This window comes from Coffea arabica, chromosome 7e (assembly GCF_036785885.1).
Source record: "Coffea arabica cultivar ET-39 chromosome 7e, Coffea Arabica ET-39 HiFi, whole genome shotgun sequence".
NCBI lineage: Eukaryota > Viridiplantae > Streptophyta > Magnoliopsida > Gentianales > Rubiaceae > Coffea > Coffea arabica.
In genome coordinates, this window is record NC_092323.1 from 7,933,584 (window position 1) to 7,996,730 (window position 63,147).

At 36.2% G+C, this 63,147-nt stretch overlaps 5 protein-coding genes, 2 long non-coding RNA genes and 1 other non-coding gene across 10 annotated transcripts in view; 3 read left to right on the plus strand and 5 right to left on the minus strand.

Annotated features, from left to right (window-relative positions):
• The window catches only part of LOC113701591 (cytokinin hydroxylase), a 3,534-nt gene extending 2,149 nt beyond the window's left edge, over positions 1-1,385 (minus strand). Inside the window, exons 1-3 of the mRNA XM_027222322.2 lie at positions 886-1,385; positions 562-788; positions 127-368 (exon numbers count right to left, since the gene is read on the minus strand). Coding sequence (XP_027078123.1) covers positions 127-368; positions 562-788; positions 886-1,168 — 752 coding nt within the window. The 5' untranslated portion in view covers positions 1,169-1,385. The remainder of the gene's footprint in view (positions 1-126; positions 369-561; positions 789-885) is intronic.
• A 21,914-nt stretch (positions 1,386-23,299) lies between these two features.
• Positions 23,300-25,248, minus strand: LOC113701649 (3-ketoacyl-CoA synthase 6). Its single transcript, XM_027222401.2, has one exon. It carries the CDS (start codon positions 25,103-25,105, stop codon positions 23,615-23,617), a length of 1,491 nt encoding a protein of 496 aa, XP_027078202.1. The 5' UTR covers positions 25,106-25,248; the 3' UTR covers positions 23,300-23,614.
• Positions 25,249-34,802: 9,554 nt separating this feature from the next.
• LOC113700440 (probable dolichyl pyrophosphate Man9GlcNAc2 alpha-1,3-glucosyltransferase) lies at positions 34,803-39,137 on the minus strand. Of its 2 annotated transcripts, XR_011818512.1 has the most exons (7): positions 38,396-39,137; positions 38,084-38,267; positions 37,874-37,981; positions 36,644-36,805; positions 35,998-36,250; positions 35,311-35,894; positions 34,803-34,936 (listed from the first exon to the last, which is right to left on the minus strand). XR_011818512.1 is itself a non-coding variant. In XM_027220887.2 (6 exons), the coding sequence occupies exons 1-6, from the start codon at positions 38,800-38,802 to the stop codon at positions 35,455-35,457; spliced, it is 1,554 nt and encodes a 517-aa protein (XP_027076688.1). In that variant the 5' UTR covers positions 38,803-39,137; the 3' UTR covers positions 35,208-35,454. The 2 variants fall into 2 exon arrangements, 1 of the variants encoding a protein (XP_027076688.1); XM_027220887.2 differs by lacking the exon at positions 34,803-34,936 and having other exon boundaries at positions 35,208-35,894.
• A 2,724-nt stretch (positions 39,138-41,861) lies between these two features.
• TRNAQ-CUG (transfer RNA glutamine (anticodon CUG)) lies at positions 41,862-41,933 on the plus strand. The gene has a single exon. It is a non-coding gene; the product is annotated as a tRNA-Gln (tRNA).
• Positions 41,934-44,524: 2,591 nt separating this feature from the next.
• Positions 44,525-50,403, plus strand: LOC113702227 (ubiquitin receptor RAD23c). Of its 2 annotated transcripts, none has more exons than XM_072058556.1 (12): positions 44,525-44,768; positions 45,696-45,857; positions 46,273-46,320; positions 47,744-47,820; positions 47,925-47,999; positions 48,108-48,285; positions 48,870-49,010; positions 49,112-49,177; positions 49,256-49,297; positions 49,385-49,497; positions 49,622-49,700; positions 50,116-50,403. In XM_072058556.1, the coding sequence occupies exons 1-12, from the start codon at positions 44,703-44,705 to the stop codon at positions 50,230-50,232; spliced, it is 1,164 nt and encodes a 387-aa protein (XP_071914657.1). In that variant the 5' UTR covers positions 44,525-44,702; the 3' UTR covers positions 50,233-50,403. The 2 variants fall into 2 exon arrangements, with proteins under 2 accessions (XP_071914657.1, XP_071914656.1); XM_072058555.1 differs by having other exon boundaries at positions 44,538-44,768; positions 48,105-48,285.
• Positions 50,404-51,923: 1,520 nt separating this feature from the next.
• Positions 51,924-52,152, minus strand: LOC140010913 (uncharacterized). Its single transcript, XR_011818114.1, has 2 exons — positions 52,047-52,152; positions 51,924-51,995 (listed from the first exon to the last, which is right to left on the minus strand). It is a non-coding gene; the product is annotated as an uncharacterized lncRNA (long non-coding RNA).
• A 1,885-nt stretch (positions 52,153-54,037) lies between these two features.
• LOC113701276 (uncharacterized) lies at positions 54,038-54,580 on the minus strand. Its single transcript, XR_011818113.1, has 2 exons — positions 54,441-54,580; positions 54,038-54,249 (listed from the first exon to the last, which is right to left on the minus strand). It is a non-coding gene; the product is annotated as an uncharacterized lncRNA (long non-coding RNA).
• A 1,683-nt stretch (positions 54,581-56,263) lies between these two features.
• Positions 56,264-59,314, plus strand: LOC113701989 (uncharacterized). The gene is made up of 4 exons (XM_027222918.1): positions 56,264-56,840; positions 56,939-58,119; positions 58,399-58,635; positions 58,844-59,314. Exons 1-4 carry the CDS (start codon positions 56,264-56,266, stop codon positions 59,312-59,314), a joined length of 2,466 nt encoding a protein of 821 aa, XP_027078719.1.
• The last annotated feature ends 3,833 nt before the right edge of the window (positions 59,315-63,147 follow it).

A 63,147-nucleotide genomic window follows, 5' to 3' on the forward strand; every position in this document is an offset into this window, starting at 1 on the left:
AAAAAGAGAACCGAAAACGCAAGAAAACTCACCCACGTAAGACAGATAAAGAGAAACCGATGACTACTTTTGCTATTAGATTATCCTTAAAAAGAAAAAATCCCATAAATTATCTGAAGAACTCACCGGCTACCAGGAAAGCATAAGTGCCGGCTGGCTTGGGAGCAATGATGCTGAAGAAGCTGTAGTAAACGGAATATTTGCTTGCCTTTCTCGTAGTTGCTATCGAATTCAGTTCTTGATATGATATCAGCAGTGAGGCGAGCCATGTATTCACCAATCTCTACTTCAGTTTGTCCCAAGTCAATTGCATTTTCCAGCGACTGGAGCATCTCCTTAGTGCATTCCACCATATACCCCGCGTAGCTCTATTGATCAATCCAAACAGAAAAAATTGAGTGATGAAATGACAGGTAAAAACCAGTTCAATTCAAGAAACTTGGCTAGCCAACTATCAAAAAGTTAGCAGATATGACACATTGATAAACATCGAGATGAGAGAAAATTTTAGTGCTATGAATTCTTCTACGAGCGTGCTTTAATTAATATTTTTGTCTTTACCTTGATTTTATCTCCCATGAAGGCCGGGGCAACAATGTGTCGCTGGTGGTACCAATCGTCACCGTTCGCCATAAGTAGACCTCGACCAATAAAATGCTTTGATCCCTGTTGTTGTAGCCATGATTTGCCTGAACTTGTGCTGTGTTTGAAAAAAAGCTCTTTTATCAAATCTGTTTCGCTTAGGCACATTCTTGGTTCTGTCCCATTCCAGTATATGAATCTTTTCCCTGTAAATTCAAGAGGTTCATGAATTAATGAGATTGAGGTTCAATTCAAAAAACCAATTCATGGTGTTCTGTGATGGATGCAGATTATCGAGCTTACCATAGATTTTGGACCATGCAACATAATGAGGCAAAAGGCGACCAACGATATCATGGTTGATGGAGTCCATGTCTTGAGAGGTAGATTTGGAAACGAAGGAGGCCATGTCCATGATGTTGCCAACTAGAAACCGAGGTTTGGGGCCACGCACCCCTTGCTTGACCATGATTTTCTTGATGCGTCTGGGGGTCAGCCAGTAGCATGATATGGTTTCGTATGCGACTTTGATCAACATGGTCACGCATGCGACTAAGATAGCCGCCAGCACCAGCTGAAGGGCCATGCTTTTTGGCGTGGCTGGCTAGCTACTATTAATTCCAGCAACTAGGAACTCCGATCTGGTAAAAAATTAAAGGGAAGAACTGTCAACCTCAGATGCTTCAGCCTACAACAAACACGGGGAGTCGGAAGTTGGGAGTCAGGAGTCGGGAAGTCAGGACACTATTCTCAAAGAAAGAGAGGAGAGAGTGGAGAGACTCAAATGTGTTGGCTTTGGCTTTGGTGATTCCTGGCCTCACTGGCACTCCAATTTATAGTGTTTAAAGCTCTTTGTTTACTCTTATCTTCTTTTTTTTTTTTTTTTTCCTTTTTTCTTCTTTCTTCTTTCTTCTTTATGTATGTACATTACAAATTTTTTTTTTGAGGGAAGGTACATGAATTTCACTTACCATGACAGAGTAAGAGGCCGTCTGATAACATTTATAATTCTTAGTTTTTGTTTTCGAGGATAAACAAAACAGAATGCTTGACCTATTTTTTTGCCAAAAACAGAACATAAATATGTATTGTTTCAACCAATATTTGACAACCAAATTGAATAAACGCGTTTAATTTAATAAAATAGAATGTTATGTTTTTTTGTTTCAATATTCTATCTACGAACTTATGGAGCTGTTCCTTTGATCAGTTCTTTTTTCTTGTACTTCTTTCTTAGCAATAGAGCAGGTACCTTTTCCTATATGAGTTGAGATTTGCTATGATTTCAAACGACAGTCACCGTACGGGGGTAGTTACCCTTTTTGTAATTAACTCTTGTATTATCAAGTGTTAATAGTTATAAAATGTTGACGTTTATTTGGAAAAAAAAAAACGACGGTCACCGTAACAAATTAGATATAAAATGGTCACAAATTAGTTATAGTGTAGCAATAAAAGCATGAAAAAAAAAAGGCTGTTATCATCCCAAATTGATTCCTTCAGCCTACTTTTTTTTAAAAAAAAAATTATTTGTCTTTTTATTGATGAGGAGAAACGGGAATTCAGTCCAATCCACTGGGTTCTGCTTGGGGGTTGTGTCTCTCATCCCTTACGGTTTGCCCACAATGATCTCGTTAACAAGAGACCAGAAGAATCATCAAACTTTACACAGTAAAAGTTTACAGAAATTTGACCCACCTTTGAGGTAAACTTGCAGTAAATAATTCTTAAATTGATACCTTAACCGAATCACAAAGAATTAACTCCAAGTTTTTCGTAGTTACTGCAATATTAGTTGAGGGAAATGGGCAAGCCCAACCTAGGAAAGGAAATTCTATAAGCGGGGAGCAGGGAATGGGGGACTTCAGAGATGAAGCTGCTCAGGAAATTAAGGGGGATGTTGGCTGCTCCAAATAGCCCTATTTGAAAAATTTTACGTAACGAAAATGAAAATGTGAGAAATATAAGTGCCACCAAATAGCTTCCTAAGTTACTTTCATTCGTTTAGATTGCCTTTAACTGATGCAGGTCTTGAAAAGATTAAAAAAAATATCTAAATTTCTATTTTAAGATGTATGATGTACGAATGAAGTTTTGAAGAAATTATTTCTAAAACGCACACACAAAATATCCAAACGAATCAAACATATGCCAATGTCATACAATTCTATCTTTTAGCTAAAAAAAGAAGGCAAGTAATAAATTCCCATTATCTTTTAACTCCAGAAGAAGACAAGTAGTAATTAATAAGTTTCCATTTATGTTGTAGATATGTAATCAACATATCAGTCCAAACATTACAGTAAAGATACAATTGTAGTTCTGTGGCCAAAAAAGGTTAATCAAAAATTACAACAATATCATTCTGACTCCACAAAAAAAAAAAAGAAGACCAATAACATTTTTGAATATTTTAGTAAAATATAAAAAGTTCCATATGCTTCTAAGGGACCATAAAATATGTTCCACTTAGAAAAGGTAACTTTACTGAAACGAGATCTATCCGCACGGAGCAAAAAAATACTCACAAAATGAAATTTTTAACATGCTTGAAACAAATTAATTTCATGGGACAAATTTAGCGGTTCCAAAGAACATGGTGTGCCTTTTCTAACTATGGTGTGGCTTTTGGTACGAGGCTAGGGGCAATAGTTAAAGGTGGCAATTTGGATTGAGATTCATTTATCCATCCATATAATCCATAATTAAATGGATTTGGATTATTCATTTATAGTATTGGTTTTAAATGGTTGATCAAAGTAAAATCATTAAATTAAATGGATTTATATGGATTATCCACAAAAACCATATATATCCATTTACTTAAAAACCATGTTTCTGTCTTGTGCTATTGCGGTATGCATTTAAGGAAATGCTTTCATGATGAAAGTTTCATCTGATGTTGAGAAATGAGAGGGACCACCATTGCTGTTAGGCCACGTGCTGTATCTGGTATGACTGGCAAGGCGCTTGGCTCCCATTAAGCAAGGTTTCGGATTCAAATCTTGTGAATGGAGAGATAGGTGCTGGAAGAGCTTGCGCCTCTTATGGGGTGCAACTTGGCTCAACTCCGGATTAGTCAGGGCCCAAAGTGGTTACTGCATACCGAGGGATCTGACAAAAAAAAAAATTACCAAAATATTTAAATGGATTATAAATGAATAATTGGTTTTTATTTAATCCATTTAGATCCATTTATTAAATGGATCTAAATGGATTGGATAAATTTCATCTACCATCCATTAAGTCAAAACCAATTATCAACCATTTATTCATATTACCACATCTACCAATAGTATACCTCACCATACCACTTAGTACCAAAAAAATACAAAAATTCAAGGACCAGATAAATTGATAAAAAATATATATTATAGAAAAAATGGTTTATCCATAACATCAGATTGTAATGCTAGGAGTACCTCAACTTATCTTAAAAGGAAAACGGGCAAGTTTATCCTCATGCAATGTTTATCCTCAGAAAAGACAGCTTAGCTAATGACAATTTATTATTTTATTTGTCAAAAAAAAAAAAACTCTTTTCTTAATGTATATATGGACTTTTTTATTTTCTGCCTTCGTATTTCTCTTGGTTGGAACGAATTGTTCACGGTGCCATGTAATCCTCTTCCTCTTCCTGTAAAGTTAATATTGGTAGAAGGTTCCATAAATTTGGTCTGTGATTTTTGTTTTTGGTCAGAGAATCATCAATCATATAAAAGATACTACCAAACATCCACTTTCATTTGGCAAAAGAAATGTTGAGGTGAGGTGGTGGGGGTGAATGCCACCCCCTGTTTCCCCCCAACCATCGCCATTTGCCAGTGGCCAACCCAACCTGCTGCTTCTGCTGCTTTTGTTTTATCTTCTAATTTCTCTATCTGTAGAGGCAATTAAAACCACACAATTTTGGAGCCTTTCCTCTTTTTTTTTTCGAACAAACCGAGGATGCTTGATAGTGCCATCACTAACCTAAAAATTGTGGCATACAATAAATTAAACTTTTCGTGAATGTAGTATGTATTTGGAAATTCTTTGATTGGCTGAATGTTTTAACATAGGTTTTGATTTAATGTTTCTTTAGGATCCACAGGCGAGCGACTGATCATTACATGTAAACGTTACTTTCTTTAAGCCTGTTTCCGTAGGCAGACATCTAATGGTGGAAATTATGGTTTTTCTTTGGTCTCATTTAGAACATAAAATTTTTCGTCTCTTTCTTTTTTTTCTTTTGAACCAATAAAACAACGCTAAAATAACTAAACACACTTCCATATGCTTCGAATATATTTCAAGATAAAATTCTAAAAATATGCTACAAAATTCGTCTATCTCGAAAGAGACACCAAGCTTCCAGATTGTAGAGTTTCAAAAGATATAATATTATTAATCCCAATATGTCGATTGGCTTGTCGTTTAACTTTAAACCTCTACTAGAACAACATATTCTTAATGAATCTTGAACCCCATTCAGGGGGTGGATTGGAAGGCAAGGAGGGCAAGGAAGCTGTTTCACCAAACCTTTTTGTCTGTTCAAAGTTGAAGTATCATAAAGCTGTCTGGAATAATTTTCTTTTGATCATCACCTCAAATCTAGAACAACAAGTATAAATTAAGGTAAGAACATAGACAGAACCTACTAAACAGCAACTCTGTGCGGTTTAGCCTAGAATTAAAAAAGAATCCTGCAGGCCTCCTACCTAAAATGCAAAGCGTTGCCTATGATTCCACGAGGAAGAAGCAGTTGAACTGTTGGAAGTGTTTACTAATCAGGATATATTCTTCAAGGGAATCCTTCCTTCTCTCTCTCTCTCTCTCTCTCTCTCTCTCTGTTTTTTTTTTTTTTCCCTTTTCAGGTCATAATATTCGAGATGTAGGAAATATTGGGAATTGCTGTTTGCTTACATATTTTCGGCAAAGGGAACCAGTGAAAATTGAAATAGCCAGTTCCCCACAAACAAGCCTGCACGGATTGCCCCGAGTAGAATTGATCAGATTTAGGCAATTTGCATGTGGCCCTTTTGAGTTTTAGAGCCAGGGCATCTTTAATCTTTTATTCCCATGTGTTTTTTGACCCAAAAAAAAAAAATTTCCCCGGATGATAACAGTAACACCCTAGCAATCGCCAACTTTAGGCGCAAAGTGATGTCGTTTTGACTTCGATGTGACATTGAGCCCCCATATTCTTCTTCTTGTGTGAAACGTATAAAACCATAAGAATAAATAAATTTAGGAGGGCACTAATTTATGCTCATCATATATATAAGATTTAAGAAGTGGGGAGGAGATAGGATTTGAACTACTTATTATAAATTCTTTATCATTTAACTATTTGAAGTTTCAAATGTCTCATGAAACTTGTAATTATGTAAATTAATGGTCATTCCATTAATATTGGCTATTAAGTTACTTTCATTTCATTAAGTTTGAGAGAGTTGTCTCCATACCTAATATTTTACCAAAAGAAGAAAATGAAAACAAACAAGCATAAAGCAACTTTGTCGTGCTTTCTTTTTTTTTTTTTTTTTTCTTTCTGATTTTCATACTTTTATCTATCTCTACTCATTGTTGTTAGTCATCTTCCTAGACTGGACGAAGCGTTTTTTTTTTTAAAAAAAAAAAAAAAAGAAGAAGCAAAACTTTATAGATTTAGAAGTCGAGTGATTGATTTGAAACATTTGGTAGTTGAGTTGCCAATGCACTTTTTGGTGACCTCCTAAGTAGTTTACCTTAAAAAAAATAAAAAACAAGAATGAAATGGATGACAGAAATGCTGAAACTTTTTCGTCCACGATGGATACTGAAAACATTTTCTTGTTGTTACTTAGAATATGAAGCTTCGTCTTAAATTGCATGTGTAGTTGAGATCAATTGCCAGCCAACTCGCTGTATTATTCGTTTCGTCTACCTACAAAAACGATGCAGTATTTTTTTTTTTTTTAAAAAGAAATTTAGGATTCTTATCTACATGGGATATTATATTGTGTCTTTTTTCTTGTTTTTTCTTTTCGTTGGCGGTGGTAATTACCTTTGTAATTATCTTTATTATTTAATAACGCATTAATGCATCCAATATTACACTCGAGCTTAATTGATACTCTTTCACCATCATAAAACTTTTCTCTCAAAAAGAATGCAGGGAAAGGAAATGCTGCCGAATAAAGGAGAAAACTGCTACTAGATAAATTTCTTTCATCTCCAACACAACAACGTACCCAAAACTTTGGTGCTCAAGGCAAAAGTCTAGTCTGCTGGAATCAAGAATATGTAAACAGACCATTCCCTGCTGCTGCCTAGTGAAAGAAAAGAAATTCTGATGGCTATGGGCAAAACGAAGAAATTAGCCCGCCAGCCATGCCCTGCACAGTTGGACCCTGAAATTCAATAATGTTGCGATGCAGAAAAAAAAAAAAAAAAATATATATATATATATACTTTTTTTTTGTCAAAGCCTAGTTAAGACTTTTGATAATTTACAACCCTTGATCCACAGGAAACCACAAAAATCGGCAACTATTGAGGTTCCTGAGGAGACTTATAAACTACACCAAATCCCCGCCAAACCTCGATGTGGGAACTAACCTACGCAGGAAACATGCTGCTAAGTCCTAAAGAGGCCCCAACAAATATAAATACTTATGTTCTAGAAATCTCTAATTAACCTAAATACATGGAGCGAGATTGGTACTACTATCCCTATAGGTCTTGACCATTTTTTGACCTTTGTCGACAATGTGCATCATGATGCAACAGCAAGCCAACCTTCATGACAATTGACAGCTATTCACCAGTTTTGTAATAATTGACTTAATTATTATTGCCATAACAAACTTTTTTTTTTTTTTAATATTGTAGCAACCTTTTGTATTCAGTATCTATATACTAGTAATTTCTGAGAAGTATCATGCAATCATAAGCAATGTTTCACAACTACTTTGGCCCGGATACCTTTATGGTAGGAACGCGTTGACCGTGCCTATGGTAGGAAGGTCTTCAGAGGCCGACACGTGTTGCAGGTGGATGGATTGCAAACGGAGACATTAAATCGTGGAATCGCGCGTGGAGATGCAACGTTAACATGTTGTCCGCGGCTGCAAGGTAAAAGCACAGGTTCGGATATTGCCTATTATATGAATACAATAGTCAATTGTTTTGAAAGACTAAGTCAGCCTAGATATTGCCAACTAATTAAAGATAACTTTTATTTAACATAGCAAATACATATTTACATATGAAGACGGTAATAAGAATACATAAAATAATTAATGATACCAAAAGTTATCCTTAGTGTTTGGGTTTTACATTCTTATTCAAATCTAATCATGGTCAAATTTGGGTTAGATATATACAAATTAAGTAGTATTTTAGGGTCGAATGTTCTATATTTTTTTCTTAAACTATAATGTTACTTTTTTTAAAATTTTTGGTAGAATTGGTGTTGTTATTATCATATTTATCAAAAAATAAATAAAAATTCCACGTTAAAAGGCCAGTAGTACTTTTTTTTTTATTCAGTGATTTCATAATTTAGATTTCATGAATGGTACCATTCTTGATTTTTTAAATCCACGACATTATTTCCTTTTGTTTTCTGTATAATTTTGCTATTTTACTTAGGATTACTAAGTTAAAAGATAAAATATTATTATTTACTTTTTTACTTTTACTAAGTTTGGTAATGTTTTCTCTTTATTTACCTTCCCACTAATAAATTTCAAACCAAATTCCTATATAAGTGGAGCCACTTCTTACTTATTTAAATTAGAAAGGCATGGAAGGCACTTCTTACTTAGAAAATGTTATTTGCACTCCATTTTTTATTATTTGTAATTCCACCATTTGTTTTATCATATAGTCTAATTAATGAAAACTATATGATCAAAATGATTATTGAAGTGTGAATAACAAAAATATAGTGTAAATAATCTTACTTATTTAAATTAATAAGAAAGCATGAAAGGATGTCATATTTGTTATCTCTTGTTATGGTCTTATAGAAGTTTTAATTGGAGTAGAATCATAAATAACACAAGGTAATCGAAAACGTGATAGGTTGAAGTACAAATAAGATAACATGCACATTAACCAACAATTTGAAATGAAATGATTTTAAAAAGTAACTAACAATTTCAAATGTGAAGAGTAGATGTGGAAGTTAAGAGAAATATATTTTATAAATTAAATTAAATGTGAAATGCTACAAAAATAGAAGTGGTAGTGGGAAGACGTGTGAAGGCTTGTTGCTAAAAATTCTTTCTCAAATTTATATAGATATAGATAGATATAGATGTCTTTTTTTTAGTGGTTCAATCTCATATTCATGAACTATCTGCAGAAAAAAAAAATTCTGGACTATACTAATTTTGTTATACCAACTCTGTTATTCTTATTAGTGTATTAATTGTTACGCTATTTCTCTCATTTTGTTGGGTCTACATTAATACAAGTGTAATTGTTATTATGTCTCGTGTCCCAGAAAATACATAAATATCCTATTCAGGTGGATACGTGCAACAGATAATCAAATTGATGGTAAAAATTTAGAATGAATAAGTTGCTTTTGCATAACGGTTGTAAAGGTTTCTTGAGACTTTATGAATTAGGTGTCTTGCGTTTGCAAAAAGAATTTCAGAAGATTTTTTGTATTGGAAATGGAGTTAAAACTTGCTATAGGTTACTTTCCTGTATTTCAATCTTATCGTAAAGGGTAATTTGCTGTTGAACCTAATTTTTTTTCTAATTATATCCAGCTAATAAATTAACTTAAGAAAATAGATAATTTATGGAGGAAAGCTATAAGTAGCTGGTGCTTATTTTGAAAAATAGATTTATTTTTATTTTATCCAATAAATAAATTAGTTTATGAAAAATGGGTACTCTGTTCTTATAATGGAGGAAAGCCATAAAGAGCTAGTGTTTTATTCAAAAAGGATCTATTTTTATTTTATCCGATAAATAAAATTTTTGTATGCAAAAATGGGTACTCTATTCTTATAATGGAGGAAAGTCAGGAAGAGCTAGTATTTTATAGAAAAATGTGTTTATTTTTAGTTTAGCCGATAAATAAAATTTTTTATTTATAGAAAAATGGGTACGCTGTTCTTATAATGGAAAAAAGTCATAAAGAGCTAGTGTTTTATTGAAAAACGGGCTTATTTTTATTTGATCCGATAAATAAAATTTTTTATGAGAAAAACGGGCACTGTGTTCTTATAATGGAGGAAAGTCATAAAGAGCTAGTGTTTTATTAGAAAATGGGTTTATGCAGAATTTTATTTTATCCATAAATTTTTTTTATGGAAAAATGTGTACTCTATTCTTATAATGGCGGAAAGTCATAAAGAGCTAGTGTTGTATTCAAAAACAGGTTTATTTTTATTTTATCCGATAAATAAATTTTTGTATGGATGTCTAGATAAAATTTATTGATCGGATTAAAAGAAAATTTATTTTAACACTCATTTTTCCAAAAACAAATTTTCTTTTCGAAAAAAAAGAAAATAAGCCCGTTTTCTAATAAAACAGTCGCTGTTTATGGCTTTCCTGCATTATAAGGAAAGAGTACCCATTTTCTCAAAAACAAATTTATTTATCGAAATAAAATAAACATAAAGGCGTTTTACAATTAACCACCCACTATTTACGGCTTGCCTCCATAAATTATCCACTTCACTATTTTTCATAAGTTAATTTACTAGTTGGATAAAATTGGAATAAAATTAGGTTGAACAGCAAATTACCCTTTAGGATAAAATTGAAATACAGGAAAGTAACCTATAGCAAGTTTTAACTCCATTTCCACTACAAAAAATCTTCTGCAATTGTTTTTGCAAACGCAAGAAGAATAATTCATAAACTCTCAAGAAACCTTTACAACCGTTATACAAAAGCAACTTATTCATTCTAAAATTTTAGCATCAATTTGATTACCTATTGGACGTATCAACGTCAATAAGATAATATGTATTTTCTGATACACGAGACATAATAAGAATTAAACTTGCATTAATATAGACCTAACAAAATGAGAAAAGTGGCGTAACAAATAATACAATAATAAGAATAACATATTTGGTATAACAAATTTGGTATAGTCTAAATTTTTTTTTTTTTTTTTTGTAGATAGTTCACGAATATAAGGTGCAACCACTAAAAAGAATGACATGCATATGTAATGTAAAAATGAATATAAAATGAATGTAGTTACATTGTGTCATCCGATATTCGGGTCCATAGTGGAAGCCGAACTTCAATAATGAAAAGCCAAAGTTGAAGCTTACTTCAGACGCTATGGGGAAGAAGTGGGGTCACCAAATATTTGGTACAAAGGAAAGACTTGCAATAACATAGTACGGAAGTCAGTCTGCTGTTTGCTTCCATCCGTACACGCTTCTACTTGATTCCCTATACACGCGCTCTCCAACAATTTAACGTCTCCGTTTGGACCGTTTTGCCCCCAACACGTGTCGCTCTCTGCCGGCATCCCTACCATAGGCAGGTTCTTACCATAAAGGTATCCACTTTGGCCCTCTGTCCGGTTGTGATTTTTCAAAGAATTTGTGCCAGTAGAAACATAACTATGGAACTGATGTTTCGTAGGTTTTGACTTGTAGGATCCATATAATTGAACTGAACAGAAATCATCTTAGTAACATGTTGCAATTGCAAAATGGCCCCTTTAACTATAATTGATCAGTGATTTACAACCTTAAACTATCAATTGCATGACCTGAGCCCCTTGCACTATCTGTTTGTAACATATGATTTAAACCGACACGTATAAATTGGGAAGATTATTGGTTGATCACAACCCACCCTAGTCTCACTTTGTCCCGGCCCCCTTCGTTTCTAGAAAAACCCTATCCCTTTGTATGTAGAATGCAATCTTTTCTTCACCCTCTCTCTATGTTAAGCACTCATTATAGTCCATCTAGCTAGCAGATATTTGCAATGGCTGCAAATTATTTATCACAAAAAAAGATTGGGTAAGACATCCATTTCAGTTTTATTTTTTTTTTCTTCACTCAAATTCCAAACTAATCAAATCCATGAAATTAGCATCATTGCAGCAGATTGTTACATGAAGTGGTAAATTGCTAAAAATGCAATAATGCAGGGGAAGGATCACAAATCAATGGCAGTTCAAGGGTATATTTTAAAATTGAACCCACGAAATGTTTTTACACTATCAAAGGATGATTTCATTAACATGATCCAGAGAACCTTCCCCTGCAATTATGGCACACGAAATCCACCCTCCTTGACTGGCGGTGAAGAGCCGAAATGGAATTTATTTTGTGCATCCCCTTCCCCTTCCCACCACCCAAAATTGATTTGGAATATCTTTGAAAGGTCCAAGAACTGTAATCATCTCATTTAGACCATGCATGCAACTGAACAAAGTTAGCCTTTCCAGGAAATATGACATTATCTACCTTTTGCAGGGGTGGGTGGTTAGAATCAGTTATAGGGAAAGGATCAAATTCTTATAAAGCCGTCCTACCTAGGCCATGCAGCCATGAGAATAACGTTCCATCCCTGAACAGATGAAGATGCGGTGAATTAATTCCATGGCAAAGATTTCTAAGTCGGTGCTAGAAATATTTAGTTGATCGATGGCAATCGCAAAAAAGTGCAAAGATGTTAACGTGCTACTTTCTCATAAAGAGAAGATACATATGCAAGATTCGTGTTAAAAGGCAAAGATTAAAAATGTCATCAAAGGCGGAAAGCTAAGTGACTAACGAGAGTCATCATTCTCTGATTATTATTCAAATCCGGTCGAGCTCAGACAGACTAGTTTGATTAAAGCTTGCGAGTGAAATGAATCACGAAAAACTGAGGAGGGATCGTTGAATTTTTGTGGATACCAGTCAAAAATGATACGAGAAGAGAGGACTGCATGGATATATGTGCAATGTAGTTGGAACCCTCGTCGAGAAAGCAACAAGAACATATTCTTGATCGTTGGCTTAGGAGGTGGATACTCGTACCCTTGCCAACGACAACTGTGCGCCCTTAAATCTAGCAAGGAGAATACGCGAGCTAGTACGTCACAGGGATGGAGTTTTAGGAATTAAGAAGGATTAAACAACTCCTTTTTTTAACTTTGAAAAGGCCCAAAAAAAAAAGGCAAGAGGAGACAACTTGTAATTTTTTAAATCATAAATCTACTTGCAACTAGCACCAAAAAAAACAAGGGGAAAAAAGTACATTTCAAAAACCTAGGTGCCAGGGGGCACTAAGACTAGAAAATATGTTTGTATGGCATAATATCGATTGGTGACTGAAACCAGAAATTAAATTTGAAAAGTGACATACATACATGTGTAAATTTTAGAGTCAAAAAATACAATTTTTTGAAAAAATTTTTTTTTGGGGGGAGGGGGCGGGGTGGCGGCCAAGTAGCTAATAAATATATAAATGAGTTTTTGATAGTTTTCAAAATTTTAAAGAAAGAAAACATGTATTTTCAACTTGTTACCGAAGAGACATTTGTACTTCATTATACATGCGAAGAGAAATTTTTTACTTACTAAAGGATAGTTCGCTCTGTGCTCACCACGCAGCTCCGTTGTACTTCATTATGCATGCGAAGAGAAATTTTTTACTTACGATATATGAGGATAAGGATTCAAACATAAAAGAATTATTTAATACATCGTAACATACAACTATACAAGGTTAAGGATTCAAAGTATATATGATTGTTTAACCTTTTCCTCCCGAGAACTGGGGAGAAATAGACTTACAAAAAAAAAAACATCAATCTTCGCACGTACGCAAGGATGTATTGAATTGGACGAAAGCATGGAGTCTTCTGCTTCTCTTGCTTCACTATAATTCTTGAAATTCAATTGGCTGGCCTTGAAGTTGATCTTCTCCTAAAAGTTGCAATCAGACGTTCCACACTATGCTGGAGCATCTTTTTTATCATCATGAGGTTATATACTCCACCAGAGGCCAAGAAATGCAGTACTATATAAATAACAAATGTTTTGTTTTGTTGTACTTACTGATGTTAGTTTCACTGCCAGTTGTTGTGTTTACTGGATAAGCTGGCTAGTCCCTTATCAAGAATGGCTAATTCAAGGCATCAAAAATAGGAACATGCTTTTCTTTATCCTAATGCCACCAGAAATGGCATCATTTTGCTTTACTAGCTGCGAACTTGTCACTCTATATATCTCCAAAGAATGACAATCACAATGCTCCCTCCTCTGCCAATCCACCAGCAAATCCAAAAATTAGGAACCAAAACTCGCACGCAACCACATTTGTCAGGACCATATCTATATAGAGTTTGTCCACAACTGTTTTACTATTTCTTCTTTTTTAGAGCGCAAAATACAAAGAAGTGAAAGTGAGAAGTATTATATATTCCACAGCATAACTTACTCACGAGCCTTAGGTACATGTTGACATGTTTTTCTTTCCTTCTCTCAAATTGTACGTACGTGAAATTAATTCATATCTGGTGACTGGTTTGCTATAAACAGTGCAGGATCGAATTTTTGAGAAAGATGCTAGAGTACATTACCATATCCATGCCATGGGCTTTCCCTCCTTAAATCCTCAAGAGATCTAGGAGTCTCAAGGACCAAGAAAGTAACAACTGAGAAAATATTAACAAAGACCTCAAAGTGATCGAAAAGATATTTTTAACTTGTTTGTTTGCTCAGCGTTTCATTATTTTTCTCAATTATCATCAACGTCAAATAATACGAAATATGCTTACTTTCTTACCAAAAAGAAGCTGTCAATTGCGATGGTTCTTGTCTATGGCTACAGCAGGGCTTGCATGAATCTCACTTTTGTAGGCTTGTGTATTAATCTAATTACATACATGCTTGCTAACCCGGCCAAATCATCTCAAGAACCAATAGGATCATATCAACCAGACTCTACACAAAATGACAAACAAAATCATATGTAACATTTGGTTCAAGAAATCGATTTAGATGGAGTGTCTAAATGGAGACCTTGCGGAATCCAAAATAATTTGTCGTTTGGAAAAGATATCTTTTTTCTATATATATATTGATTTGGCTAAATGATTCCTGAAGTTATTTCACAGGAATCCATTTTATCCATTATTTTTCTACTCATAATTTCAGTCGTCGCCTTGTGCAAATGCATGTTCCAACCAACTCGAAGATTGAAAAAAAAAAAAAAAAAAAAAAGGTAGATGATATCAAAAATTTAACAAAAGTGGCCAAAACAGTCGATGTGGACGGGTTATGCTGCATGCTTTAAGGCTATGGAAGATTGACTCCAACAGTTACAAACTACCAAAGTATATGGACCAAACAGAGAAGACAACTCATGTTTACCATGAAACATATATGTCAAAAAAAAAAAGAAAAGAAGAAGGTAGCCCAAAGGTCAAAAATTAGCCCCGAATTTCATCTCTACCAGCATAAACAAGATAAATTCAAACAAAATGAAGGAATTACTGAAAATGTGAAAAATATGCCCGAAGAAAGGGCAAGGCCTACACCTCTTTCCTTTTTTGTAATAACATGATCACAAATTATGTTTTGTTTTTGGTAATTACTAAAACATACAAAAACTACAGAAAATTTTTTCTCACTTGTCCCCAAAACGTCTATACTCTGCACTCTATATATATATATATATATATATTTTTTTTTTTTTCTGCATCGCAACATTATTGAATTTCAGGGTCCAACTGTGCAGGGCATGGTTGGCGGGCTAATTTCTTCGTTTTGCCCATAGCCTTCAGAATTTCTTTTCCTTCACTAGGCAGCGGCAGGGAATGGTCTGCTTACATATTCTTGATTCCAGCAGACTAAACTTTTGCCTTGAGCACCAAAGTTTTGGGTTGTTGTGTTGGAGATGAAAGAAACATATGTAGTAGCAGTTTTCTCCTTTATTCGGCAGCATTTCCTTTCCCTGCATTAATTTTGAGAGAAAAGTTCTATGATGGTGAAAGAGTATCAATTAAGCTCGAGTGTAATATTGGATGCATTAATGCGTTATTAAATAATAAAGATAATTAAGTAAATCTCGGATTTAATAGGTACGATTTGGCACTTCTTTTCTTTGTCAAAACAACGTTCAGAATTTTCAAAGAAACAAATACCCAGCTTAAAATAAGCGAAAAGATGCAAAATGTCCAACTTTTGAAAAGCAAAACCAGGCAGACAATTTATCGCATCAAAGCCTACTGGTACTGGCCATCACCCTAACGATGAGGCACCGGCAGAAAATATTTGGTCACTGGGATATTTTGGTCAGGAGAAGTCCCCTTACATTTGACCCATACCCAATACAATACAAATAGCTCAGATTGGCCCATAACGAATTTCGAAAACCCAATATCGTGCCAATGGTCTCCTTTGGATTTTTGGCCCACTTACACTGGACCCGCTCCCACACATATATATGTATAACAGTTTGGATCTATTTGGATTGTTTTTTTTTTTTTGGAGTTTTTATAAAAAAATAAAAAAATTTGTCCGGTGACAATTTGATATATATGAAATAAAAATAAATGTATTAATTGTACTAACAGTTATATTAAAGAAAAATCAAAAGTATTAATTGTACTAAGTAGTATTTCTATTTCTGGGTATTAGTCTTAGTGAATGTTGCCGGTATTGGATTTCTTACAAGATAAACTCCTTGTACAGGCACTTTACCCTCCTCTAATAAAGCACATTTTGAATCCCACCTATATGTTTCATGGAATTTTATTGGACATTGTGGTTCTCAACTCTTGGTTGGTTTGACTCTCAACTTTCAGGAGTTAACCAACTAAAATAATTTATTTTGGCAAACTATGATGTTGGGCTCCTATAAGCCAATGTGACTCTTACGAATATTTTTATTTTGGGAACATTATTTTCGTTAGGAACTAGGAAGTTGAGGGATGGTTGGACTTGGGGGCGGGGGCTAGGATGCCAAGGAGCTAACTTTTTGCTATTGCTGAATGGAAAATCCTAAAATAAGACTTATACGACACACGTATATAAACTGAAGGGGTATTTTCACATACCTCCTCTGAGGTTCCGCTCAAGTTCTAAAAGTTACACTTATTTCTCTTATTTTTATTGTTTAAGTAACATTCTACGCTCAAAAAGTTAGACTTTTTTTTTTCAAAAATCCCAAAATGCCCTTGGATAATTCACAACAAAAATAAAAAAAAAAATGGTTTACCATCCCTACTTCATTCATTCTTTGCTTGCCGTTACCATTACCTATTCATTAACATCCAAATCATCACTAAGTAAATACTCATCTTTCTTTTAAAGTCCCTATTTTGCCTAAAAATTTTCAGTGCAAACTATTGAATCTACTAAAAATGCAATATCAAATATCTAAAAGTTTATTTACAATCTCATATCAATCTCAAATTTTGCTTACTGCCCAACAACACGACTCTAATCCCATGGGTACCACATTTATATTACCAAACAATCTAAGTTATCACCACTAATACTAACATCCAATGCACTCCATCAGTACAAAGTTCGAAGTCACTGAAATTCTCTCTGTAGGGATATATCATCAATAATAATTGCGAATCAAAAATAAAAATACGATGCAGTTATAAATATAAAAAGAACAATTTTTTCTATAACAACCGTAACAATATAATATTTATTTAGTCCCTCTTTCACTTCCCATCCTTTATTATTATTTTTTTATTACTGCCACTATCTTCATCTCCATCTTGTTTGATAACAAATCATCACTCAACTAGCTGCTTGACAATTTCAATTTACTAATACCTATCAAAAATTGAAAACAAAAATAGACACAAAGAAGTTGTTTAATAGAAATGATCTTTAAGAGAGAATTGGGAATATGGATCAAGATAGGTGAGCACATGTGGTTGGTACGTATGGTGGTTTTGTTGACGGTAATAATACATATTTGGTCTACGGGAATAAATAGATGAGTTTGTAGGGAAAGAAAATATAGGAAGAAGAGGATAATGAGTTAAATGGAAAATGCTGTAATTTGAGTCATTAGTTGACAATAGATCAGAGAACTTTAATTTTTGATGGAGTTATTCAATTAAAAGGTGGCACATTTTTTGATATGTAGGAATTCTTATATTTGTATCTATCACATGGCACATCTCTTGATTTGTAGGAATTTTTATATTTGTATCTATTGTTCAAACATATCTTACACGACAAACATAGACTAGAACGTTGCCTGTGACAGCCCCACCTTCCCCTAAGGCGAACCAAAGGGGTTAGCGGACTGCCTGCCCAGCTCTCGCCAGGACTAACAAGCAGTTACACGCGTTCTAAAACGTTTCGGGAAAGTAAAAACGCGCTCGGACAAGCCACCAGTATCAAAATAACAAAATAAAAAAAACGAAAACAGTGAATAGTGCCTGGAACAGGGGAATCCGGCCGGAATCTGGCCGGATTAGCGGCCGGATTCTTGGCCGGATACTGTCCAGTGGCTAACTTCCGGATTCAAAATTTTCCCCAAGCAATCCGGCCGACAATCCGGCCAGTTTCTGGCCGGATTCCTGGCCGGATTCAGTCCAGTGCCTTTCCGTCAAAAATTTTTCTTTTGCCCTTTGCAAGCCGAATCGATCCGAAAGTCAACCAAACATCAACCAGACATAAATACATTGAAATTCAACATTTACAATCACATTGGCATGTCAAAAGCTATTCATCATAGACACACATATTCGGTTTGCCAATCAAAAGATGAACCCAATACACTTTAGGGTTTCATGCAAAGAGCTACTCAAAATAGACATATACATGGCTCAATTTGGCAACCAACAAGTAGGATCTTCCAAAAATGATCATTTTTCTGTAAGGAAAACAAATGGAACGGAGTGAGCTAAAGCTCAGTGAGCAACTATCACAAATCAACCAAGATCACTTAAGCATAACCGTTCAATTCAAGTATACCAATAAGAAGCAAAACAAATCAATAAAAGGATACGGACGGCTCTCAAGAGCCCATTTCCACGCTTACATTCTTGATCCAAACTCATTGACCCTCCGTCAATGTTAAAAGTACCAAACCGTAGACCTCTCTTCACATCCATTCCTTCCCCCCAACATACCCCAACCGGGCCCGCACTCCAAGCAGTAACTTGAGGTGATACTCGAGTACACCGGAACCAAGGGTCTCATTACCACAAGATTCCCATTTCAGTCCCCGTGGCTAGTCACTTTTCACGACCAAGCCCTCGCTGGCTCGATTCAAGTGATTACCAACGGCGTTGAGCTCAGTAGTACAGTAGGGTCGTTGGATACTCGTCCAACCGACACCCAAACAATATCCCATGAATGGAATCCATTAACTCAATATAGCAGTGCAGTAATACAATGAAACATTAAACAGTCATTAACAAGATAAAAGGATGAGGGCGGTCAAGTACACCCTCACCTTAATCATTTCCAATAGCCAAACAAGCCTTCAAGGCATCACAAGCACATATAACAAAGCCACATTATAACATTCAAGTGAGTAGTATACTCACCACTCACGTAGGTGAGGTTTCATGCACCGCCGTCCAAAGTACGTCGTGCACTAACGTTACGCCCTAGAACATGTAAACAAATACCATAAGACTCGATAACGAGTCATAAAGCCAAGCCAATCACAACCCCAATAGGGTTTCATATGCATATATAAGCATAATAGCAAACCAGAAATTTCAGCAATGCACTAACTTGACCATAACAAAAAAACAGTTTTCGTCCTCCTTTTGCGGTAATGGCACAAAATGCTCTACGCTTATCGGATGAGGGTGTAAGACCCACCATCTCGAAGCTAAAAGACAGGGCTACAACAATTTAGAAGGCCACTCAGTCCAAATCCTAGCACAACTAGGTCAAAAATACAGAATACCAAACCAGAACCGCAATTGCAGGTTACCAAATCACACTATGCTGTAATTAGTCCAACTCAGTCTAAACAGGTCCAAATGCATTGATTCCAAAGGCATACGATAGCTAAGACATCAAGCTACATTTCATCAGAAGACACCAACATCAAAATCCAAAGCAATTCCAGTCAAAACAGACGATTCCAATCGCAGTTCGCACATTCTGATCACCCAGAACAGCAACAGTAAAAATGACATATCTCACTCTACACTACTCCAATTGCCCTGAAATTTTACAGGCACCTCAAACACATCAATACCTACAACTTTCATGTTTTAAGCAAAGGCCAATTCGGCCTCTAACCATATGATCTAAAACCGGACAGAAAGGGGGTTATGAAACCCTAACTTTTCACATTTCAATCCAAACCCAAAATTGGTTGCAATTTCCTATCATACACACCTACTAGAGTCATAACCCCTCAATACAAACCATCATAAATAACCACAACCTCATGATCACATTAAACCAGAAAATTCATCAATAAAATAAAAACTTCACCAATTCATTCCAAACCAAGAAATAAACCACAATTTTCAACACTATAGCCACCATTAGGCACAAAGTAAACATCATTAGGTGTAAGAGGAAGTGTAAGCACCACTTACCAAGTAAACAAGAGAGAGGAAGTTGTAGACCACCTTAGCTTCTCAAAGAAACTTCACCAAAACACTCACTAGCACCAAATGGAGGAATTTTATGGAGTAGAAACTAGGTTAAGCACTTGAGTTGGATGATTGGCACTAAATGGTAGCTAAACTTGGAAGAGTTTTTCTTTCTTCTTTGATAGAGAGGGCCGGCCACCAAGGAGCAAGAAATGGTGATTTTTGGTGGTAATTTTAAGATATTTAACCAATGGGTCAAAAGTCAAAAACATGAATAGTGTTCCATAAAGTCCACCCAATGATATTGTGACACTTGGCACCTCCTTAAATGCATTTCTATCATTTGGTCACCTCTCACATCAATCAATTCACCTCCTCTACTTATCTCTTAACACCCGATCACTTTTTACACAGTATCCGAAACTTAACCTTATTGGCCGAATTTTTCCGAACTTTTCGTACTAGTGGGTCCCACGTCCTTTCTATATCCTTAATTTTTCAAAAACTGCCCAATGCTAGAAAGATCATCTAAAAACTATAATTACTCATAATATCCATCAAGAAAATTTTCTAAGCCAGAAAATACAGAAAACATGCAATTAAAGGGGTAAAACTCCTAAGAAAATTATTAGGGAAAATACGGGTTCTCACATTGCCCATCTCTTCCTTTGTAGGAATTCTCATATTTACGTCCATTACATTGCTTAGACATATCGTGTTTTTCAAATCATTTTTTTAATAGATGTCTACACTGAAAATATCAGTGGTGATATGAGAAAAAGAATGATGGTTGACGAGGAGTAATACAAAATCTAATGCTATTAAATAGTAGTTTCACTAGTTTGTATGGTGTACACGGCGATTTACTTAAATATTTTTAGATAAATTAGAATTTATACCACAATCACTCCCAGGGAGTAAAATGCTAATATTCTATCAAATCCAGAACTTTAAAGTCTAATTCTTCTGCTTATTTACCCTACATTATTAGGAACTCACGGAATTTCTAAAATTTTGTTTGATCGAATTGTATATGAAATTTTCAGAGTTTGCTCGTACGTAGGACTGAAAAGTAAATGACATGAGATCCCTACATACAAAGGACAAACAATAAGCTCAATTCATTATTAAAGAACATAATAGGATTTCAGTTTATACTTTTTCTTCTTTCTCTACCAACAAATCTCGGCCAATTCTTGAAAGATGCAGAACGCATAATCATCCCCTTTATTCTACTAAATTTCTAAACCATGACGACCATCGCGCTTCATGAAGAATTTTCCTGGTACAAATTGCAGTTCCATCCACCATTCGCCTCCGGGTAGTTAGGACTAGAGGTGGCAATATGGATAAATGGTTCATAATTGGTTTTGACTTAATGGATGGTGGATGAAATTTATCCAATCCATTTAAATCCATTTAATAAATGGATCTAAATGGATGGATCTAAATGGATTAAATAAAAACCAATTATCCATTTATAATCCATTTAAATATTTTGGTTACTTTTTTTTTGTATTACCATTTCTTGTAATATGAAGATACTTTTTTATGTACTCATAAATTTTAGGTGTAGTTGGATGAGAAAGATGGCAAAATACTTAGATTTTTCATTTAAGAATTTAGGTAGTATTTTGGTCTAATTTAAGAACAATTGGTCTAATTTGGTTACCGTAATTTATAAATAAAATTTTCAAATGTTATTTAACCTATATCATAAATATAATTTTTAATTTTTTTTATCTCATACACGTCATGTCACAAAAAATTTATAATATTCTTTCAAATACAACCAGTGATTGGAAAATTTTCTGGGTTTAAATTAAAGAAACAGTGAGGGAACCCAGCTAGGAATAGGAGGGAAGGTAATGGTGGGGGATCAAAAAGGGGGGGGGGTTCCCAAATTGAGTTCGTTGATGCGGTCCGCCGCATGATTGGGGAGCATGGAGGACTACACTGTCATATATTTCTTGCTTGCAAGTTTTGATCATGATTGGCTACTTTTATTTGGTTTTTAAATAAATGGATATATGTGGTTTTTGTGGATAATCCATATAAATCCATTTAATTTAATGGTTTTACTTTGATCAACCATTTAAAACCAATATCATAAATGGATAATCCAAATCCATTTAATTATGGATTATATGGATGGATAAATGGATCTCAATCCAAATTGCCACCTCTAGTTAGGACGTAAACAGTCACTACTCCACATTAATAGCGGATCCCCCGAACCCCCTATATTCCAAACCAAACCAAACCAAACTTGTGCTTGTGTTGCGACCACAAGGACTCTCATTCAAAGGCCACCACCATCCCCACGGCTTAATTCCGGTGGTCCCTTAGGATGGATGAAGGGTCTGTATCTTCTGCAGATTTTCTTCTAACCAAATTGCATGCCTCATTAAGAGTTGTACTAATGCAAGATCAAGTCTCAATTATGACACCGATGAATCATAACTGTAGGGGTTACAGCCCATTTTCAAGTTGATATCAAAAAGATGATTGGATAGAAGCTGAATTTTGACCACAACTTTCATCCACTTATTTTGTGGGCAATTCTTAAGTAAAGTTTATAGTAGGGAAAAAAAAAAATCATAGCACTAATAGAAAATATTCCGTAGCATCAAGTTATAAAGGAACTGGACTAGATAAACTGATCAACTAAATTTGGATTAACCTTCCTACACCAATAGGATGCATATTACATGTGAAAATTTTTAAATTCAAATTTAAATTAAGAAAATATGACACGCATTCATATTTGCTCGAGCATACATTATCAATATAGAAAAGATGAATCCAATAAATTAGAGAAAAATCTTTTGCATGGTTTTTTTATAGTAAATAGCAAGAAAAGATCTTTGATAGTAATATATTTGCGTGTCAAGAAATTCACATGGCTACTAATGAGAGCTAGTAGTTGTTCCGGCACACGCAGTCCCCCCCAATCTTGAAGGAACTGCTTTTAAATCAGCTGAGTTCAGTATCATACAAAGTAGTACCAATTCTTTTGAGCTCTTAAATTCTCAAATCTACTTGCCTGCTAACAACAGCTAAGCTGCTTCTTTTTCATTTATAGTCAACAGAAAAGAGTTAGCCTATTCAAGGAAAAGGACTCGAGCTTCTAAAAACTGGACAGTGGTATCTCCGAAAATACCAGTAGTAGCGAATTCATTGTGAACGGTAAAAGGGAAATGAGAATACAGATGTCAAGAACATTTACTTTTGTGTGTTCATCCAATTATAAACGTGGTCTCAAATGGTACATGATATTAACTGATGATGGTATCTCAGAAAATAAAAGAAATCACAGCTTTTGACGTAGAAGTAATAAATTAAAATCTCTCTCATGACACCTACACCTAAATGCAGTGCAGCATTTTCTGCAGACACACATTTGACAGAATTGAAAACGTAGTAGTGGATGAATATTTATGGCCACTTTAACAAAGTTCGACAAGTAACTTTAACTAACAACATCAACAATGATCATGAATAGCTTAATTAGCTCTAACCATTACTTCACAGCTTCACAACTTCCGGAATATGCACAGGGTACTTATCAATGCAGTCTTGCCATGGCCCCTCCATTGGCGCCTTGATTGTCCTGTTACACTTCCAAACAGCACTGTTACACTTAAATCCACTGCCAAATGCAATCTGCCAAACTCTAGCTCCCTTCTTCATCCTTCCTTTGGCTTCAATGTAGTTCAATTCATACCAAAGTGAAGACGAGGAAGTATTTCCAAATCTGTGCAACGTCATTCTTGAAGCCTCAACATGTTCAGCTGACAACTGGAGGTTCTTCTGGAGCTCATCGATCACGGCTCGTCCACCAGCATGGATGCAGAAGTGCTCAAAAGCCTGCTTAAAATCTGGAATATAGGGTTTCCATTTGGGATTGAAAATCTTCCTCCCAATAAGGGTGAATAAAAAGAGAAGTTGCTCAGAAGCAGGAAGGACCAGTGGCCCAATGGTTGTGATGTTGGACTTCAAAGCTTCACCTGCAATAACCATGAGGTCTTTTGATAGATTAATCCCAACTTTTCCCTGTGGATCTTCTTGTTCGTATACACACCTATAGGCCTTATCATCAGCGCCCTTGTGAGTTCGAACAACGTGGACCAATCGATACTTTGCCCGGCTCTTTTCGCGCCTCTTGTTGGATAGTAAGATTGCAGCACCACCCATCCTGAACAAGCAATTAGGAAGAAGCATGGCTCGTTCATTGCCTTTGTAGTAGTTGGGAGTAATGATCTCCGTGCTGACAACTAGAGCATAGGAGTTGGGATATACTTGCAAGAGGTCTCGTGCTAAATCAATGGATATTATTCCAGCACTACACCCCATCCCGGAAAGATTGAAGCTCTTTATATTACTCCTCAATTTGTACTTGTTAATCACCATAGCTGACAAGGATGGTGTAGGAGAAAACAGGCTGCAATTCACTATCAAAATATCGATATCTTTAGGCTTGAGACCTGTTTTCTTCATCAATGAATCGATGGCTGAGAATATAACTGTTTCAGCTTCAGCTCTCGCATCTTCCATTGTGGGGTTTGGAGGGATATAATGAATAGCTGGTGGCAAGCAAGTCTCTTCTCCCAAGCCCGATCTTTCAAGAATACGCATTTGGAAATCCACGCTTTTTGGACTGTCCTTGAGGATCAATCTTGAATGCTCCATGAAGGTCGAGAAGGGGACACGACATGTCACAGGTGGCTTGTAACAAGCGTAATCTACTAAGTATACTGAACGAGGTTTGGACATGAAGTAGACCGTAGCTATGAAGATGATGAGGAATGAAGAGCATAGGACTTGGACGAGATCAAAATGAAGTGATCTCCAGATATTGAGCATTTCCTCGGGTCCTAATCTTAGGATCTCTAGCACCACTCCAGCCATGATGGGCACGAGCAAGAAGGTTAGAATGTGGTTTACGAGATACTGATAGCCGAGTTTAACATATTTTAGCTTGACTGAGCTTGAGAAATCAGGCAATATTTGTGGCATCTTGTTCCTTTTTTTTTGGGGGGGGTCAGAGATATATGTAGAGAATGGATTGGGCTTGGGAGGGGGACGTTGGCGAAGTTGAGCGGAATGGGCAGAAGGGGTATGGAGGAAGGGTGGAGAGCGAAGAGAAAAAGGGGGATTTAAAGGCTAAAACTGGAGTTGAGATAGCAATGAATGGAGGCAGATGAGAGGATTAAATGAACATCTTAACGTCACACAACGCTCTCTTAGCTGGAGTTTTCTTTGATGTCCTAACCTCCCCAAACAATTTAATCTTTAAATTCTAGCATTTTCTTTCCGTATATACATAATCCTTTTGGTTTTTATGAAAAATTTTATGATAGTCGAAATATGGTACTGAATTTTACGTGTCATAAGGCGTGATTGAACAAAACCATCTTTTCTGAAAATCATATTTTTTGCAACTCCAATCCCCACGTCAGTGCTCCCCCCAAACTTGCCCTTTTACTACTACAGTAAAGCAGCGCCTCCTACAAATTTCAATACTTAAATTCTGACTTATAAATACGTCCGGGTTTAGTGGTAGTAATAGCATTTAGCATGGGTTTATCCTTCTCTCTTTTTGTGATTATATGCTTCTGGTTCTGTCCGAAGTTGCCATATATACATGAAAAGCACCGTTCCCACTCAAAGAGGATATACAGGACGGGCACATGCGTAGGCCTAAGTAGCGCACATATTTATTGACTGTTTATCCACCAAAGGTTGCGTTAGATTTGTGTCGTTTTCTTCAAAACTTGGTATTCTGACCGTAGCAAAACCAGCGTTGGTGTTAATTATTCTTAATCAAAACGACGCTTTCTCACCACTGGTTCTGTCATCCTCACGGGCCTCAGTGTTTAGCGTTGGTGTTAATTATTCTTAATCAAAACGACGCTTTCTCACCACTGGTTCTCATCCTCACGGGCCTCAGTGTTTAGCGTAGAAATATTTCCCTGTGACAAAGTCGGGCGTACGTCCATGCTTCCTCAGCAGTACTTAGCTGCTTAAATAGTTTGTTTCTCTCCAAAACACTACATAAAATGGAATAAAACAGAGCAACCTGCAGGACTTCACGTTCATGAATCTTTTTTTTCTTTTTCAACTCATTATTGTGTAGGCTTTTGCATGTTAAATCAACAAAGTACACAGAGATCTGTCATTGTTCAAACATGAGAGTTAAGTTTTAAAAAAAAAAAAATTTAAAGAAAATAAAACAGGAAGCCATTTCTATGTTTCCTTCATTTTTCTCCCATTGATTTCTGTTCTGGGTGGGAACGGAGGGAGGTGGCAAGTAACTATCACAAACCATTTATGAGTTTCACATTATCAGATTATTAGAAGATAATATAGTGGTTGAATAAGAAATAATGATCAGAGATTACTTTCCCGACGGTTGGGGTAGTTGTAAGTTAAGTGCCGGGACAAATAAGTTCTCATGCCACCTTGAGGTTTAGCACAATTGTTAGAAGCTCCCTTTAGATATGAAATGTTGCACGTAACTCCCTCAGTTTGAGGTTATGTACAATGGATTGAGCCCATCATCCTGATACTGCAAACAATCCTCTTCGCAAGACATTTGTAAGCTTAGGTTCCGTTTGATAAAACTGAATCTGAATTCTGAAATCTAAATTCTGAAATTTGAATACTGAAACAATTAATTTGTTGAATTTTAAGCAGTGAAAAGAAATATATGAATGTCTGAATTTTAATGCTAAACCTATTTATACTGTTTGATAAACATTTATAACTGAATGCTTAATAAATTAAATTTGACAATTTTGCCCTTATATCTTTTCATCTAAAAAAGAAATAAAACCTTTGATTTAATTAGCTAAAAATATTAGATATGAAAATGATACTATTTACTATTTATTTTTAAATCAAATTAATATAAAAGATAAATTATATTATATGAGAAGTATAGAGAAGAAGTGAAAGTCATTCAAAAGGGAGAAAAGAGAAATAGAAAATTATTAGATAGAGAATATTAGTTTGTTTAATTATATAAGAATTTTGAACATAATTAATAAACAAGGGTAAATTTGGTAGATAAAATAAGGTAGTTGAAGTAATTCTATTGATTTTTATCAGAATTAAGCATTCAGTTAAGATTCTTGTGCTGAAAAAAATACACACAAGTTCAGCAAATGGATTTTCATTTATCAAATACTCAAAACATCTGAATGTCTGAAAAAGTTCAGATTCAGCACTTTTTTATATTATCAAACAGACCCTTAGTTATTCAAATTTGAAGAGCGCTTCAGGTAATTGTGGTATTTTACTTATTTCTTCTTTTTTTTTCTATTAAAAATATTGGTTAAGAAATTGATAATTCCTTTATGTGGTCAAGGGAGATAAGTGTAAGTATTTAAATTTCGGGGAGCTTTTTGTGGTTGCACCAAACTTCAGGTGAGGGATATACGATTTAACATCTTCTATTTTTCATATTTCCCAGGTTTGGGGTCCAGTTCTGTACAACTCATGATTGCAAATAAACTACACTCATTAGCAAGTGTTGCTCAGGATCTATTAAATATTAATGGAGTGTGAAGCAAACCAGTATGTGATAATGCCATGTGTTTATCTTTTTTTAATACCTTTCTAAAACCCTAATAACCAGGGAGAGAGAAAGATGAATATCTGTTTTTCTAATTATAAGAGGCCCAATTTATGTTGTCTTGAAAAGAAGAGATTTATGCTGTCTTGAAAAGAAAAGATAATAAGAGTCTTAATAAACTCTAGTCGATGACATTCTTTCATAATTAAACCTGCTGTATCCTGTTGTTGTTGTTGTTGAGGTCCTAGATTCAAATCTCCTTTTAGCACTATCTATTTGTAGTTTTTTAAATCCCGCTCTTCTTTTATTAGCAAGAAAAGGAAAACTTCAAAGAAAATCATGGATTACGACCCAATGTTGGATTCCGATATCTAAATCTAAAGAGATCAAGCTATTGAAATTTAGATGAGCTGTTCGTGGCAATAATTATTTTAAATTTCTTTTTAATTCCATCCTGATCACTATAATCAGACACGACTTTTGAACAATTTAAACAACAAAAATGGTGATTGGATCAGCGGTAACACTCTTACTATTCACGCCAATTGACTTGGAGTATTCCTTTTTTTAAAGAAGACACTGAGGATTGACTTAAATCTCTTATCTCTTCATTGCCCCAAAAACTACACAATCGAGTACGTACGAAATATGCAAAGCCGCAGCAGTAATAATTAACGCTCTTGTTCACACCTAATTCAAGATTTTTACTCTTTGTGGGGAAAATGGTGGGTTTTGACTTCACACCTGAACGTGCAGCTGGAGAGAGCGATGGTTTCTCCCAATTGCAGCACTACTTTTACATTTATTTTAATCACATGAAAGTTGAAAATAAATGCTGCAGCAAACAAATTGCCAGAGAGAAGGTTTTGTTATGTGGATGCTAACAAGTAACCGTGTAGAATGGGTCTAGTCATCGCTTCCTCTAGAATTGACTTGTGCACAGCTTGGTTGACCCCCCCCCCCCCCCCGTATTAATAAACCTTCGTTCCACTTGTACCCCTACACCCCCGTTTGGATTGTGAATCTGGGAAAAAAACTTTAAAAATATTTTTTCTTTTCTGATACATTTTTTCTTTTTTATCTCACGTACATTCTTTAGCTAGTGTATTAATTTCTACCCAAAAAAAATTAGTAGATTTATTCGGAGCTGTATTTTTTTTTTTTTCATTTTTCCCCCAATTTTAATTGTCTCGATCAAAGCTTAAGACACATGCTACCTAATTTTAAACACGCATTTATGGTTTTTTGTATGTCGGTTTATATTTCATTCGCCTATCTCTAAATATGTAGAGCCATTAAATTTTTTTTTTTTTTTTGGTGATGTGCTTCTGTTTTGGGCTGGTAGTACGCTCTTTGGCTTTTACTCTTCTTTACTCCTAAGGTTGATCCGTATCTTCTTTACCCCATAAGGTTTTTATGTTTAGTTTTTGCACAAGTTCATCGCGAAGGATAACTTCTCTCTTTGTTAAAAAAGGGAGTAAAGGAAATTTTTTCACAACGACAAAACGCGAAGTGACAAGGATATATACATGGAAGTGAAAGAGCTGGAAATTCACTCTAGAACCGACATTAATTGGCACACCGCAGCAGCAAATGCCCAGTGTAATTAACTCCAAGGGGAACCATAAAATGCAAAAGAAAAGAACTTTTCCTAATAAATATTGCACCAACACTTAATGAAGTAGTGCTTCTTGTGAAACTTCTCATCACGAGACACGTTGTGCTTTTAATAATAAGTACAATTTGCTTACCATTTCTGCTTCTGGAATCCCAAAGAAAATGGACAGAGAAGAGAAGCTGGCTCAATGGCCCCTATCAAGAATTCATTCCAGAGAAGCACTGTCTGACACAACATTAGTAGTCGTAATATTTTGGGTTGAGTTGGATCATGGATGGTAAGACAGAAGAGATTGTGAGTAAGAGATCCGGATTCAAGATCTATAATTTATCCAAAAAAAAAGCAAGAATTATTTTCTATTTTCATAATAAAATGTATGTTGATGTGCGACTTAAAGGAACGGCGAAAGAGATCACAATCTATGCTTGACTCATTCAAGGGCCAAGGGGAATTGCGAGGAATCAATGTTGCCTTTAAGAATCATACATTGATCAGCCAGCAACATCATAAGTTTACATGAGAAGCTGAAATGGACCATACTTCAGTTTGCACCATGCAGTTAAAAAAAAAAAATTTTTTCTGAAACTCTGAAATGAGAAAATAATTGCTAATAATATCAAGTTATTTAAATATAAGCGGGGCTAGACGTATTTGAATTGAAGATGTCTGTCTATTTTATGGAAGAACTTATATTTGCATTAGTTCACAACCTAAATCGGAGTTTGCATCCCGTGTCATCATTTATACTTTGGCGATTTCGAAGATGATTAAAAGGTTAAGTGTGATCCATATCATTATATAAATCCATGAGAAATAAAAATATAGAGTACGTACTTTAATCCTTATCTTATGGGTCAAACTTATCTATCAACTATCATGTACGCATTCAATTAGTACTTAGTATACAAGTTAGATTTTAGTGTTGTGTTACTCCTCGGAGGAAAGAGACCTGTCCTCAGAACTGTAGTTACGATTTACTACTACTTTAAGAGCAAGTGCCCAATAATCAAACTATTGGTAGTCCATGATGGCTGCAGCCTGCGACTCGATCGGGACTTTGTTTACAGCTTCATCTCTTTAATTTGTCCGTCCAGTTGCAGTCTATTTATTATATAAGCTAATTCCATGAACAATGTCGACATATCATGAAAATGGAGCTGAATGAAGATACAAATGGCATTATTAGATTTCCGCTGCTAGTCTTGCATTGATCAGGTACTCATCCTCTTTCTCAAAGTAAACACTATTCAAGAAAAAAGGTTAAAATCGCACAGTCGCAAAAATTGTTTTCCACGGGAATAACTTGGATTTACCCTTAAAAAATAAATAAACAACTTGGGAGGTTCAATGCGATTTTGACTATTTGCGTTCCGTTTAGGGTTCAAAAATGCGAAAGTGGACTTTGGACAGCAGGGGAATACTACTGTTCCTGCAAGACACGAAAAGGGAAAGACATGCATGCATGGAACTACGTAAAACAAGGGCAAAAAAATAATAATAATAATTTGAAAAGGTGAAGATTTTGCCAAGTGTTAACTTTTTTTTTTTCTTCAGTAGTATTATTGTCATCTCCATCCATAGATCAATCAACATTTAGTCGCCCATCACAGTAAGAGCGTTCATAAAAAATGGAAATGGCTTGTCAAAATGGGTCCAACCTGAAAACATATATTAATTGACTGACGCATCCAGTCTTTTCTTTCTACTCTGCTTTTAATTGTGTTGTTTACAGTTCTTCGGTCATCTCACAATTAACAAACGTCAATTTTTAGTTTCGAAACAGAAATTAAGCTTTGAAAAGTTAAAGGTTAGGATAATCTCAAGCCCCGCTGACACGTTATTTGTGATTTGTGAGCCAAGTTTAAGGATCTGTAATTAAGAATGGATTAGCCAAGTAATTAGTCAATGACACGACTGTTTTACAAAGTCCGCTAGTTGTTAAGCACCTAGCTAGACGGTGTGTACTAGTATGAAGTATCCCAACAAGACGACTTCAAATTAAAATTTACACGAGCACTTCTAAGTGGGACCTGGAAAATCACAATAATGTCAACAAATTTAAGCCGTATCATCCCTAAATCTGGACTTCCCAAGAGTTCACTTCAATTATATGCAATCCCAAATTGAACCCGAATTTCGTTTTAGATAATACTGGTATGCAGTCTACATTACTTGCAAGAAACCTAATAATAATCTAATTAAGCAGTGATTTCCGGCTTTCTTGCTATAGGAGTTGGCTTGTGGTTGTGGTTTTTTAAGGTGAAGACTCATACTGCTGGGGGTCCACGAGTTAATTAAGTTCCATAATAGGTACTTCCCCCCAGCGAGCTGATCTGAAGTTAAGGTGATTAAGTTGAAACTGGCAACTCGTTCTCCAGTTGGGAAACATTTTTCATGATCCATGCCTCTCTTCCCTACAAAAATCTAATGTCTTGTTATATATCCAGTTTGTGAAGTGGTCAAGTCATTAGGGACAAGTTACTTCTTCTACGGTCACACACCATCGAAAACTTCAGCAAGTCTGGTTTTGTTTTTTCTTTTCTTTTGACTGGCTCCAAGAAATTTCCAGAAGAGAGAGAAGTGCAATAATGCATGGCCCTAATACTACTTACTTATTTCAGTGGAAAATAACGTTGAATTGATTCGTGTACACTTTCATCTTCGTATGAATATTGAACAGAAGATCACTTCTTCACGTAGCCAGATGTCTATTTGGAAAAACTCACCCCGGCCATGTGTTTGTTTAATCAAACTTTAAACGTTAAAGATAATAGAATTACAAGTATTTGTCGAACCATGTTACTAAGATCTAACGCATAAATTCGTAGAATTAAATTATGGGGATGATAATCTCTGACTACTGAAATCCATATGGGGTAAAAAAAAAAAAGGCTCTATGATGCTAGCTAGTAATAAAAGCCGGACAATATGTGGATCTCCTCTGACGTATTCCCATAATCGGAAGCACATCTCTTTTATCTCATTATTTCGGGTGTTGACATGAGTCCCAATGATAATTACGTGAGTAATTGGAAAGGCTTATGACACTGGATATGTTACGTAGCCGAACTTATTGTTTTGGTTATATTTCGCTGTTATATACTATTCACTATAATCAATAATGGTTCCCAAAAGTAATACAACATGCCTCTGCCAGCCGATTCCTAAACCCAAACAATTTAATCAACATAATGACTCTAGTTTGAGAGTCTCCCTCACCAGTAATTGAGCTTTGAGAGCGCGGAACGCTGCTCAGCCCCAGATTGCATTTGTTTAACACACACAGTCACACACATATATACACCAGCAGACACACACACATATGTGTATATATATATATATATATATATATATATATATACACCAGCAGTTGTATTATCGTGACACCAACATTTTTTTTTCCCATTTTTCATTTTTTTTCCTTTTGATTTTACCCGTCATCCCCATTAAATCATTGAAGTTTAAGCGAGCGAGTTCAAGTAACAATCTCGGTTACTCATTTTAGTCAGACCAAAAATAAGTAGGTGGAATATGGTCCATAGTCAAGTCGAACCCATGTGAACATAATGAACAGTGTCGGTCAAACGATATCGGTTTCTTCCCTCCTTTCTTTAAGGGAAAACGATTAGTGTAATAATATATATAGGTCTTCTTCTCTCCTTCGATCAATATCACTAATTTCATTTTCGACAATGAAACCACTCGGATTGGTCCCAGCCGACTCCATGTTTCATAATACGTCCAACTTCTACGGCTATCAAAGAAAGTGTTCTCTCAGTTTCTTGTTGTCCTTGCTCCATCCAGGATAGAATACAACAACAACCCCCCCCCCCCACCCAAAAAAAAAAACAACACTGGTTTAGGATCTTTAACAAGTTAATTGTCCTAAGTGAGTCGAGGGAAATTAGAAACGTTGCCCGTTGCTACATCTAAGTGAGTCGAAGGAGCATCAAGTATATATCTAGAGACCAACATGGAACTGAACCTGTTAAAATCGAGCAAAAATAAAAGATTGGAAGACTGGAACATTAATTTAACCAGGCATCCTGAGAACGTACGTGGTGTGAACTAAAACAGACTGCCAAGAAACAAATGCTTACAATTCCATTTTTATGAAGATGCTCTTGGATCCCAATTGTTCTTGGCTTCTGCTGCTGGAAATTTTGGTTTGGGATAGCATGCACTACTAGTTAGTTCGATCAGAAGAGCCCTTTCTTGCTGCTTAAATGAAATACGCACGTGTAACCATAACAGTAAGACACTTTCCATGCAACAACAACAATAAGAAGCCAGAAGGGACGTCTCAGTTTTTCAATGAATCCGCAGTCTGCATGCACGGCAAGCCTCTCCGTATATACTCCAACCACCACTTGTATATATGGTTCGTTGTTATACAATATTTGATTTGAATTCCTTCTTATGTGAAGTAGAATAGTAGTGTATTCATCAAAAGAAGGAAAGAAATTTTTTTTTTCTTAAAAAGAAAAGATTAAAAGGCAGCTTTACTTTTATCTCAAGGCATGCCGAAAGAAATTTGTGCTGTCTACAAACAATGCGGCTTTTTAATTAGATATGAATAATAGAGTGAGAGTGGACCACACGCGGCATAATTTCTTTGGGCAATGAATGCAGCCCAATTAAGTGTGGGGAGTATTGGATTTTTCTTCTTCTCTTCTCTCGGCATACAACGTGTCAACTGTGATTGGGTCAACCACACCACACCACACGTCAACGGCTGGCGATTAAACATCAATAAATGTGTGGATGAACGAGGAAAGAGGTGCATCAATCCTTCAACCGCCAACCACTCTATTATTAAAGACAAAAACCCAAAATTTTGATGAGCAACAGCAACAGCAGCATGGTCTTATACCCTCAATAGTACCAGTGCCACCACACTTTTTCGTGGATAATGTGATCAATATGAAAGTCAACCCCGGTTTGATTTCATTTCAAGTTTTCAATCGCCGCTCTCGCAGACAAATTAGGAATGGTGTCAACCAATTTCACGAAAAAGGAAAAAGATGTGGAATCATTCCCAATCCGACTCCCAAACTGGTGTAGATTGATTTTCTGCATATTAAGGATTTACACCCCAGGATTTGTTCAGAATTGAACAAACTTTGAATTTTCTTATTTTGGGTGTTCCAATTGTTGATTAATCTTTTTTTTTTAAAGCTCCAGCAAATTTTGAGACGAAATGGTCCATTCGGACAATGGCCTTAGTGCTTTTTTTTAAAATTTTATATATATATATATATATATATATATATATATATATATATAATGTGTTGAAGCAAACCATTTGGATAAACAAAAAGACAGAGACAGGATGTAATTATTTGGATGAAAGATTGCAATGAAGAGGGCTAGAGATTACAGCAATTAAACAAACAACGGGACAGGTTCAATTTCTGTATTTCTGTACAGAGAGAGAACTAGTCAAGAGCCAATTAAATAACATGAGTGGCCATTTATGTATACGGTTCAAAGATCAGGAGAAACGACAAGGACCTTAGATTGTAACTTCCACATCGTAGTTGTGTGAACGAGAAGCATCTCTTCCCAGGCCACCCCACAACAATGAGCCACTGACAATCAATAACCTTCGGTCCTCAGTTGACATGTACCACAATAACATAACCTTCGCTACCTGCAAACCAAGAAATGTCGATCAATTTCTTCCTCTCTACTTGCACATTTGCCTTTCATTTAACATGGAAGTAGTACTGATTTTTGCCATGCCATGGGGAACATTCTGCAGTTTGTCGTCCTTTTAAAACTAGCTGTTAAAAATAAGTGTTATAATCAACACGAGTAGTAAGATATTCATTTTCCAGAACTTCTCATCTGTATAGTACAAAAGTCATCTTAAACCAAATTTCAGACGATACTAGGTAATTTAGATAGCAATTGTTCCAATATGCACAGAATAAAAACTACTTTCCTTCAGATTTTCAGATTGATTAAAATAACACAACACAATAGTGCCTCCTGTTTTGCAGTCTTAGCTTCAAATTACACCACCTTTTCTAGCTAGTAGAGAAGCTGGGGTCAAAGGTTACAAATCCATGAAAAAAAATGCGCCAATGTCTGTTGATTGCCTCTTCATACCGCCACTGACGTTCAAAGCCAGAAAAGCAAGGACAATCACGAGATGAACCACAGAAATCAGAGGTGTTTTTTGGCCTCTGTGGATAGAGCAGAGAGCTTGGATGGCGTCCATTGCTTAGTGTTGGTGTATAGAAAAATTACAACGAACTGGGAGAAGCAAAGAAGCATGATGACCGCTTCAAAAAGGAAAGGGTACTTCCTTGGAGGTGCTATCGTCAAGTAGACAACATGCAGCACTAGAAAGCAAGACAGAAGAAATAATCTTAATGTGCCAAAGGAAGATTGAGTCTCTTTTTTGTGTGGTCTCCCACCAGGCGAATGGTAAAGAAGGATAAAGAGACCATGTAAAGCAATGTATGGGATAATCAATTTATCCCGGGTAAGAAGAGGGAACATAGACACTAATGCATTTTGTGTCAGCCACAAGAGAACGAAAGGCTTTTCCGTGGCCAAAAAGCTTGCAGGGAGGAGTGGCAGCAGGATGGATTTCTCATGTACTGCAAATTTACCAACAAAAGTAATGTATGCAGTTAGTACCTAAGATATTGTACCCCAATTAGGGAAAGACCGATGGATAAAAACATTGACCTATTCAAGTACCTTGAAATGAGAACAAGTAGAATGCAAGAGCACTGTTCAAAAGCCCATAAAGGAAACTTGATTTTCTTGGTTTCCATATCAGCTGAATCATGGAAGGTAGACAAGCAGAAATGGTTGCAGTAAGACTCAGAAGTTTTAGGGGTTGCATATTCAACAATCTCTTCCACTTTACGAGGATTGAAGTAGTACACCAAAAATTCGCCACATAATCCTCATATATACCTCTTTCAAAAGGAGCCAGACGGGATAGAACCTGCATCACTAAGCCGCTAAGATAGGCTTACAGGGTAAAGAAGTTTACAAGTGGTACTTTTACAAGCCTGCTATGACAACACTTTACTCCAAGAGATTCATCCTTTTGTTGTAGCAATAAGAATGAAAAACTACATCACATACAAGATATTTGTAACAGAAAGAAATAGACAACAGACTTATCAAAGACCAACAGTAGCCCTTTACCCCATTAAGATATGGTAATTTGTCAGTCTCTTCTATATATAGGATCTCTAGGGCCTAAAGCCTAAATTCTGCATTAACTTCAACATATATGTCTCACTATCCTTCACTAATTGTCTTAGTCCTTTCTCTAGCAATGATAAAATAAAGAAATAAGACCAAGACAAAGCAAGAGCAATGGGATTTTTACCTCTAAGGATGCTTCTGCTGAATAAAGATATGGGCTCCAAACAACAGCAAAGGTCCCTAGCACTGCCAAGCCCAGTTTTGCCACCTCAATTACTGGATTTTGTTGCCTTAGGCATTTGCCCAAGAGATAGCTGAAAAATGCAGGAGCAAAGTATGCACTCATCTGCATAAAACCAACTCAAGATCAATGCTCCAAGAAGATTGATAAGCTAAGAAAGCAACAACAAAATTTTCGGTTTCTTTTACGCAGATGTAATGTATACATAATTTATTCTCCAAATACTTTCAAGACTCTCATTTCAGGGATATCTCCAAACCTCACCCTTTGATCCATAAATTTCAAATTTCCTAATGAACTTGGAAAAAATCTCTCACTGTCTCTAAGCAATTTTCTGACAAATTTAAATAGCTTAGGCTCAACTGAAGTAATTGATATGTAAGATGAGCCAAATCAGATTATGCTTTAGCAGAGATAATATGCAGATCAGGAACGTCTTCTCAGATAAATATAAATATACACGTATATATATATTCAAGTCCAAATTGATAGATCAGTTGACAAGCCAAAAGTAGGGTTGGACAACTAAAACCATAATTCTACCACATGACATCCAAATATAGGCGATTACTCTTCTTCTATTCCTGTAACTTTGAAAACACTGAACTTTAGAAGATATTTTTCCATTTCTCAAAAGTTTATTTTCCCAATAAGAAAAGCGACAATCCTTCACTTACTCCATGCTTCATATTCTGAAACATTCCAGTAATGCTTTAACATGTTATGTTTCATCAAGTTTTAATGCATCCCTACTCCTTCTAGCATATCTCCAATTTCCTTTTTCGTCAAATTCCAGATAAACAGTACTGTTCATCTTCTGTAGTTTGAGGATTCTCCACAAGTCCAGTTTCCAAAATGTATACCAATAGGCATGCTCTGGTACTTATTCAAAGCTATCAATTATCCCACCCCCCAAAAGTAGAATACAAGCTCTGCTAAAGCATCATGCAATTTCTGTAGCCATACCAGAAACAGACGTCAAAAACAATATTGTGAAACATTGTGTTCAACCAATCAAGAAATTGATGAAAAAATGATAGTATATGTTCCTTTGTTTTCTTCTAACTCTATCTTCATGCCTGGTCATGGTGCAATATAACATTCAAAAGCTAAGAAGACATGCCATATGGCAACATGATTCACTCAAAAGTCACGGGAACAAAAGAAGGGTACCTGTTTATGGTTGAGTGCAAGACTAAAAAGTACAGAACCAACAACATCTCTATCAGACAGAATTGCTGCAACAGCTGCAACAGTGAGGCCCAAACTAATACAATTGAACTGAAGAAACGCAAAAACCAACATCAATGCAATATTACTAGTATTAGAACAACCACCAAAATAAAAATTCCAAGCAACAAACCATGTGGGACTCACTCCTACCTGAAAATGACCATGATCAATCAATATGAGACATGGGTTCAATAAAATCAAGGCAATGTGCCACGCTACACTAGTCTTCTCCTTGATAGGCTTCCCAGAATAATACACATTGATAAAATAAAGCACTGCAGGAAAAAATATCAAAGCATCAGATGATAAAACCGTCCACCTCATCAACAATTTCCTGCACAAAACACAACCCAATTCTCAAAATCTTCCCAAAAAACCAAAAGGGAAAAAAAATCCAACATTTTAACACCACCACTAAAATGAACAACTGCAGCATTTCATCGAATACATTAAATGCATTACCCAATGTAAGACTCATAGCCACGAGAAGTGTAAAGTGAAACAGATTTAGGATCAAAACATCGTAGGATAAGGCCATGGAAGTAGCTTTGATAAGCAGTGAGCGGCGGGTAATCAAGGCCCCAGTAGTTGAGATCATTAATGGTGCTATTTCGGTACCATTCTTTAACGGGTAGATTAATGGTGATCTCCATCCAATGCCTCTGGGCCTCGTAATCACCGTACTTGGGCGGATTTCCAGCGCCGGAATATGGGTGCAGAGATACGCATACCCTTACTAAAAGTGCGAAAAGGCTGATGCAGATGAATGATGCCACTGTTCCTCTTTGGACTATCCATGACCAGATTCCAGTGTCAGGATCGCTGAATTTGGGTTTTGGCGGATTCTTTCGGATTTTCATCTTCTCCATAGCAAGAAAGTCCTCGTAAGTAGTAGTACAAGAATTGGTATCAGCAGTTGTACTTGTACCTAAGCCATGTCGATTTATTTGGTCAAATTGTGGCAAAATTTCTGATACTGACTAATGACTTTTTTTTTTTTTTTTTTTTGTCGACACAGGGGTGTCCGGATCAATCCTTACGAGGCTTGACTAATCCCCTGCGATCCGGGTCCGGCGCTCCAACCCGGCCCGAACACGTTAAGTGCGCGGAGGAATCCAGCGTAGCGGAGATTCGAACTTGTGACCTCAAGGGTCACTGGTAAGAGGCGCTGCCGCTGGACCATTCACGCGAGGGCAACTAATGACTATTGATTAGGGGTCAATTTGTGTATATTCAAACTAGTAGGTGTGGGCTGTGCTACGCACAGGCGAAACTACGGTACAGCTAGTGCCATTGGGATGTACTCATTGGTAGTAAATAGTCTGGAAATACAAGGTGCAGAGAATTCACACGAATCCTCAGTGTCACTTTTCCAGTGACAATTCAGTGCCACTTCTATATTTATGCCAAGTGTCCTGTTTATTTAATTTGTCATGTGCTAGTTATTTAAATTTTTTTTACCATCATATGATAAGTGGGATTGACACTGAATTTGGCATCGAGTAGTGGCATAGAGGATCCCAGTTGAGAATAATGAGCTGAAAGGTACAAAAACAAAGCATTAAACCTTCATGTAAAGAAGCATATTACAAAGCTAACAAATAAAATAGAAGAGCAATGCAGACAAGAGTTCACCAAGCAACAGGAAAAGGAAAAACAGCACACTTTGTGTTTCCATTTTATGGAAATGACCAGGAAGGAAGCTATGAGAAGTGAGAACAAACCAAATGAATAAAAAATTCTAAGCTTTAATCTGATTCGTCAAATGTAGCCTTCTTGTTTACTGTTATCAAAAATTTCATCTAAAAAAGTAGTGAGTTTGTTTGGATAAGAGTTTATTTGGATGATTTATTTGAGATATTTACTGTAGCACTTTTTGTGATGTGATGTATGTGAGATAAAAAGGTGATTGGGAAAATAAAAAGGTGATTGGGATTTGTGAGAATAAATTAAGCAAACCAAATTCTCTCTATCCAAACAAACTCAGTGAATGGTAAGTAAACCATTCCAATGAATCATGATCCAATCTAATGGTGACTGTATGATGAAAGTACAGGAAACAATTGATCAAGTGACTAAAATTTATACAAAGAACAATCTAACTCTTAGCAAATAGTAAACATCCAATCATAGCAAGTCATTGAAGGAAGTAAAACAGTGGCCTATAACTTGTAAAGATTGTTCGAACGATCTAATGATTACAAAAGGAAAACAATTAACCACTGCAAATCAAACGGTCCAAAGTTAAGCAAGATATCAAAATTATTTTAAAAAAGTAAAAAATTTCAAATAAATTAAAACCTTAAAAGTTGCTTTGTGATTAAATACAGCTTAGCTACAAATGATAATTGTTTGACTGTTTCATTTTAATTATGTAAAATAGATTATATACATCTTCCCTAACACACACTTATGTAAAAAAGGGTTACAGATACGATAACATGAAGTTGATGGGCTATTTTCGCATTTTCTCTAAAAGCAAGTAGACCGGCCCATATGTCAAAAGTTTGCAGTCCGAACTCAAGTCATTATCATGGCATTCCATGGTCTAAAAATCATTGACACTAATACTAATACATATATATTATAGGGAATTTATATTTTAATTCAAAACAATAATATATACTTATATATATATTATAGTATAGGTTAAAGTATATGAAAAAGGCAAAACAATTCAAAGAGACGTATACTTAACACGTTAAAAAAAAAGTTTATTTTGTAAGTATAAAATGAATTTTCTTTATTTTAATATCTTAAATAAGTTGAAATCAAATTTTGTTTACCTGTTAGCTGTCAATATATGATAAAAATTTGAGTAAAATAATTTACATCATAGAGCAATTGTAAGCCTATTTATCGGGTACCAAAATGCTAGAGTAAATTGTACTTAGAGCAGGTATCTAGGCAGTGACCATCAAGGTAGAGACTATTATTAATCAAGGTACCAATACGTTATCTTTTCCTTATGAAATGATTCCGTGTCTTGTATCTAATAAGGAAACAAGTTTTAATGAACCAAACGTTATAATGTTCAAGCTCAGTCTGAAATTCTAGTGAATTGGAACATTAGTAGTGTGAGTGTCCAAAATATGGCTTGAATTTCTAACGAATTCGAAGATTCTAATATTCAAGTTTGGTGTGAATTCATAATGAATTTGAAAAATTCTTTTTGAGATTAATTTGATTATTAAAAATTTCAAATTTGAATAAGCTTTTATCAGAAGAAACTGTCTGCAATAATCAAATTCAAGTAAATGGATATTTAATATATAATGCAATCGTGTAAAATTTGTGGAAATAATAATGACATTCAGATTTAAGTTTAGTATGATTATTTATTTATTTATTTTTACTTCCAATAGGTTGTGACCTCTCCAACCTTGTACTTTTTTTTTTTTTTTAGAAGCTCAACCTTGTACTTAAGGACACAACAAAAGTTTAAAAAATGATCAGCATGTGTTAACATTACAAATTTACAATAGTGCTATTTCTATATATATTACATGGACGTGTGGATAACGGTCTTAAATAAGAGGGCTTTTTTCAAACGTAATATTTAAACTAGAGGACTCAATTGGTACATTTCACTTTGGTATGTTTTGAAGGACCGATTCATGCCTATGTAAAATCTTGTATTTGATACATATTGAACCAAATTAGAACTTTAACCTTGATCCTTTTTTTTTTTGTTGGACTGTTGTTGTCAGATTAATATTGAATGAGTTTTGGTTCACTCTAGTCCCTTTCATAACTCACAGTTTTTTGTATGAGTGTTTCGATAAATGGACTCTGCGAAGACACTTAGTTGTATCCATTTTTAAACCTATGATTGATTTCTTCCCTTGATTAATAGGAATTAAGAGAGAGAGAGAGAGAGACCGAGAGAGCATCTAATACTAACTTCATGCTTGGGCTTTCATCAAATGGTCCCATGGTCTAGTGGTCAGGACATTGGACTCTGAATCCAGTAACCCGAGTTCAAATCTCGGTGGGACCTTGAGGCGCGTGCGTTGGTACCTTTTCACTTCGGAGGCCTGTTTTTGCCAACTTGTTCTTGGTGCGGAGATAATCAAGAAAATAACAGATATATTTTCTTTAAATGTAGACATGCTACTTATTTTGGAGCTTTGTTTTTGCCATTTGTTATATGCAATTGTGTGATTCTTTTACTGGAGTGAACTTGTGTAAAAAGATCACAGGATTCAACTCCTTGGTGTGGGGATTAATTAAGAAAATGACGGACATTTCTTTGAATGTAGATATTTAATAGAGGGCTGGAACCTAGCTAATCTAAGTCTGGATATTGGAGTTGTTAATGCTTCATGTTTTTAAAGACTTGATGCAGTTGATATTGCAAAGTGGCGAAGAGTGGGAGAACGATCTCATTGTGGATGATTTAGTATGCAAGAAATAACATAATAATTTAAGGTAATGAAACCATAATTTGTTGAAATTTGTAGCTGTCATCAAGGGTTTAGTATGGGTAAAAGAAGTGTGAGTTGGGACTTTGATTCTTGAAAGTCATGTTTTTCAGAAAATGAATTCTAATGTAATGGGTTTTTCTGATTTTGGCAATCTATTAGACAAGGCTCGAAAACTCTGTAAAACCTTTCAAGATTGTAAAATCTCTTATATTTGTATAACTATAAATTTGTCAACCTATGATTTAGCAAAACTTTCTCTTGATTTGGAATGCACAAGTGTACAACTATCTGGTAGGATGATTTCCCTTTCTCCATTGATCAAAGTTATAATTTATGATTTCAATGAATGAAATTTTTGTTTTACTCTTTAAAAAAATCCTTAAGCAATTATTACGCACCGAGTATTTTACATATTTACCCCTTGACATTTGTCGTATGTTTTACTTTAGAAGCATTATTTTGATGAACAAAATACGGAAAAATACACGTTGATTTAAAAATTCATGGGATCCAATTTGGTCCGCTCCGAGAAATAGAGTACTCGATTCGCATTATTTGACTAGGTTAGAAGAGGACCAAGCACTCGCTTATATACAAGGTGAGTTAGGATCAGAGAATTAAAAATCCATGGGTATTCGATTTGCCCTGCATTTTTTAAATTTTTTATATACAAAATATTATTTTTAGATCCAACTAAATAGTTTTATTGAGCAAATTACACCCCAAATATGAATGCCTGTAATTTGTTCACATGATTCATTTGTAAAGCTCATAATATTATTTTTTTCTAGAAAAAAGTTTAATTGATGTAGAATATGCATTAAAAAATGGGGCAATGCTTATAAAAATTTTCATTAGTTTTGGATTTTTATTTTTCTTTTCTTGTATTCTCTTTGCATATTTGTTTCTCCGCATGAGGCCTTTTTCTTTGGGTAAAATCTATATTGAATTTTAGATAAATATGTAAAATATAAAAATAAATTATTATAAATTATTTTTTAGAAAAAAAATTAAGCAACGAGAAGGATGGGATGGTACTTACCAATCCAACTCTCTTTTAACGAGTACCTATTGATATGCGAAGCGAATAAAGATCAAAAAATGTGTGCCCACCCTTGTGTGCAGGAAGAGTGATAGAAAAGTGACCGCATAGTTAAAAATTTGCTAAAGGTACGTGTTTTTTTTTTTAAATAATTTTGGCTAGGGGTCTAAACTTTCAAACTTTTTTCTTATCCTACAAACAGCAATTAATCCTCGCCAAATGGAATAATAAACTTTCTTTGTTTCTAATAAAGCTTGCCCTTTTGTACTATTTTTTTTTTTTTTGGAAACTTCACAAGTTGAAAATTGAAAATATTTGCTTACAAATACTTTTGCATCAGTGCACTAAAATGAACATTCTTACGAATACTAAGAATGTTCATTTATTGTGAGAGTTCTTAATGTGGGGTAGTAGAGAAATGAAAAGCTACATGCAATTGATCAAGGTTTCAGCTATTGTTACTATTGTACTCTATAACATAATGGTATGTTTTAGTATAACAGATTTACATAGCAACACAACGTGTAAGTGTTCAACACAAGAATCTATGGTGCTACTCTGCACCAAAAAAAAAAAAAAAAAAGAAATCGTTGTTGCTTTTGCAATTTTTTTTTTTTGGTTTTTTGCACTTGTTGTTTAAATGCATACTTTATTGATTTACTATATAATATATTGTATTAGTGCAGATTTTATAAAGTGCTATTTTGTCTGATAATTATAAAAGACCTCGATATCGAATTCTTGGATAAAAGAGTCAAATATTTAATTAGTATCTTTAAATTCAATATTTCAACAATAACATTGAAAATATATAAGCATGATGCTACTATTTAGCTCAATTAGTAAGAATTTTAATCAAGTGACTTTTAAATCCTTGTTCATTATTTTGACATAAGCATTTTTTACTTGTTTAACTTGATTTTGAAGTTTAGAATGACATTTCATGCTAATGCATTGGCTTAAAAGAGCAGGCCTAAGCAGGGAGATACTCGTAAGATCCGGTAAAGATTGGGGACCTTTACAGATTCTCCCGAACAACAGAGGCGAGTTGCACAATAATTTTTGAGTGCGATTTACCCCCCAAGTTGCCAGTATAAGAGGGGCCTCGAAAGTGTCTCAATAGCTGCCTTTTTCACTGACTTGAGCTCGCGATATTCCCCCTCTCTCTTCCTCTTTTCCACCCTTATCATATATTAAATTTTTACCTTTTTTTCTATAATAATTCAACGGCGGCGACCGGAGATCGGAGACGCCGCGTACCGGAAATTGTACGGACGCCAGTGGCAAATCGTAGCCAAAGATGAAGGTTTCAGTTAAGACTTTGAAAGGCACCCACTTCCAGATCGAAGTGAAACCCGACGACTCCGTACTTACATCCCTCCCTTCTATATCTATTTACAACACACTTCCATGCAGACATATAGATGTGAAAACTAATTTTCGTCACTGAATTTCGTGTTTCTCGAAGTGAATTGGGTATCTAGATGATTAAACTGTAATTAGGGTTTTTGGTGTTGTCAAGATTTTACTTTTTTTTTTTCCTATTCATTTCTATTGGCGGCGCTTTCTCGGGATTTTTTATCGTAATTCTGGTGAAATGCTATGTTAACCATGCAAAATATTTGTTCCAAAAAAACAAAGCGTATGTGGATGGTTAATGATTTATTATTTTTTCTTAAATCGGGGGATGTTACTTACAGCGTGAAGAACCTTGCAAAGTCGATATTTTGAGCATAGAAGTATCTGCATTAATGCTGACATGTACATATGTTGTGACTTATCGGTATATGGCAACGTGTGAACTGCAAGCAGAAGTATATGTGAAAAGTGATGTGCTACACCTCGTTATTATTATGTCCTGTATATCCCCTTCCGTCCCCTCGTCAAGTTTAAAAAACTCCAGTTTTGCAGTCAATCTCAAAGTCTTGCCTTTACCAGTGGCCCATGGCCCCCTTTCCGCGTGAGAAAAGAAAAGGAAAATGCCAAATGCAATAAGATTTTTTTTTCACTAATATGTATTCTCTTGTGAATGGCTGATCGTGAGCTTAGAAGTTTTGGCTAATAGATGTGTTTCTCTGCATTTGATGCTGGTTCAGTTTGATCCAGCTTCATGCATTACATGTCTATTTTTTATTCCTATGCTGAAAAAATAAGACCTTTTGAATTTGTACTTGGAGGATTACCTTGCGACATAATCGTGTAGTACAGACGCACATGAATCTTGCCTTGTGTTTTGTTGATTTCAGCTATACTGGTTATCACAGTGAGATGATGTTGTCACTGTTTTGTGTAGGTTGCTGATGTGAAGAGAATTATAGAAACGATTCAGGGTTCAGATGTCTACCCGGCTGCACAGCAGATGCTTATTCACCAGGGAAAAGTTCTCAAGGATGACACCACATTGGAGGAAAATAAAGTTGCTGAAAATAGTTTCATTGTTATTATGTTGACCAAGGTATTGTTGTGTTACATGCCCAACTATGACTTGTTTAAGGATTTTATCGTGGACAAAGCAATAGACGTCATGAGTTAGCCTTCATTTTCTGGTTGGGCTGCGAGCCTGAAGGAAGGTGTTGTAGGACTTAGTTTGAGTTGTAATGTCTGAGCACTATATAGTCCTTTCTTCAGTTTCTGAAGCTAGAGTCGGGAGAATTGGCATTGGATTGACCTTTGGAGAGTACTTGTCTTTGGCTAATCTTATTATGAAACATTAGTATGTTAAATGAGAATTATGTCATTCTTTTCCATATTTGAAGAAGAAAATTAAAGCTTGGCATGCATAAAAAATAGTATTTGGAATTGATTACAGTTGAATCATGAATTTTATCAATTGGGATTGATTACACTTTGAATCATGAATATGTTTGCAGAATAAAGTTTCAACAAGTGGGGGCTCATCAGGAACAACTGCAAATACAGTGAGTAGAGAATTATTTGACTAAATCCTTCTGCAGATCTTTGTCATCTTCTTTTTCCTGTTTGATCTTCATTTCCTTTTTATGGAAAATACGGAATGAAGTAAATAATGCATATTACAGTTGCTTGCATTCGCATATAGAATATGACACTGAGTTGTTCTGAGTGATGTTTATGTAGCCTTATGAAGTTAATGGTCCTATTTTATCTTTACTAGCTTTATAGTAATTAAGGTGTATAAACGTATTATGGTTACTTCCGTGTTAGGGGTGCAAACGAGCCGAGTCGAGCCGAGCCTCCAGTTAATTTTGTGAAGCTCGAACTCGAGCTCAAAATGTCAAGCTCGAGCTCGAGCTTAAAAAATAAAATTTTAAAAAAATAAAAAATAAATATTTATTTTTAAAAATGAATAAAATAATAATTTTTTAATAAATAATAAAATATTAGGGATATATGTGTAATTTTACTATTAAAATAAAAAATAAAAAATAAAAAAAATATATAATTGAGGTCGCAAGCCAACGAGCTTAATGTTTTTGAGCTCGAGCTCGAGCTCGAGTTCGATTTAATTAGCTCGAGCTCGACTCGAGCTCGATATTGACCGAGCTCGAGTTGAGCTCGTGCTCGCGAGCGGCTCGATTCGTGAACACCCCTATTCCGTGTTGTCAGTTGCTTGAACGCATTTAATTTTACAGTTGAGGAGATAATTGCTTATGAGTAGTTCTTTAGGGGTACTCTTCTGGTGGGGGAAATTTGTCTATTGATATCATGTAATATTGCTCTTCATCATTTAGCTAAAAATTTGAAGCATGGTAGCATTCAGGATAGTCATACTTTCAGTGGGAATGAGTAGATTAGATGCCTACAGGTATTGGACTTTGTCCGAAATTTCTAATGGCAAAGTATTTGATATTTGCATATCTATTATTAGTGCAATAAAAATAGAAGGATTAGGTTGCTGAATGGGAAGTTTGTAGTTTGATGGTCTCTTGATTTTAGTTCTTTGACAAGTAATATGCAGTAGAAGAGAAATTAGACCTTCAATTTGCTGTCAAGTTCAAATTTAGTACTTCGTCATGACAGGAGAAGTTCTGAGTGATGGCATGTTCTGTCTGAAAAATGTTTCCTATTCTTTCCATGAGCAAGCAAAAGCACAAAATGGCAAGGTTGTTTTGGTGGTTGAATTCAGATGGTAACTTGCATATGGCCTGTATACCTATATATATCCTCTCTGATTGGATTTGGATCTTTCGATGGGAACACTCTTCTAGAATAATTGTTTAACCAACACATAGCTTGCTTCTTTTTATTTTATTGCTTTTTGTTGTTGTTTTTGTGTGTGTGTGTGCTTTTTTTAATGTGTGGTGTGTGTGCTGGCAAATTCTATACACGGAGGTTCTAGGGCTGAGAATATCATCTTTGTAGGCGCAACCTGCAACTGCTGCTGCTCAAGCAACTCAACCTGTGACAGCACCTCAAGCTTCTGCTACGAATGTGTCACCGTAAATATAATTTTTAATTTTACTGGAAGTGTTATAAATTGTCAGAAAACAGCTAGAGATTCTCACTTCTCACTTGAATTCATTTACCTCTGTACTATGTGCAGGCCTCAGACTGCTCCTGAATCAACTCCTGCTCCTGCACCTGCACCTGCACCTCCACCTGCACCTGCACCTGATTCGTGAGTCTTTGTCATATTTTTTGTTGCTGTTGGAACTCTTATGTGTACTTAGCACTGTGATTTGGAGACTTGGTGCATTGAGTAGTTCACCTTTTTTCTTCATAGCAGTTCAGTGACAGATGTGTATGGCCAAGCGGCATCAAATCTGGTGGCTGGAACTACCTTGGAGAGTACTATTCAACAAATACTTGATATGGGTGGAGGGAGTTGGGATCGGGATACGGTAATCCGTGCTTTGCGCGCTGCATATAATAATCCAGAAAGAGCCGTTGAATACCTTTATTCTGTGAGTATCTTTTATTTTTTTGGTTTGTGCGGGTCTCGTGTGTCTCCTTCAGGGCTATGATTTGTTTCTTCATAACAACTTGCACGGCAAATGATATGTTCATCTTATCCTGCTATCTTTGTGCTGAAATAGTGGCTTTATTATGGGAAAATGGTGATTGTGTGTACTTGACCCATTTTTTTGGCCTTGATGTTGATTCAATTTGATAAAAAAATTTTTGGCCTTGGAATTGATCAAATTGATGTGCTCATTGCTTTGTTTATTTTCCAAAATGCGATTGAATTGGTTGACAGATTGTGAGGAAGATTTTTTCTTTTGAATGATTTAAATATATGTGGTTTTACTGAAATTTAATTTTCTTCTTTTGTACTTCACTCTCCTCCTTTGTTCTGCAAGCTCACGAGTCAAAAGTTATGTTGCTTATTGAGTGCTAATTGTTGAAAGTGATTTCATTAATAGAATGATGTTAGTGGAGAAGTTGAAAGGTGTCACTTGCATTATAACCAATAATTCAGTGTGAATTTTTCTACCCTCTTAGCTCATACTATTACTTCTAACTGGAAAAGATCCTGAATTTGATATAGGGTATCCCTGAAGCAGCTGAAGGCCCTCCTCCAGCCCAAGCTCCTGCAAGTGCACAGTCAGTGAACCCATCAGCCCAGGCTCCACAACCAGCAGTACCTTCCAGTGGGCCAAATGCTAATCCTTTAGATCTTTTCCCACAGGTAGGGTAATTTATAAAGAACAGGTGTTTTTTGATTACAAGATTTGACTTCACATGTTTGAAGAGAAAAAGGATATACCATGAATTTTGAATGTGGATCAGGGCCTCCCAAGTGGGGGTACAAATGCAAGTGCTGGCAGCTTAGATTTTCTACGAAATAGTCAGCAGGTAAATAAGATGCTTTATCCAGGATCTAGGATTATGTGGGAGTAATGAGCATAATCTGATTTGTCTTTACCTTTCCAGTTCCAAGCTTTACGTGCAATGGTGCAAGCCAATCCTCAAATCCTGCAGGTACTGGTGGTAGACATCAAATTATCGTTTCGGCTATTTTAGGCTTTGCTTAGCATTGTAGGAATGACAGCTCTTCTTCACCTGCAGCCAATGCTTCAAGAGCTCGGAAAGCAAAATCCGCACTTAATGCGACTCATTCAAGAGCATCAGGCTGACTTCCTACGCCTAATAAATGAACCTGTTGAAGGGGAGGGGTGAGCGCGTTACTGGTAGTTCTGTATAGATGTGTTGGTATATTTAACCTATTTGCAGATGCCTATATATTTCTTGATGCATGAAACTGACTAATGTGGTTAATTATGATTGTGCCGGTCTCAGGAACATATTGGGGCAACTTGCTGAAGCAATGCCACAGGCTGTGACTGTCACACCTGAGGAACGTGAAGCAATTGAACGTGTATGCTTATAAATCTCCTTTATTATTCACATTATGCGATAAGCTAGTTTGGTTTGGTTTGGTTTAGTTCATGATTGGTTTCACGTTGGAAATGCCAAGGTGTAGACCATGTTAGTGCTTGTTTGGTTCTCTAAGTTAACATGTTGAAGTTCCAAAGTACCTTTGCCTTGAAGTTATGGCTGGTTGAGTTCATTAAGAAACTAAGAAACATGATTAGGCATAAACCAACAAACACGTTAACTTATGTTTTAAAGTTGAATTTTGGTATTTTCTGTGTGTATCTTATTAATCTATATCATCTCCATTCTTTTTGTGATATTTATTTGTTTGATTAGCTGGAACCTTGTCCTTGAGAGAGATTAAACGCAAGTAAAATGAAATTTGTCATGATCTTCATTTGATGTCATTTTGGCAGCTTGAAGCAATGGGTTTTGATCCAGCCTTGGTATTGGAAGTATTTTTTGCGTGCAACAAGAACGAGGAACTAGCTGCAAACTACCTGTTAGATCATATGCACGAGTTTGATGAATGATGTGGGATGAACACTGTACTTACCTCCCCAGTCTAGTTATTTAAGTTCTTTAATGTGCTTTGACTTTTGACCTGCCATGTGGATTAATTTTATTTCACCGTTCACAGTGGCTTAGCTTAACTCTGTATCTCTTGGATCTTATATAAAGAAATGTTTGGTATGTTCTTGTCATCGAAGATGAGCTTTTGCTTGTTTCCTTTGCATGTTTTCTCTGATATGGAGACGTTTCTTGCTTCAGCTGGGCAATTTTTATCGTCAACATGTGGGGTGATTAATTGTAAGAGCTTGATCCAGTCTCTGGGAGTAATGACTGGCGAATTAAGTCATTCTAGGCGGAATGAAATTCTCACTCAATAACTAATTCACTGGCAAGATTTGATCCCGGACTGCAATTAGGCAGTTTGTCTGTTAGATCTTTTCATATTAAGCGTTCAATTAGGTGAGTAGGGTGATTGCTTGTCAAGCTTCATACGGCTGGCTGAACAGAACAAGAGAATTATGTCACCAAAGGGATGGGGAATAGACGATTTCCTGTGTTTGAAGTCGTTATTTTTTCCCCCATTTCTGAAAGGTATATGAATTAAAGGACTTGGTAATAGTAATTCAGTATACCTTTTTTTTTTTTTGCATAGTCTAATAGTATCCTATCCGCACAAAGGAGAGTATTCCAACCAAAACAAGAAAATCTGGACATGCGAATGTGCCTTTTTATTACCAGAACATGTCATTCCCCGTCAAAAGCACTCATAACACGCAATTTTGCACTATACGAAAACTTTGGCCCGCGCTAGTCTGTTAGAATTGCTGAACATTGTGCTGGAAGCAGTATTTAACATCTCAGTCCAATTATCTGCCTTTGGTCGGATCTCACGACCCTTGGACCCCGACATGTTCTTTCTTTTAATGACTTTGAATAAATAATCTCCGTTTACACACACTGTGATCGAGCAACTGTCATCTGATCAACAAAAATTTACCCAGTGTTGCAGGTATAGCACTCATGCAGTCCAAGTTTGTTGGATATTTTTCTTTTTTCCTCCCTAAGCAAAGTCAAGAAACCAAAAGAATCGCAATGATGGAAATACAGCAGAATCGAAGCAAGAAAACAAGCCAAGAAAACGTTTTCACCCATGTCAACAAAAATTGTACCCATTGAAGATCATTTTCGTATTCACTGTGGCGCTTTTGTAATGTCAAGCATGTGAGATTAAAAAAAAAAAAACGTGCCTAAAGAATCTAACCTTTTTCCCTAAATAATCCATATCCAAACGGACTCTAAATTCTTTGCAAAAGTTTCCAACTCCTTCAATGGGTGGCCACGCTTACTACGGGATGAATTCTTAAACACACCTGGAACTTGTAGAAACCAACAACTGGTGATGAATGATGATTATTCTTGAACAGTGTATACAGGCTTCCACAACTGTTCGACATTTAACTATCAGTCACAAAACAATACAAAGCCACACACCCACAAAGAAGGCTCAAACATCCCATGGAATTTAAGGCTAAATGTTAGGCTCAAAAGTCATAGGCTTCTATAGGAAAAATATAATGCTCGCGTGAAATTAGTTAAATTTGGTTAGTTTTTGACAATTCTCCTAATAAAACTCCACAAGATACAGTTAACAATTTTCTTCACAAGGTTGCATTTGCTATATAAGCCGGTGTGTTTTGTGAAAAATTGCACGTAGAAAATGAATGTTGCCAATAGATTGAAGAAGCATAAGGTACAATGGAAGAAATATATTCTTTAGCAGTACCTGGGGATATCAAGTGAAAAAAACATACGGAGTTCAGGGCTTTAGCAGTACCTGGGGATATCAAGTCAGAAAAAAAAAAGGCATATGGAGTTCAGGGTTAATATGCATTGATACAGCAAGCCATGTCTCACATACGATCTTTGAGCAACATTAGCAAAATCAACCAATGTATAGATATTGGGTTGATATTAATTTATGTCATGTTTCACTTCCTGCGATCACCTCAACTTTCAAACCAGATTCAAATTTTCATGCCCATCTCAATAGTGTCGTACCCTCATAAGAGATCAAGTATTCTCCAGAATTTTGGGCTTGGTTCCCTCAATCTAGATTTTTGACTTCAATTGTTAGACCAAATACAGAATCATACTTGCAGAAGCCCTAAACATGCCAGAAACATTTGGAACAGCATCATGTCAAGAGACTTATTGCAATCCTTGCACAGTTTCCTATTTCCTGATTTCTTTTTTGCCCACTACTTGACCAATTTCATCCATGCAAACCAAGACCCTGTCAGAAAGGAGAACTGCAACCTTAAATAGCTAAATATGACAAAAGTTCATGAACTTCTTTGAAAATGAAGGGTGAGTCAGAAAAACTGTGACTTGCTGGCACTTTCACAAATGAGCATGTTAGACTTTTTTGTGTCAAGTACAGGAAGCAGACAACTGGACTTTCTCCCACAGGAACAATAAATTAAAAGTCAAATAGAAAACAGAATCACTTTCCCCATGTGGTAAAAGATTAACATATCCTTTTAATGTTGCTTATAAAAGGTTTCAATCTTCCAGCAAATTACTTTCAGGGAAGCTTAAGAGCTTTATTCTACAAACCTAAGAACTAATGGATTTGAAACTAGTAATTCGCTGCAAAGAAATACTGAGATACAGAGACCAAGGTGGTAACTATTGTTTCCATCTAAGCACAGTGGCAGGTGTTCCCATGCCAATTTTAGTGTTCTTGAGCTACTTCACCTAGGACCTAGGTTTCAAATACCATGTCTTCCTTCTCATAACCTCAGAATGACCATCTACTGCTCTTGCTCAACATCCCCTCACAACCATTATCGACTCCTTTGCCTCCCCATCTCAAAAACAACTATGACCAAGAAAAAAGTTGGCTAACATCTCCTAATAGCTTGGGCATGTGATCTACAAGTAGCACAAAGACAGATGCATTTGTGATGACAAGAAGCTTTGTGTGGACTGCAAATAGACAAAAGCATGTTAAATTTTTCTTAATTTTTCTGTTTTATACTCAATAAAGATGAGAATATGAACAAAAAGGATGTTGTCTGCAGATTTTCCTATGCTTAAAAGACAAGCTATTTACCTAAGAACCTTTTCAACAATCAACAGTTCGTCCTTCAATTTTTCATTTTCTTGCAACAATGATGAGATTCATATGTTATTTTAGGAGATTTATTAAGCATTGTAAAATGCATGGCTACAATTCACTATATGAGCTTAGATAAAGGAATTTGTACTCCATAGAACTTCAAAGCCATCATTTCACTTTGCGTCACATATGTTACCAACATAGATCTCTTGCAGTATCACAATATGTTAACAACAATTCTGAACTCAATGGCTGCCATGTAGACGTTCTCAACTTTCAATTTTGAAATAAGATCTATCATGCTTAAACGTACTTCCAATCCTGGAGGAAATAAATAATTCTTAAATCCACATTTCCGTCTGATGAGCAGATGTTTTGTGCCAATTAAATAAAAAGCACGTCATTATTCTCCTCATTGCGAGGGCAACTCCACCCTTGAAATTCCAAAATGCTCTAATGCAAATTCACCAATATCTTAGAAAATAAATGCCAAAAAAAATAAAAAATAAAAAAGATGGTATGGTGTTGGTAGTAGATAACAATCTACTTTGGCATATACAAGAAAAGGTGATAACCATCAAAATTCATAAGCAACAATCAAGCAGCACGAGAACTCTAATCAACAAGTCACAACAACTAGAGATGACTCAAGAATTTCTTCTGCTCAAGTACCTAGACATGAAAATCGCTCTGTAGAAGCTTACGCCAAATCTCCACCGCTCTGCTGCCACAAATTGATAATATCTGTGGCCTGATTAAGAAGAATGACCATCTGCTTCTGAGATATCCAGGGCTTACTCTCCAGCATAAGTCTGAGCTCCTCCCAAGCATCTTTCCTTGGCCAAAAGTAGTAAGGACTTAGAGGGATTGTTCCATATCCCGGAATCACTTGGTCTATTGAAATCCCAATATTCTTCTGCATCCATACAAACTTTAAGACCAGCCTAGGTTTCTCCATTGGCTTCACAACTACTTTAAGCTTCTTAAGAAAAACCCCAACCAATTAGGAAAAAAATTAATCTTTTTCACAAGACCAAGCCTTTTTTCTTTTTCAAAGTAAAAAAAATATACAAACTTGGTGTATAAAAAGAAAGGTAGATGTCGCACCTGTTTCTGAGGTAGGTTTGAGGAGATGGATTCAGGGGTGGGCGTATCCTGGGCAACTGCTGCTGAAGAGGCAGAGATGCTGAATGTTCTCCCCTTGTTCAATTGACATGAATTCAAAGAAGAGGGCTTGGGGATTTTGAGAGAGACCCATAACTTTTGACTGGGAAATGAAGATGGGGAGGAGGGCTTTAAATTGGAAAAACTACTAACAGTCGGTTGAATTGTTGTAGTAAACATCTTTCAGAAAGTGCGTGAGATTATACGCGAGATTGTGTATATATAGCTTCTGGCAGTGCGGGCGAATGGCATGAGGATGACAAGACAGCGGCTTTGCCACTTCAAGCTTAGGGACTTGTAAAGTCGTGCGGTTTGGAGGAGTGGCAATTTATATGTCTGCATCAGCATATCCTAGGCAACTTACCGTCATCTGTAACTTCTTTTTTTTTTTTTTTTTTTTTTGTCGACGGAGTGGGGTGTCCGGGTCAAGTCCGTAAAGGCGGCCCGACTAATCCCCACTTCTGCCCGGCCCAACGCCCCAACCGGACCTAGCACGTTAAATGCACGGCGAACTGATGTTGCTGCGGAGGTTCGACCCCAGGACCTAACGGTTCCGAGGAAGAAGCGCCAACCACCAGCCCATTCACGTGGGGGCATCGTCATCTGTAACTTCGCTGGTCAATTTTATGTAACTCCGAAGGTCCGTTTGGATTCCTTGTTTTTTACTCTGTTTTTCAAAAACTGTTTTTCACCATATTTATAATATTATAATATTTATAATTAATATTAATTATATTAAATATTTATTTATTTATTTATTTATATTATAAATATGTTATTTTATTTAAAATATATTTTTATATATTTATATAAATATTATAAATATTATATATTTATACATAATATATATATTTATGTATATTTATAATATACATTTATATTATGTATTATATATACTATAATATATTTATAATACATTTATACATTTATATTAATATACATAATATTAATTTTACATTTATACATAATATTAATATATATTTATAATATATTAATTAATAAATTTTATATAATATTAATTTATACATTTATACATTTATAATAATATACACTTATACATTTATAATATATTTTTATATTTTTATATAAATATATTTATTTATAAATATTTATAAATGCATTATAAATGCGTAAATGTATATAAATATAAAATTATAAAAATTATAAATTATAATAATACTCAAAAAATATGTTTTAAAAATACCTCTAAAAATAATCCAAAAAAATTTATAGTAAAAGTTTTTCATATAATTTTTGAAATACAATCCCAAAAACAACTAATCCAAACAGACTTGTATTTTAAAAATGAAATGCTACAGTGTTGTTTTTGAAAAATAATCCAAAAAACAGCTAATTCAAACGGATCCCGAAGTTACCAAATTACAAGTGCTACAGGAACATCTTCTTTTTACATGCCTTTCAAAAAGTTCTAGGCGTTCTGTTTCGCACGGTTAAAGGAAGTAAGAAATTTAGTTGATTAATCTATTAACCATCTCGAGTTTTTGGGGCTTGCCATACACAGGTTGATGCAAAACTCCACGTGCATATCAAATACCTTTTCTTTTTAATAAAATAAAAAATGATTACTTACCTATATTTTCAATGACTCGAACTTGTGATATGTCAATTACAAGTGAAACATCAAACTCATGGAAGAGGAAATGTAAGAAAGAAAGGAAGACGGAAAGAGAAATGTAAGAGAGGGAGAGATGTAAGACGGAGAGAGAAATGTAAGAGAGAAAAGCTCTGAGAAACTGTACGAAACCATGGAAGAGGAACTGAGAAAACCAGATCGAATAGGAGATAGTGATGAAGGAAGGATAGACGGTAGTGCCCGACGTGAACTCAAGAAATTTAAGCGCAGATCTTCAGGGGAAGTTGTTCCCAACCCGAGCCCCAGATCCGAGGATGGAGCGAAGCCAGCTTTCACCGCACCCATTCCTCTAGCGTCACCTTGGTCCGGGAGATCTTTCCTCGAAGCGCTGAAGGAGAAACCAAGCACAAAGGATTTCTACGACGGCTCTGAGGAGGAAATGGAAGTAGTTGAAGAAAGTCTAGAGGAAGAAAAAGACTTGGGGAAAGAGGCAGAAATCGCAGCCTCGAAATTTCCGAGAGTGGTAATAGAGAAAGGAAAGAATACCGATTTCTGGAAGCCTTGGAGGAAAAGTTTGATTGTGAAAGTTTTGGGACGAACAGTCAACTTCCGAGATCTGGAAATGAAACTGAGAGAACTGTGGAAGCTGGATAAGTATTTTGAACTAATAGATCTGGAACATGGCTACTTCATCACTCGGTTCCTCAAGAAGGAGGATTATCAAAAGGTCTTAGGGGAGGACCCTGGATGTTCTAGGGTAACTATGTTACCATAAGCAAATGGAAGTCAGATTTTAGGCCAGCGCAAAAGGATGTAAAGACAACATTAACCTGGGTAAGATTGTCAGGTTTGCCGATTGAATATTATGTTGAAGACTTTCTCATGAAAGTGGGGAATATAGTGGGGAAGGCGGTGAAAGTGGACAGCCAAACTCTGGAAGTGACTAGGGGAAAGTATGCGAGGATTTGCGTTGAAGTGGACTTAAAAAAGCCACTAATACCATTTATTTGGGTGAGCAATGATTTGCAAGCAGTTGAATATGAAGGGCTATATGCGATCTGTTTTGAATGTGGCCAATATGGCCACATTGCTTCTAACTGTCACAAGAATTCCAACAATGCAGAGGGAACGGATGCACAGGCTAACACTGTGACTGGGGAGGGTCACCGGACAGAGAGGGTAGTGCCGGAGGCCAACCCCTATGGGCCATGGATGCTGGCGAAACAGAGGAGGTACAAGCCAGAAAACAGAGTGCAAGGTTTCAGGCCCCAGGAAGGAAGTGGACTGGGAACTGCCAAATTCGCTAAAACTATTGGAGAAAACCGTGAAGGGAAGAAGAAAAATTTTTCAAGAAAAGGAGACAAAGCCCAGGGTGGAGTACAAGGGCGTTATGAACAAGGGGAAACAAACATGACACAATTTGGGAAGAAACCGCAGGAGGAGCGTGGAGGCCCAAACAGTTGGGAAAACGGTTCAGGATCTAGGTTTATGGCTCTGAATGAAATGGAATCAAAGGAGCTAGCTCAAGAAAAGGCAACTTCAAGAGATGTCCTGAGGGATATCATTAACGCCATCCCAATCCCACCTGATGGAATAGTATTCAAGGGAACAAAGTCAGCATTGAGCAGACAAGGGAAGGAAATATCAAGGCCAAACAAGAAGGTGGAAGTTCTTGCCTTCAAAAAGCAAAAAGCAACAGGAGCAAAAACAGGAGGGAAGAGCGAGGCAGGCCAACATGCTATTGAGTTTGTGGTTAAGGAGAACCGAGATGAAATCTGTATTGCTTTTACCCCAGGAGTTAGCAAAGAAGGGGTGGAATGTAAGCAAGGTAAGGAGAGGGAAAGTAGGTATCAAATGGTAACAGCCACTGACGCGCTGGAGCAGGAGAAAGCAAAAAATCTGGATCCAGGGGAGGGTTGTGGTATTGAGGGCTTTCACCTAACAAATCATGAGTTCCCAGCTCTTGTAAGGACGAATATTAGGGATCACACCCAACATCACAAGGTGGTGACCAATATTGAAAGTAGGGTAAGTGCAGAGTAGGTGAGCTCGACTGGAGCAATGGAGGAGGGGACGTAAACCCATCCTTCCTAAATCCGCAAGTTAATAGTCTATATGGATACAAGAATAATTTGTTGGAATTGTAGAGAAGCTGTGAATAGGCGATTCTGGAGGAATCTAAAGGAGATTATAAGGAAAAATGACCCTATGATTTTGATTCTAGTAGAAACAAGAACAAGTAGTGATAAAGGCCGCAGGATTCTACGGAGATTTAACTTTAACCAGATGGCTTTCGTCGAAGCGTAGGGATTTTCAGGAGGAATATGGATGTACTGGAATGATCGGGAGGTGGAAGTAGAAACAGTATCTACTAACTGGCATATCATGAATGTGGTGGTGAAAAATAGAGATGGGAATGAATGGTTGATGTTGACAATATATGTCTCACCAGAAGTAGAGTTGAGAAAGCTGCTATGGAAGTACCTGCAGGAACTTGGAGAGAAAGTCAAGTTTTCGTGGCTACTGCGGGGAGATTTTAATGAAGTTGTTGACTCAACTGAGAAGAGAGGGGGGCGACACTGTAGGGAAATACTCAAATAGCTTAATTGAATGCATTCGGAGATGTGAACTGATTGACTTGGGATTCAGTGGTCCAGCTCTTACATGGAACAACTGCAGAGAGGGAGGTGCCAATGTTGGGAAAAGACTAGATAGAGCGTTGTGTAATGAGATGTGAAATCTGGATTACCAGAGGGCTAGTGTTACTCATCTTACAAGAACTCACTCAGATCATCATCCGATAAGAGTGAATACTAAGAAGGAGGATGGACAGATGGGCAGCAGCCCGTTCCGGGTAGAGAATGCTTGGTACACTCACTATGATTTCTACAATCAGGTAGAGCAAAACTGGAACAATAATAAGGATTTGCTGGAGAATGTGAAGATATTTACAGAAAAAATCAAAAACTGGATTAGGGAGGTATTTGGTAACATTCTTAGAAAGAAGAAAAGATGCCAGGCTAGAATTAATGGAATCCAGAGGAGTCTTTCACGAGCACCGTCTATTCGCCTACAAAAACTTGAAGAGGAATTAATTGCTGAGTATAATACAATCCTAGAGCAAGAGGAGATAATGTGGCATCAAAGGGCAAAGGTGGAGTGGTTGAAATACGGGGACGGAAACACGAGGTTCTTTCACTTGTCAACTACTATTCGCAAGTGAAAGAACACAATACAAAGTCTGAGGGATACACAAGGAAAGTGGCAAGAAGACCCAGACACGGTGAGAAACATTGTGCTGAACTTCTTCAAGGACCTATACAGTGACAGAAACCAACATAGAATTGCCAGCCAATTTCACAGCTTTGCAACCCTGTCAACTAGGGAGGGGGGAAGACTGACCAGACCAATGGATGAAGGGGAGATTAAAAGGGCACTGTTTGAGATGAGGGGAGATAAATCACCAGGCCCAGACGGGATACCCGCGAACTTCTACCAAAGATGCTGGAACCAAGTAAGTGGCTCATTTATTAAGTGCATTCAACAAGTCTTTAGAGAGAAAAAACTCCCACAAGTCTTTAGAGAGAAAAAACTCCCACTAGGCATGAACAATACATATATTGCCTTCATGCCTAAGGTGAAATATCCTGAAACGGTAGCTCAGTTGAGACCAATATCCTTGTGTAATGTATGCTACAAAGTCATTACCAAGATTATTGTGAATCGTTTGAGACCTATGCTAAAAGAGTTGGTTGGCCCTAACCAGGCTAGTTTCTGTCCTGGAAGATTTACAACAGATAACATTATAATCATCCAGGAAATGATCCATATAATGAAGAGGAAAAAAGGAAAAAAAGGTTATATTGCAATAAAAGTGGACTTGGAAAAAGCTTATGACTAGGGATGGCAACGGGGCGGGGTTGGGGCGGGGAACCCAGCCCCGCTACCTACAAACTCCCCCCGTTTCCCCCGTCCTGCTTCCCCCGCGGGTGCCCCCGCAGGGTTAATACAAATTTGTTATATATTTTATTATGGTTAAATTTTAGTAAATAATCAAGTACTAAAATATTAACACATCATCCAATTATTATTCATTATAATTTTACAATTGAAACTTATAAAAATAATCAAACAAAAATTATTTGAATACAATCCAATATGATGAAATAAATATAACTAAAATAGTCAAATTTTCACTTTTGGCACAAATACAATCACTAATTCATTATTGTGCTTGTGGTTTTTTTAAGAAAAAAATGTTATTGTATTAAGTGTAATTAGGAATTTAGTATAAATGTATTAGTAAATTTAGTATAACCAATTAATAATTTGTATTAGTACACATATATAATTAATAATATCAATTATATTATATATACTAATAGACATTATATAATACATACAACTAATAATATCATTATCATAAGTTTGTAACTAATTAAAGTATATATTATATATATAATTACATACATATATATATTTTATATATTTATTTTTTTAAAGCGGGTGGCGGGGCGGGGGTACACTCCCCTACCTCCCGCCCCGTTTCTAAGCGGGGGGAAAAAAATTCCCTCCGCCCCCGCCCCAACCCCCTTCCCATTAGCCCCCCGCGGGGCGGGTGCCCGTGGTCACCCGTCTCCATTGTCATCCCTACTTATGACCGTGTGAGATGGGACTTTTTACAGCAAACCCTGAAATTTGTGGGTATTCCCCAAGATCTGGTAGTTTTAATTATGAATTGTGTGCGGACGGAAAGCATGGAGATTCTTTGGAATGGAAAAAGATCAGAACCGTTCATCCCATAAAGAGAAATTAGTCAAAGGGATCCCATTTCCTCTTACTTATTCATCCTATGTATGAAAAGATTGAGCCACATTATAAATAAAGCAGCAGGTGAAAGAAGATGGAGAAGGATGAAGGCTTCAAGATCAGGGCCAGAAATTACTCATCTAATGCTTGCGGATGATCTTTTTCTTTTTGCCGAAGCAAGTGTAGAACAAGCAGTGGAAGTGGGGAAGATATTGCAAGAGTTATGTACTTTATCCGGACAAAGAGTGAACGTGAGCAAATCAAAACTGTTTGCATCCTCAAATGTCTCACGGCAATTGGTAAGGGAAATGTGCAGATTGACAGGAGTTAAGTAGACACAGGACTTGGGAAAGTATTTGGGCATGCCAATTCTGCATAATAGGGTGACTAAGGCTACCTACACAGAATTGCTGGATAAGGTGAGAAGCAAATTGGCAGGATGGCAAAGGAAACACTTGTCCTTTGCAGGCGGGGTAACCCTGATCAAGCCGGTGATTACAACTATCCCAAATTACTCCATGCAAACCAGCTTGCTCCCATGCTCAGTGGTAGAGGAGATAGAGAAGACAGCAAGAGGTTTTCTCTTGGGGGACAGCTCAAATCAAAGGAAAATTTACCATGTAGGGTGGGGAAAGGTGACACAACCCAAAGGTAAAGGAGAACTAGGGATCCGAAGGCTGAGTAAAGTTAATAGAGCGTTTCTAGCTAAAGTAAGCTGGAGGTTTACGGATAGAGAGGAGGCGCTGTGAAAGAAAGTGTTAAGAGAGAAATATTGCGGAGGACAGGGAGACCTATTCGCAAAAAAACAGGCGAATCTCATGCTCGGAAGAGTATATGTGAAGGCAGTAAAGTTACAGCTAGAGGAAAGAAGTGGAGGGTTGGAAACGACAATCTTGCTCTTTTCTGGACAAAAAGGTGGATGTCAGATATACCACTAATTGAAGAAGCTGAAGTAGACTTAAACCCAGAGGTTCTGAAAGGAAGGTAGGAAAGTACTGGAGGGAAGGAGAAGAATGGAAATGGGAAGAACTGGAACGAGTATTGACATAAGAAACAGTAGCTAAACTCAAAGGATACTGTGTGGTACAAGGTGAGGATAATCCAGATGTAATGAGTTGGAGCCCAAAAGTAAGAGGGAACTTCACGTCAGCTTCAGGATATGAAATCCTATTAGAAGAGGAGGACTTGGGGCCGAGAGCTAAAGGGTGGGAGAGGATTTGGAAATAGAAAGGCCCAGAGAGGTGGCCGTTGGCAAATTACTCACACAAAGAGAGAAGAAACGAAGGCACTTGGCTCTGGATGATAAATGCCTGATATGCAGAGAGCATGATGAAACTACACTTCATGCTCTCAGGGATTGTACCTGGATCAAAACCAATTGGAAAAGTTTGGTGTTCCCACATGTTTGGGAGGAGTTTTTCATCAAGAACACAGTAGATTGGGTAGATTGGAACCTAACGCAAGTGGGCATAGGAGCTGGGGGGAGAGTGATGTGGCAGCTAATGTTCCAACTAACGGTGTACCACGCTTGGAGGGCCAGAAACAAATTTGCTATTGAAGATGAGAACTACCTCCTTAAAATCTCCCCAGCAGTTCTGAGGCAAATGGCAGAACAAGCAAAGCAGCTTCTATTCAATGGGAGAGGCAGATTCCCTAGGCAAGAGTGCTTCATAAGATGGATTCCACCAATTGAAGGAGTGGTTAAAGTTAATGTGGATGGTGCCTCGGAAAGAAATCCTGGCAGAGCTAGAGTAGGAGGGCTCATTAGAGATGCGGCAGGGATATGGTTAGGAGGTTTTGCAGAAAGTATAGGGGAAGCAAGCAACATAGCAGCTAAGCTATGGGGAATTCTTAAAGGAATGCAGTTGGCTTGGGACAAAGGATACAAAGATGTCATCAAAGAGTCGGATTCGAAAGTGGGGCTGGAGTTGATAGAAGATGCAGTGGCCACCTCGCCTTACCACAATTTGGTGAAGCAGATTAGAAACATGAAGAGCAGAGAATGGTCGTGCAGGCTGCAACATAGATGGAGGAAAGGAAACAGGTGTGCTGATTGGCTGGCAAAAGAAGCAATCCAGTTACAGTTATCAGGCGGACTAATGGAAGAACCACCGGATGGACTAAGAGAGTTACTAGGAGCTGATATAATTAGGGTCACAACCCCACGCTTAGTACCTTGTTAATAGGCAGTTGCCTGTCCTTTGTATTCAAAAAAAAAAAACATCAAACTCATAATTTATTAATTTA

Coding starts and splice junctions, on each gene's coding strand:
- LOC113701989 (XM_027222918.1), top strand. CDS start 56,264: ATGGAAGAGGAACTGAGAAAACCAGATCGAATAGGAGATAGTGATGAA. Junction 58,120..58,398: donor TGACCAATATTGAAAGTAGG/GTAAGTGCAGAG, acceptor GTCGAAGCGTAG/GGATTTTCAGGAGGAATATG. Junction 58,636..58,843: donor TGCGGGGAGATTTTAATGAA/GTTGTTGACTCA, acceptor CTGGATTACCAG/AGGGCTAGTGTTACTCATCT.
- LOC113701649 (XM_027222401.2), bottom strand. CDS start 25,105: ATGCCACAAATATTGCCTGATTTCTCAAGCTCAGTCAAGCTAAAATAT.
- LOC113702227 (XM_072058555.1), top strand. CDS start 44,703: ATGAAGGTTTCAGTTAAGACTTTGAAAGGCACCCACTTCCAGATCGAA. Junction 44,769..45,695: donor AAGTGAAACCCGACGACTCC/GTACTTACATCC, acceptor TGTTTTGTGTAG/GTTGCTGATGTGAAGAGAAT. Junction 48,000..48,104: donor CCTGCACCTGCACCTGATTC/GTGAGTCTTTGT, acceptor TTTTCTTCATAG/CAGTTCAGTGACAGATGTGT.
- LOC113700440 (XM_027220887.2), bottom strand. CDS start 38,802: ATGGAGAAGATGAAAATCCGAAAGAATCCGCCAAAACCCAAATTCAGC. Junction 37,982..38,083: donor TTGATCATGGTCATTTTCAG/GTAGGAGTGAGT, acceptor GCGTTTCTTCAG/TTCAATTGTATTAGTTTGGG. Junction 36,251..36,643: donor CAGCAGAAGCATCCTTAGAG/GTAAAAATCCCA, acceptor TTAGTGATGCAG/GTTCTATCCCGTCTGGCTCC.